The 72,089-nt window shown below is 38.0% G+C and overlaps 3 protein-coding genes and 1 long non-coding RNA gene across 4 annotated transcripts in view; 3 read left to right on the top strand and 1 right to left on the bottom strand.

Moving 5' to 3' along the window:
• Positions 1-8,303, top strand: part of LOC113081259 (agglutinin-like protein 4) — a 14,563-nt gene extending 6,260 nt beyond the window's left edge. Inside the window, exons 11-24 of the mRNA XM_026253329.1 lie at positions 1-472; positions 560-754; positions 882-980; positions 1,180-1,318; positions 1,409-2,712; positions 2,804-2,998; positions 3,122-3,220; positions 3,471-3,609; positions 3,698-5,706; positions 5,922-6,119; positions 6,236-6,334; positions 6,634-6,772; positions 6,850-7,059; positions 7,374-8,303. The exon at positions 1-472 is cut by the window's left edge and continues 580 nt beyond it. Of these exons, the coding sequence (XP_026109114.1) occupies positions 1-472; positions 560-754; positions 882-980; positions 1,180-1,318; positions 1,409-2,712; positions 2,804-2,998; positions 3,122-3,220; positions 3,471-3,609; positions 3,698-5,706; positions 5,922-6,119; positions 6,236-6,334; positions 6,634-6,772; positions 6,850-7,059; positions 7,374-7,420 (5,344 nt within the window). The 3' untranslated portion in view covers positions 7,421-8,303. The remainder of the gene's footprint in view (positions 473-559; positions 755-881; positions 981-1,179; positions 1,319-1,408; positions 2,713-2,803; positions 2,999-3,121; positions 3,221-3,470; positions 3,610-3,697; positions 5,707-5,921; positions 6,120-6,235; positions 6,335-6,633; positions 6,773-6,849; positions 7,060-7,373) is intronic.
• A 12,560-nt stretch (positions 8,304-20,863) lies between these two features.
• Positions 20,864-28,611, top strand: LOC113081268 (uncharacterized). The gene is made up of 5 exons (XM_026253341.1): positions 20,864-20,921; positions 21,458-21,758; positions 21,852-21,991; positions 28,041-28,320; positions 28,422-28,611. Exons 1-5 carry the CDS (start codon positions 20,864-20,866, stop codon positions 28,609-28,611), a joined length of 969 nt encoding a protein of 322 aa, XP_026109126.1.
• Positions 28,612-43,631: 15,020 nt separating this feature from the next.
• LOC113081267 (uncharacterized) lies at positions 43,632-62,240 on the top strand. The gene is made up of 9 exons (XM_026253340.1): positions 43,632-43,699; positions 43,812-43,847; positions 43,987-44,248; positions 49,162-49,307; positions 55,524-55,803; positions 55,905-56,044; positions 56,369-56,460; positions 56,531-56,627; positions 61,809-62,240. The coding sequence occupies exons 1-9, from the start codon at positions 43,657-43,659 to the stop codon at positions 61,835-61,837; spliced, it is 1,125 nt and encodes a 374-aa protein (XP_026109125.1). The 5' UTR covers positions 43,632-43,656; the 3' UTR covers positions 61,838-62,240.
• A 2,032-nt stretch (positions 62,241-64,272) lies between these two features.
• On the bottom strand, positions 64,273-65,136 carry LOC113081269 (uncharacterized). Its single transcript, XR_003282149.1, has 3 exons — positions 64,789-65,136; positions 64,424-64,512; positions 64,273-64,337 (listed from the first exon to the last, which is right to left on the bottom strand). It is a non-coding gene; the product is annotated as an uncharacterized LOC113081269 (long non-coding RNA).
• Positions 65,137-72,089: the final 6,953 nt, after the last annotated feature.

Below are 72,089 nucleotides of genomic sequence, written 5' to 3'. Positions count from 1 at the left end.
CACCAACCAGACTCAAACACTCCCTCCTAACATAACCACCAACCAAACTCAAACACACCCTCCCAACATAACCACCAACCTAACTCAAACACTCCCTCCCAACATAACCACCAACTTGACCCAGACACCCCCTCCAAACATAACTGCCAGTCTGACCCAGACACAACCTCCAAACATAACTGCCAACCTGACCCAGACACTCAATCCCAACATAACCACCAACCTGACCCAGACACAGAGTCCCAACATAATTGCAAACTTGACCCAGACACTCCCTCCGAACATAACCACCAACCAGACCCAAACAAGCCCTCCCAACATAACCACCAACTTGATCCAGACACTCCCTCCCAACATTACTGCCAACCTGACCCAGACACTGCCTCCCAATATTACCACAAACCCGACCCAGACACGGCCCCTCACTGTAACAAACATTATAACAACATCAGGCTCTAATACACAGTCTCCAGTAAGTCCATTTTTGTTGTTCTGTTAAAAGTGGCAGTAACCATCCTGACTGTTAAAGCACAAGTAATATTTTATTTTTTTATTGCAGGACATCACTGGCAGGGATAACTGCAGGAGGGATAGGGCGTGTTTCTCCGCTCCACCTGCCTGTAATCCAGGTGCAGAAGGTTCTTGCTATTTTCTCTCCACAAGAGGAGTGAGCGGAAATACAGATAATTTTACTTTTGAGCTCAGTGGCGAGACAGATGGTTACATTGGAGCAGGCCTCTCTCGTGACAACACTGTAAGAGATCAAATAAATTTATTTTCAACTATGTTTCTTTTAATAGAATCTAACATTTGAAGCACTGTAATTATGGTTTGTAAGTAAATATGGTTCCCTGTCTAATTTACTCTTTTCAAATTCTCAGGGTCAAGGAGCCACTGTCTATTCTTGCGCCAACATCAATGGTGCACTGAAGTTCTTCCGTTCCACACTGAACAATCAAAGACTGGCTCAGGATAACACAGTAAGGCCCCTTTCCAGAGAGACTTCTGTATAAATGATACTATGACAATTTTTAGCATTTTAGGATGTTCTTTACAGTAAACAATACAGCATCAATAGCAAATATTTTGCCATAACACTGTATATGTATTTTCAGAAGTAGTTTTATGCCCCATCCTAGCAGTGTCATATTAACTTATATTCCTTCTGTTGTGCTGCAGTTCATCCCTGGAAGCTTCAAAGGCTCAGTCATCGGTAGAAAGATTCAATGCATTTTCAATGCTGCAGGTCTTAGTAGCACCACCCGTTCTGCAACTACAGACACTTTTGTCTTCCTTGTAACAGGGAGCATATCAAATGGTAAGTGCAACACTTTGATCAAGTAAGGGACATATATTTTGTTTTGAAACAAAAAAATATTACATTTTCTTCCCTCCACTCCTTTTCCAGGTTCTCTGGATTCTCCAGTCAGTAGACTGGCCACAAATGGTTCAGTGGACTTAAGCAACCCTAACAGTACGGATATTTCCATAATAACACCCAGTACAAATGCCACTGCATCTAATACCACAGCAACATCAACCACCGCTGTGGCATCTATAAACTTGACCCAGACGGTCCCTCCAAACATTACCACCAACCTGACTCCAACGGGCCCCCTCAACACGACTGTGAACTTGACCCAGACATACCCTCCCAACATGACTGCTAACCTGACCCAGACACCCCCTCCTAACATAACCACTGACCAGACTCAAACCTTCCCTCCCAACATAACCACCAACCAGACTCAGACACCCCCTCCCAACATAACCACCAACCTGACCCAGACACTCGCTCCCAACATAACCACCAACCTGACCCAAACACTCCCTCCTATCATAACCACCAACCAGACTCAAACACTCCCTCCCAACATAACCACCAACATGACACAGACACCCCCTCTCAACATAACCACCAACCTGACTCAAACAATACCTCCCAACATAACCACCAACTTGACCCAGACACCCCCTCCAAACATAACTGCCAGTCTGACCCAGACATCCCCTCCAAACATAACTGCCAACCTGACCCAGACACTCACTCCTAACATAACCACCAACCAAACTCAAACTCACCCTCCTAACATAACCACCAACCTGACCCAGACTCCCCCTCTCAACATAACCACCAACCTGACTCAAACACTCCCTCCCAACATAACCACCAATTTTACCCAGACACCCCCTCCAAACATAACTGCCATTCTGACCCAGACACCCCCCCCAAACATAACCACCAACCTGACTCAAACACTCCCTCCCAACATAACCACCAACCTGACCCAGACACTCCCTCCCAACATAACTGCCAACCTGACCCAGACACTCCCTCCCAACATAACCACCAGCCTGAACCAGACACTCCCTCCCAACATAACTGCCAACCTGACCCAGACACTCCCTCCCAACATAACTGCCAACGTGACCCAGACACTCCCTCCCAACATAAACACCAACCTGACCCAGACACACCCTCCCAACATAACTGCAAACCTGACCCAGACACTCCCTCCCAACATAACCACCAACCAGACCCAAACAAGCCCTCCCAACATAACCACCAACTTGATCCAGACACTCCCTCCCAACATTACTGCCAACCTGACCCAGACACGGCCTCCCAATATTACCACAAACCCAACCCAGACACGCCCCTTCACTGTAACCAACATTATAACAACATCAGGCTCTAATACACAGTCACCAGTAAGTCCATTTTTGTTTTCCTGTTAAAAATGACAGTAACCATCCTGACTGTTAAAGCAAAAGTAATGTTTTTTTATTATTATTATTACAGGACATCACTGGCAGGGATAACTGCAGGAGGGATAGGGCATGTTTCTCCGCTCCACCTTCCTGTAATCCAGGTGCAGAAGGTTCCTGCTATTTTCTCTCCACAAGAGGAGTGAGCGGAAATACAGATAATTTTACTTTTGAGCTCAGTGGCGAGACAGATGGTTACATTGGAGCAGGCCTCTCTCGTGACAACAGTGTAAGATATCAAATCAATTTGTTTCAACCGTGTTTCTTTTAATAGAATCTAACATTTAAGCACTGTAATTATGGTTTGTAAGTAAATATGGTTCCCTGACTAATTTACTCTTCAAATTATCAGGGTCAAGGAGCCACTGTCTATTCTTGCGCCAATATCAATGGTGCACTGAAGTTTTTCCGTTCCACACTGAACAATCAAAGACTGGCTCAGGATAACACAGTAAGGCCCTTTTCCAGAGAGAGTTTTGTATAAATGATACTATGCCAATTTTTTGCATTTTAGGATGTTATTTTCAGTAAACAATACAGTATTATATGAAAACAGATAATAGTACTATCCACACAGGTCTCAAAGTTTGCTTTTAAAATATGTGTAAATGTGCAATAATTGATTAAAGGCCATTCAAATATACTGTAACATTCTCAAATTTGACTTTCTCAGTAATAATAATATCTCTGTGTTGCTGCAGTTCATCCCTGGAAGTTTCCGTGGTTCAGTGAATAGAGGAAAGATTCAGTGCATTTTCAATGCTGCAGGTCTCAGCAGCATCACTCGTGCGGCAACCACAGACACTTATGTCTTCTTTGTAACAGGCAGTGTCTCAAATGGTGAGCGCAAAACTGATCATGTGGCATATATTTTTCAAATATTCTTTGTAGATGTAAATATTTCTCCTCCATTTATTCCCCTTTCCAGGTTCTCTGGATTCTCCAGTCACTAGACTGTCTACAAATGGTTCAGTGGACTTAAGCAACCCTAACAGCACAGATGTTTCAGTAATAACACCCACTACAGATTCCACCACTACAGCCCCAAACACCACCACACCTTATTCATCTGTAGCATTAAACACCACTACAGCCCCGAACACCACAGCACCTAATTCGTCTGTAGCATTAAACACCACTACAGCCCCGAACACCACAGTACCTAATTTGTCTGTAGCATTAAACACCACTACAGCCCCGAACACCACCGTACATAATTCCTCTGTAGCATTAAACACAACCTCAGCCCCGAACACCACATCAAATACCACTGTAGCATTAAACATCACTACCGCTCCGAACACCACCCCAGCTAATTCCTCTGTAGCATTAAACACCACTACAGCCCCGAACATCACCGTACCTAATTCCTCTGTAGCATTAAACACGACCTCAGCCCTGAATACCACATCATCTAATTCCACTGTAGCATTAAACACCACTACAGCCCCGAACACCACCGCACCTAATTCCTCTGTAGCATTAAACACCACTACAGCCCCGAACACCACCACATATAATTCCTCTGTTGCATTAAACACCACTACAGCCCCGAACATCACCGTACCTAATTCCTCTGTAGCATTAAACACGACCTCAGCCCTGAATACCACATCATCTAATTCCACTGTAGCATTAAACACCACTACAGCCCCGAACACCACCGCACCTAATTCCTCTGTAACATTAAACACCACTTCAGCCCCGAATACCACATCATCTAATTCCACTGTAGCATTGAACACCACTACAGCCCCAAACACCACCACATCTAATTCCTCTCTAGCATTAAACACCACTAAACCCCCGAACACCACATCATCTAACTCCACTGTAGCATTAAACACCACTACAGTCCCGAACACCACCACATCTAATTCCTCTGTAGCATTAAACACCACTTCAGCCCCGAATACCACATCATCTAATTCCACTGTAGCATTAAACACCACTACAGCCCCAAACACCACCACATCTAATTCCTTTGTAGCAATAAACACCACTAATGCCCCGAATACCACATCATCTAATTCCACTGTAGCATTAAACACCACTACAGTACCGAACACCACCACATCTAATTCCTCTGTAGCATTAAACACCACTAAAGCCCCAAATACCACATCATCTAATTCCACTGTAGCATTAAACACCACTACAGCCCCAAACACCACCACATCTAATTCCTTTGTAGCAATAAACACCACTAATGCCCCGAATACCACATCATCTAATTCCACTGTAGCATTAAACACCACTACAGCCCCAAACACCACCACATCTAATTCTTCTGTAGCATTAAATACCACTACAGCCCCGAACACCACCACATCTAATTCTTCTGTAGCATTAAACATCACTAAAGCCCCGAACACCACCGCATACAATTCCTCTGTAGCATTTAACACCACTAAAGCCCCGAACACCACCGCATCTAATTCCACTGTAGCATTAAACACCACTACATCTCCGAACACCACCGCACCTAATCTCTCTGTAGCATTTAACACCACTAAAGCCCCAAATACCACCGCATCTAATTCCACTGTAGCATTAAACACCACTACAGCCCCGAACACCACCGTACCTAATTCCTCTGTAGCATTTAACACCACTAAAGCCCCAAATACCACCACATCTAATTCCACTGTAGCATTAAACACCACTACAGCCCCGAACACCACCACATCTAATTCCACTGTAGCATTAAACACCACTAAACCCCCAAATACCACAACATCGAATTCCTCTGTAGCATTAAACACCACTACAGCCCCAAACACCACCACATCTAATTCTTCTGTAGCATTAAACACCACTAAAGCCCCGAACACCACCGCACCTAATTCCACTGCAACATCAAATTCCACTGCATCCTCAAATCCCACTGCATCTACTGCCACTGGAGTATCTACAGCTAATAGTGGTACAACAAATGTAAGTGAGAACAGACTGGCGAGTCAGTTTTTTGTTCGTGTATATGATTGTGTTGCCTGTTGTGGTGAAGGTGAAGTAAATCCAATGTTGTCAAAAGCTATTGTGTTGTGTTGGATGGCAAATTGCTGTGACCTGATGAGTCACTTAAGATTTTATACATTTCATAAATATTAATTTCATTACATTTCATGGTTAATGTGAATGTAACATTGCAGGAGAAAGTCACCAAGGACAACTGTAAGAAGGACAGGGCATGTTTCTCTACTCCAGCCAACTGTGATCCATCGAGCTCAAGTGGCTGCATTTTCGCCTCCACAAGAGTGGTGAATGGAAACTCAGATAACCTCACTTTTGAGCTCAGTGGGGAATCAAACGGTTACATTGCAGTTGGCCTGTCTCCAGACAAGAAGGAGGTCTGAAAAAGATCACATTTATTTCTCATATATGTCTCATATATGTAAAAAAAAAAAAAAAGAAGTAAAGAATGTGATTTTGGATTCTTAGACTTATTAACCTTTCCTTCTCATAGGGTGATGATGACACCGTCTACTCTTGTGCCAATGACAATGGTGTGGCGAAGTTCATTCGTGCCAGACTGAACAACTCCATTCTGACTCCAGATAAGACTGTAAGACTCTCTTTTTACAGAGGATGTTTCATTACCAAGCTTTGCACAAAATATTCTGGACTACAGTGTGGCAATGAACAGCAACAGGGATGGCTTTAACATACAAAGTGTTTTGATACAACTATACAGTAGAACAGTAACAATGAAAAACAGTACCAATGCAATTTTATTCTACAGCAGTGAGTGAAAAAAAGTGAAACAGAGTAGAGCTAAAGGGTTTATAGAATGTGTGGAGGAAAACTTCACTTACTCTGACCTCTACTTTGCAGCAATAAATCTGTACTGGTTTTATCTTGCAGTTTAACCCTGGATCCTTCCGTGGCTCTGTGAACGGCACCAGGATTCAGTGCATTTTTGTAGCTGCAGGTCTCAGCACTAACACCCGTGCGGCAAACACAAATACTTTCCTCTTTTTCTTTACTGGCAACTTTACAAATGGTGAGAGCAACATTATGAACAAAGACTTAAAAGAGATTTCAGTTAGTAGCAAAATGTTAATATTTTCATTTCCACAGGCACTCTGGGGTCTCCAGTCACACGAATGTCTACAAATTCATCGGTTGATCTAACCAACACTAACAGCTCAGACGTTGCCATATTAACACCTAATACAAACACAGATAATACTGCCACTACTACCGTTTCTACTACTGTGACAACTACTACTAAAGCAAAACCTGCTACTACAGCTGGGAGCAATGCACTGCATCATGCTGCATCTCAGGGTAAGAACTCATCAGAGTAAAGACTTATAGCCTGACGAAATCTGCATTTTGAGAGAAAATCTCTAGTTTGTTAAAAAAAAAAGAGTGAAACAAATGACTACTCTTTAGTTGCTAAATGCTCTTATTTGAAATGTATTGGTGCATAGTATTTGAACAACAGACTGAACAAGTGTACAATACAGGAAAGTTTCTGACCTCTATAGCTTATAGAAGTTGTATCGTTTTCAAGAGGCAGTTAGCTGAGCAAAAAGTTTATGATAAAACAATTAAAGTTCTTTTATAAATAGCTAAATTATTATTGAATTTTTTTTCAGCTGCTCTGGTAATTCTCTCAGGGATCCTTGCAGTGCTCCTGTTGTAAGGATGCTGCCGAGCACATTTGCTTTCTGAAACTGGTCGATGAGCACTGAACGCTTGATGAACCCAACACCAAAGTATATGTTATTCTGCATATTTATAACTGTGCAATAGTGCAACTCTGGGTACAATGAAGAAAGGAGCTAAAAATACGGGGAGAGGGGCATTACATCATTTATTTAATCTGAGTGTTTGTGTGAGAGAGATTGTGTTTATGAATGTTTTTTGCGAGTGTTAGTGTTTGTATTCTGATAATGTGATAACTTTTTGTCTGAGCCATCATGTGGCTAAAATTATCTAAGAGAATTATTTTCAAATGTCTTAATTTATTTTTACTGTTGTCTCGATCTATTGATTGCCTGTAAGTTCTAAATGAAGACCTTTTTTTTTTTTATATGCATAATAAAATGTTCAAGTACAAAGAAAACAAACAAAAAAAACTGGTAGATCAGTGTTTGGACTAAGGGTTAAAGTGAGAAAGAACAAAGCTAAATCCACCAGCATGCATAGTCAGGATAGTAAATTAGTGAAAGACTTCCCATATTGTTGGTCAAAGGCTGAACGTGTAATCAAGCACTATGGTTTTTCAGAAGAAATTTATGACACTAGATAGAAGTTGAATTAGACACAACATGGACAGGTTGTGACATTCTCTCATGCTCAAAAACTATTAACACAACCACAAATCGATCAAATGTGTAGGGTAGAAGTTTGTAAATCACCATTTAGAAATTTACTTGATTAAAAGTCTCAAAGTATGTGATATTTATTGTACAAAAGTTATTTTTTTCTTCATCTTACACACTTAAGTATTTCCTTCATTCTATATGCACTTAAGTATAGATAGTAAAAGTACAAGGAAATGGAAAATAAGCACATAAATCTAAATAAAAATGTTCATACACATCTTGAGTAGCAAAGTTTTGTTCAGTTTTAACTCTTTTTATCCATTTTGTATTTTGGATAAGAATAAGAAGCACTTCATCTGTAATTAGTGTCTTTCATTCCAACATATGAAAACATTCTTGGAATCTTCAGAAAAAGCATTTAGATGTATTTACACAGTTTAACGTATCGCAGAGGAGACATGGATGCATTTAATCTGCAGGTACAGATTGATAAATAATGTTTTGATTTTAAAATAAAACGTTGACTACTGATATTTGAAATGATGAACAAAATAGTCTATATGTGAAATTAAAACCGCCCGTAGGTGGCAACAAGAGACCGTTAATGAGTAAGTCATTGAACTTCAACTGATTAATTCAGGAACGAAGCATTTGAGTAATTCCACAAAAAAAAGGTATTTAATTATTATTATTATTATTTTTTTTTTTTTTTACCAAAATATATTCCTTTTATGAACACGCAACAGCAATAATGACATATTTAACTTCCTGAAAAATAAAAATATATTTTCCCACCTCATGCATTAAATCCCTATAATTATATTATTTTTATTAAAGTTCCTGTGGCTCAGTGGTAGAGCATTGTGTTAGAAGTGCAAAAATTTGTGGGTTCAGTTCCCAGAGAACATATGTACTGGTAAAAAAAAAAAAAAAAGCCTGGATGCAGTGTAAGTTGCTTTGGATAAAAGCATCTGCTATAATGGATAAATGTAAATTATTGGTCATTATTTTAAGATATGGGCATTATTAATCCTCTTATGGACACTATGGGAGCTCTCTGAATATGATCATAAAATGTATTTGTGATGAAATCCACATTCTCCTATTAATCAGATGACCCTCACACTAATTCAGTAATTGCAAATATAAAAATTACATAAAATCTGAAACTTTTGCTATACTAAAGCATGAAATTGATGGCATTTTTTGTGACAACAACCTCATCATTTTTAATCAAACAAGTGGCATAACTTCAGAATTTTAACTAAAATCAGTTTTCTTGATTGCTCTGAACATTTCAGACTGAGTTCAACAAACATAAAATTACTTATTCATAAACTTAAAAAAATATATAATAATTAAATTGTAGGCGTGACGGGGTAGAGACGAGGGTAATGGGGTTAAAGGTGGTAAAGGGACTGAAGAAACAAATACAGCTTAACATATAAATAGTTGTTGTTGTTTTTTTTTTACTCAAATTCGCTGTAAGATTTTCTAAGATGTTCTATAAACACTGTATTTCATTATATGACCAAGAAAGACAACAGATATAAATTGCAATTGAACTTTTATTAACCCAACTGCAGGGAAAACAACATTATCATAGTATACTTTAGAAGATTATTAACTGACTGAATAGGTCATCAAAATGAAACATATAGCTTGTGTGTAATTCAATATCTGGCCCACACCTCTTTTAAGATCTCCACATGGAGAAACACATGGAGCACACAGGCTCTGGTTTTCCACCAACACACAACACCCCTGTACAGAGCATCCAGAAAGTATTCACAGCGCTTCACTTTCCCCATAATTTGTTGTTACAATCTTGTTCCAAAATGGATTCAATTATTCTCCACAAAATTCTGAAAACAATACCCCATATAGATAATACATAAGTATTCACATCCTTTGCCATGGCACTCAAGATTGAGCTCAGATGTATTCTGTTTCTACTGATCATCCTTGAGATGAGATGAGTCCTTCTGTGGTAAATTGAGTTGATTGGACAAGGCAAGCACCTGTCTATATGAGGTCTAACAGTGCATGTCAGAGCAAAAATCAAGCCATGAAGTCCTAGGAATTGTCTGTAGACCTCCGAGACAGGATTGTATTGAGGCACAGATCTGGAGAAGGGTACAGGAAAGTTTCTGCAGCATGGAAGGTTGACAGAAGCCTGTAGTCTCTGTTACCCTTAATGGGAGAAGTTTGAAACATCAGGACTCCTCCTAGAGCTGGCCTCCTGGCCAAACTGAGCAGCTGATGGAGAAGGGCTTTAATTAGACTGGTGACCAAGTCTAATCATGTCACAATACACCCCATAGAGTCTGTGTAGTTGGTGTTGATCTGCTTTGAACACTACACACACACACACACACACACACACACACACACACACACACACACATATATATATATATATATATATATATATATATATATATATATATACACAGTACAGACCAAAAGTTTGGACACACCTTCTCATTCAAAGAATTTCCTTCATTTTCATGACTATGAAAATTGTAGAGTCACAATGAAGGCATCAAAACTATGAATTAACACATGTGGAATTATATATGGAATTGTATACATAACAAAAAAAGTGTGAAACAACTGAAAATATGTCATATTGTAGGTTCTTCAAAGTAGCCACCTTTTGCTTTGATTACTGCTTTGCATACATTCTCTTGATGAGCTTCAAGAGGTAGTCTCCTGAAATGGTCTTCCAACAGTCTTGAAGGAGTTCCCCGAGAGATGCTTAGCACTTGTTGGCCCTTCTGCCTTCTTTCTGCGGTCATATATATATATATATATAGCATTAGCCTACAAAATAGCTTATGCATGGTAATCCTTTAATGTTTAATATTTGGCGTGTTTGTGTGCTGCTGTGCATTCCTGTGTTAAATAAGTAGCGTGTACGCTCTTTAAATGACAAAAAAACATTGCGCCAGACTTTAGACCGGGTTTGAGTTGGTCTATGGCACAGTCTATTCTAAGCTTCTTAAAATAGAACAAACCTATTTTTTACACCAGCATGACCATGGGCACTAAAATGGGTGCAACATTCACAAATTAAATGAAGTGGCGCTGGACGGGAAAATGCGAGAAGCGGTGGACTGAAACTAGCAAACACACTTGCGCTGCTCCTTGCGTCGCATTGCGCCTGGAGATATATAGGGCCCATAGTGTGCTTCCTCACATGCTCCTGCTCTTCTGAGTCAGCAATTTGAGAATATTTACATTTAGGGTGAATACTGGTAAAGTAGGACAATGGGTAAAGTGGGACAGTTAAGCTTAATAATTTATATCTTTACATGGATATGTTTCTTTTACTACACTGAGCTCATCAGTAGCAAGTATGTGATAAAAAAAAAAAAAAAAAAAAAAAAAAAAAATTCTATGGCTATGACATCACTTCCGGGGTGTGACACATCATATTTACCAACCTTGCAGTGAACTGTGATGGTAAGTAAAATGACATAGCATTCTGGGGTAAATAATGTTAAGGTTATAAAAATAAAACAACTCATGGATCATTTGTAATTGTTACATATTTTGTTATAGGATGTAATGGTGAATCAGAATTTTTTAAAATCACATTCATATTAATCTTCTTGTGTTTTTTTTTATGCGATTTTGACACTGTCCCAGTTTGCCAGTAGCATATTGTTAAATTGGGACAGGGTATTACTGGCAAACTGGGACAGCCATTCAACTCATTCTAATGGAGAAATTGAGTTACCTTTTTATATGTCCCTCATACATTTAGTTAGTTAGCTAGATATTTCAACAAAGACTGATTTAAACTACGCCAGCTCTCACGCATTCACCGTGAGATACACGCAATTAACAAAAATAAAACAAAGCCTACTAAAAAAAAAAAAAAAAAAAAGAAAAAAAAAAAAGAAAGATGGAGGGTACAAGCTCGGATGGCCAGGACATTTGCAATGTTTGTAAAGCCAAATTTGGTGATGCAAATGATCCAAAGAAGACAGAGGACTGGATCATGTGCATTATTTGCGAGGACTGGTTCCATGAGACGTGTGGCGAGGAGAATGGCCTCATTGAAGACAGGGAGGCGTTCACTTGCACTGGATGTATAGACGTGTAGATTAACCTACAATGCAGAAATTAAATTAAGCCTATGTGCAATCAATTAATTCCTACAAGAAGAGATGTGAATGAAGGTTATTATTTTTTTATTATTATTTGTATGAAATAAATTTAACCCAATAAAAAAAAAATTGTGGGCAGGCGAGGGAGGGGGTGGGTTGAATTTGCTGTACCTGCACCCCTTCTTAAAAAAAGTGATGTTTATATTATTGTTGTTGTTGTTTATATTGTAGTTTATATTGTTATTGTGTATTTAATTTATAAGGCCTACACTTGAATAACAACTGAATGTGTTTTAAGTGTCCCAGTTTTCCAATAAAGGTGTCCCAGTTTGACAGTAGCGCCTTGAAAAATGTGGTTTGGGGTCATTGTGTGTTTAAGGAAGAGTCATCCATCCTGTGTTTAATGTTTCTTTCTTTTTTTTATTGTCTATAGTATAGTAGAGCTCCTAAGCTATTTAGAATAGTATCATATGAGCGGCTAAGACATTTGGATCATAATAAAAAAGTATGCAGAATATAAATTATCAGAAAGTGTCCCACTTTACCAGTATTCACCCTACATTCACATTGACATTCATAGTTTTTGGAACAGGGATTCTAGGCAAATAACTCAAAGAAAACTCAGAGAATAAGAAAAAACATCTAAGAAGTGAACAGCAGTAGATGTAGAGGCAAATGGCAAAGAGGGGCACATATTTACTACATTGCTATAAATGCTTTCATGCATAAAAAAACAAAATGCAAATGACTGTTGATCTTGAGATGTTCATAAGAAGGGAAAGAAAAGACAAACCGAAACATGGCAGGTGCAGCAACATGCAGTATGACAGATCTAGACTGGAGAAATGGTCATAGGTCAGATTTAAGTAAAAATGTGGTACACATTTTAAGTAAACACAATTTAAGTAAAAATGTGGTACCACTGAATTTGAATACAAAAATAAATACAAATGTATTTCAGGAAGACTGTCCCTCAGTTTTCTCTCAGGAGAGGACAGCTGACAAACGGTTTGGTGGATTTTGCTATTGCTGTTTACACGTAATATTCAATGTTAGCATGTCAACATGAACTTCATTCTTTGACTTGCTTCAGATGAAAGTGTCCACCACAATTTCAATAGTATTAATATTTTGATATCATTCATCAATAAAAATTGAAGATCCAAGTTATTGTTATTTTTAGTGAAAATGTGTTAACTTGTTTGTTTGTTTTTGCTAGAAGATGCAAAATACTGTGTGTGTGTGTGTGTGTGTTTGCTCTTGTTTTTGTGTCATATCAGGACACAACTCTGTATAATGACATGGGTATGACACAGGTATTACAAGGAGAGGGTGACGTATGAGAACATAACCCATGTCCCCATTTTTCAAAACGCTTATAAATCATACAGAATGTTTTTTTTTGTTTTTTTTTTGGATAAAGTAAAAATGCACAAAGTTTCCTGTGAGAGTTAGGGTTAGGTGTAGGGCCATAGAATATACAGTTTGTACAGTATAACAACCATTACACCTATGGGATGAACACACTTTTCACACAAACAAACCTGTGTGTGTGTAAACATTTTTCCAGCACCAGTCAAAGTGAAAAGTGGGAGGGGAGACAGTATCATACGACTCTGATGTAAAATTAAACTAATGTGTTTATCTCAGGGAAAACATTCATTCAAACTTCCTCAAATGAAAGCAGAAAGAATCACAAACCACCTGAAATGAACATGAGGGACTTCTACAAGAGTCTGTGTTTTTTACTGGGTAAGTAAAACACAATCTGTTTAATATCTTAATGACCTTCAGTCTGCTTTCACCTTCATCTTCAGAAACACTTAACAAAAGACCCTCAATTAAAACTGAATGTGTTGTTCTTTTTTAATGTTATATAAATACCCTTAAACAATACACTTTTTATTGAGAAGCTAATTACATAAAACATTAATACATTATTTTAGAAGTCATACAAAATTTTACTCAACTGGCAAATATTTGAAAGTATATATCTGTTTAATTTACAAAATACTAAGCATTATACTGTGTTTCTCATTTTAAGGCTTTTTCTCAGTTCAAATGAAGGCAGAAAAAGAAGGTGAGATTTTGTGAATTAAGCACTATTTCTTCTTTTGTTAGTGAGTTTATATCCAAACACATGGTGACAACATATGACCAATACTGGTATGTTCAATACGCTTTGGATGGTTTGAGCAATATCTGTAGTTGAAAAATTAAGAGATTAATGTTTCCAGCAACCCAGTGTGAGTCTCTCTGATCCCAACCAACATGGGATCGCATCCACATGCAGCGGCTTCTCTCTGTCCCGACAGAACAGTGTTTTCTTGTTTTTTGTCTTGTGAGTCGCAGTGTTTTAGTAAGCTCACATACAGTCACGATTTTCTGCTCTATGTTGGCAGAACTGCATTTTTTACAGATAAACTCCACGCACATGGAACAGCTGCGGGATCTTGGCCTCCTACGAAGGCCTACACCATCACCGACCCCCATGACTGCATCTCGCTCACAGTGGAGGTGCCACAAGCAGTGTGAGAGGAAGCAGAAGAGGGGTAAGCACGGAGGTATCTGGGCTAGGCTAACGGCTAACCCACACAAGCCATCTATCCCCAGTAATCGGATGTAGTCCAGTTTACTGTCCAATGAGCGTACGAGCCAGTACAGCTAACGTACGCTCGTTGGACAATAAACTGGACTACATCCGATTACTACGTTCAGCTCAGAGGACCGTAGGAGACCCGTTGTGTTTTTGTGCTCACAGAAACATGGCTCAGCAACAGTGTTCCAGACAGCGCAATTCAGCTCAACCAGCTGACGTGCTATCGAGCGGACAGAGCTCCTGTCGCGGAAGTAAAAACCAGTGGTGGCGGATTTGTGTTTACATCAATGACGCGTGGTGCCACGATACTGTTGTAGAGAAACAATGCTCACCCCTGGTGGAGTTTATGATTATTAACCCTCCTGTTACCCTCAAATCTGATCAAATTTGTTACCCACTGGGGTCAGTAATTTAAACCTCCAGAATGTGATAGTTTTTTTTTTTTTTTTTTTACAAAGGTTTGTGTCTCAGGTAATTTATGTCTTTGTTGACTACTTAAATAGGCTTTTAAGTTGACATCCACATCCTAGTGTGTATACAAGGAACACAATTAAGGAAAGAGAAAGAAGAGCCGTGAGTGGCTTGCAGATCTAAACCATAAAATCTGATGAATGTGAGGGCCATGGACCGTCCAGCTGCTTTGCAGATGTCCTGTATGACACATTTGACAAAGAGGCCTTGGAGGCTGCCATACTTTGGTTCGAGTGAGCCTTGACTCCCAGTGGTGAGGGAAGATCAGAGGACTCAAGGTTTTAGGATAGCATCCTGATCAACCACTTCTTCTGGCCGGAGGCCTCAGCCTCAGTGCACTGCAGAGGAAACATGTAACCAGAGGGTGTCTGCCCACTGAATGGCCACCAAGAGGGGCACGGTAGACTGTAATGGCTGCCACGTAGACCCTCAGGGTAGAGTGGGTCAAACGGCTTTGAAGTTTTTTTTTTATAAAATATTATATATGTAAAATTATAATGAACATTATATAATTATTACAAGTTATAGTGATTTAAAAAAAAATCTGTGTGAAATTTTTATATTTCTTAAGTTTTATACAGTTAAAAGAGCCTGGAGTCAAATTGACCCCAAAGAACACCGATGCTACAAAATGTGTAAAGGACATTGAAAAATTATCAGCAGTTTAAGTTTATGTTTACAGAGGTGTCCCCATTAAATTAATTAAATCTGAAGATTTTTTTTAATAATGTATTTACAGACGCTAAATATTGAATGGGGTCAAATAGGAGGGTTAAGTGCTGGCCGTTCTATCTGCGAGGGAATATACTGCCATACTGGTCATCTCAGTTTACATTCCCCCGAACAACTTTAACAGCAACAGGAATGACCCACTAAAAGAACTGTCCCAGCACATCAGTGAGCAGCAGACAGCACACCCTGATGCTTTTCTCATCATAGCTGGGGATTTCAAACATGCAGATTTAAAGAATTTGTTTCCAAAAATACACCAACAGATTAACTTTCCAACACGAGGTAATAACATTTTGGACTTTGTTTACACCACACAGAGAGGAGCTTACAAAGCCCTCCCCCTCCCCAGCTCAGAGCCTCAGAACACATCACTGCTAATCCTTGCACACAGACTGATCATTAAAGTCACCAAACCAGTTTACAAACAGATTAAAGTGTGGCCAGAATGATCATCAGAGGTTCTTCAAGACTGCTTCAACACAACTGACTGGGACATGTTTAAACAGGCTGCCACATGCAATAACACCACTGACATCCAGGAGTACTCAGAGACTGTCACTGCCTGCATCAACAAGTGTATTGATGATGTAACAGTCACATAAATCATCACTGTCCGGGCCAACCATAAGCCATGGATGACAGGGGAGGCCTACAGACTCCTGAACACACGGAACGCTTCTTTCAGAGCTGGAGATGAGGTGGGCCTGAGAACAGCCAGGGCCAACCTGTCCCGTGGCATCAGAGACGCTAAGAGACAGCACTCCAGGAGGATATCCCATCAATTCAGCTACAGCAGAGACACAAGCAGCCTGTGGCAGGGAATACAGACCATAACGGACTACAAGCCCCCACAACGGACCTGTGACAAAAACATCTCTCTGCTGAATGAGCTGAACACCTTCTTTGCACGCTTTGAGCAACAAAACAGCACCACTGAACTGAAGACTTCACCTCCTCCTGGCAACCAGATGATGATGCTGACCCCAGACAGCGTGAGATACTTCAACCAGGATCAATGCCCGCAAAGCTCCGGGTCCTGACAACATCCCTGGGCGTGTACTGAAAGACTGTGCAGCAGAACTCACTGATGTCTTCACAGACATTTTCAACATTTCACTTAGTCAGGCTGTTGTTCCCACATGTTTTAAAACTACCACCATCATTCCAGTTCCGAAGAAGCCATCTCCATCTTGCTTCAATGACTACCGTCCTGTTGCACTTACCCCCATCCTCATGAAGTGGTTTGAACGGCTAGTCATGCAACACATTATGTCTGCCCCCCCAAATCCCTGGACCTCTTCCAGTTTGCATATTGGTCCAACCGGTCGACCGATGATGCCATCGCCCCTGACGTCCACTCAGCACTCACACATCTGGACGAAAGGACTCGTACGTTAGAATGCTGTTCATAGACTTCAGTTCAGCATTCAACACAATCATCCCTCAACAGCTCATCTACAAACTGATCCAGCTGGGGCTCAACCCTTCACTGTGCAACTGGCTGTTTGACTTTCTGACTGGAAGACCTCAGGCAGTACGGGTCGGCACCAACACATCAAGCACCACCCAGCACCATCACACTGAACACTGGGGCCCCCAAAGGATGTGTGTTGAGCCCCTTCTCTTCACTCTGCTGACCCATGACTGCACACCATCACACAAATCCAACTGTGGAGAGAGTGAGCAGCACCAAGTTCCTGGGTGTGCACATCCCAGAGGACCTCTCCTGGACTGAAAACACTGCAGCACTGGCCAAAAAAATCACAGCAGCGTCTTTACTTACTCCGCATACTGAGGAGAGCCAGAGCCCCATCCCCCATCATGTAGACCTTCTACAGAGGCACTATCGAGAGCATCCTGTCGAGCTGAATCACTGTGTGGTATGGCGCCTGCAACGTGTCCTGCCGAAAGACTCAGCAACGCACAGTGAGAGCAGCTGAGAAGATCTTTGGTGTCTTTCTCCGCTCCCTGCAGGATATTTATGGAACCTGTCTGCTGTCATCAGGGAGGAGAATGCAGAGTCTCCAGGCCAGGACCAGCAGACTGAAGGACAGCTTCATCCAGCAGGCTTTCCAGCCTTGCCTCCCCGTTTGCCCCAGGCACAACTGAACTATGACCCCCCCCCCCCACACACACACACACACAGATCCCACATCCACAGGACCTAACCACCCCCCTCTCCCCACTAATACACGATGACATGCACCAGTCACTTTGTGCAGCATTGGTCTGTTCACACCCTCATTCACCATGGAACTGGCGTCATTCTACCACCTCATCAATCAGTTAAATAAAATAACTGCTCTTGAGCCCTTTGTCAATTTAATCGAACTGAATAAGCTTTTTTTTGCACTAAAAATCTTTTATCTGCACTGTTTTTTCACTTCACTTATATGCACTCTATCTGCCATGTGCCTTGCGCTGCTTTATTTAACTTGATTTTATATTTTATTATACGTTATTTTTACATTCCCTTATTGTATAGTTGTATCTACATTTTATATTTGATCTACATTTTTAGGTTCTACTGTTAATGTTATCTGTATGCACTTGGGGTCTGAGAGTAACGCAATTTCGAATGTATGTATGTACTGTACATATGGAAGAATTGGCAATAAAGGAGTCTTGACTTGACTTGACTTGATATATTCTTATATTCAGATTCTGGTCAGTAGCTTCATCCACATACAGGGGATTTGTTATGTGGGGAGCAGGGGGGCTCTGTATTTCAGGCTTTCGAGGGTAGAGCTGAAGATATTTGCCCGAACCCGATGGGACCCGATGAGACCCTACGTGTTCGGTCGGGTTCGGGCTTAATTTATATCATCTTACACGTGCTCGGGCTTGCGCTCCGGTTTGCTCGGTAAACGAGCGGTCATGTGATGTGTTTCGATTAGCGCGAGAAAGATGCGAAAATGGATGCTGAGTAGGTGAAACAGAGGCTTGTGATTACGTTTTGGTTGCACCAGCAACTAAAGCAAAGTCTGAGGTGTGGAAAAGTTTGACCATGTTTACAATGAGAATAATGAGTGAATAATGAGGCACCATCAGGGAGCGCAGGAATGCACTGAAGACATCTAAAGTGGACTCAATCATTTTCCTCTAAAAAAAAATGTAAGCTTAGCCTAATCTCTGTGAATAAAGGACTTTTAATGCCCAATTATGGCAAAGTCACCTAACAGCAAGTGAGAGAAAAGCCCTATTCGGACGGGACTAGTTTTACAGGGGGTCGTTAGAGAAATCTGCGTTTCACAGACGTACTTGGTGATTTTAATCCCGTCCGAATCTGCTACGTCTGTGTTTTTCTCACACAACCTCTGTGATAATTCCAGAGCAAATTACCTACCGTTTTTCAGCAAACTCAGTGATCCTCTGAGAAAACTAATCCCATCCGAATGCGAATGTCTGTGATTGCCGGCGATATTTTATTTCACAACGCGTTTCCTTGTGTGTTTTGGCCAACGTGAATTACCGTAGATGCTCTTACCGCGCGGATGTTTGATATTGCTTAGCGGCAAATAAATAATAAAAAAATAATACAAATAATAAAATCAAGAGCAAGATCGTGTAAACTGTTAATACCGGCTATTGTAATATCAACCTCAGGTAAGATTACTCACGTTCATTTATGTACTCAGTTACATAATGTTTTAATTACATTTAATAAAAAAAAGGAAAACAAGTTAAACTAAAGGAACCACACATTAACATGGTTTTGTTATACTAGCCATTTAGTATTTATTGTGTAATAATACTAAGGCAATCATTCTGAATGAATGCAATGCACGCATACAGAGCGCATGATCTCTGTGATGCCCAGATGCACAAATCAGACCCTCCCACCTCTGTAATAAACACGGAGATACTAGTCCCGTCCGAATTGGTACATGAAAATCACAGACGTCAGGTGATAAGAATCGAAACTCAAACGTAGTTTAGTAAACTAGTCCCGTCCGAATAGTGCTAAAGACAAAGATAGACACAGAAAAATCCAATGTATCAGATGGAAATTCTTGTAACAACTATTCAAATCACCAAGAACATAGTATAGACAGCTGTAGTAAGATGTTTTTTTTTTTTGTCCAATGATGAATTATATTGTGTTTCATAATATATTCTGTAAATTGACTCAATGTATGTTAACTATAGAAGCTCCAGATGAACCCACAGACCTTTAGTCCATGATTTCCACTCCATCAGTCTGGCCGCTGATCATTTTCAAGTTGTTTTGTGTGTATTCAAATGATCTCAGGCAGGATGTAAATCGGGAGCTCCACACACAATAAATTTGCCTGAGTAAAATTTATTTAAATTGAAGAAAATGTTAATCTATACCAGATAACATTTGGTCCCTCTCTAAAAATAATAAGTTACTCTTATATTTGTTATATTTGACTCTATCTTTTTTTTTTCATTAATTACACAAGTAATGTTCTATATTGATTTTATTATACTTTACCATAATACTTTTTCTCATTCAGTATAAACTACTTGAATGATTACAGAAAAGTGCCTCGTACAAGAAAACACAACATTACAAACGTCATTGTAATGTTGATTCAACATTTATTTAGATTATTCCTTTTAGGAGATAATGTTAATTTGAATTAAAAAAAAAAAAAAAAAAAAACGCAACTCATGGATGGATGCTGACACGCATGTAAAAAAAAAAAAAAACCTTATAATAATAATAATTATAATTCTGAAATACTAGTCTTATCTACCCAAGTTTTTTGTGCTAATGAAAAACAACAAACCAGAAAAAAAAAGTATTTACATTTTACCAGATTTGTTTAGTAAATCAGCCTTGACCTATGATGTGTGAAATATATTCAGTGAGCATCCAGTCAGAATGTCCTAAAGGTGGAGACTCAACAGAAACACAAATAAAAAGAGGGATGAAGAAGAGAGAGCAGAAGGGGAAAATCACACCCTTGTCATATCTGACCATCACAGGTATCTGGTCATTGGTCTTTATAAAACAAGATGGAGGAACTCTCTTATCTGTTCTTACTTTTGGGTGAGTAAAAATGACACGCATCAATCAAATCATGTACAATTATAGATGCTGTTTAACTATTTGTTTATGGAAATATTTTAATAATCAAATGCAAAATAATATTGATTTATCCCAGAAAGCAATATAAATATTTTGTTTTTGTAACAGGTGTCTTTTCCATTCAGGGGAGTTCAGAAAACTTGGAAGGTAAAAAAGTAGTAACTAAAGTCCCATTAGTTAACATGCATTAACATTAACCAAAAAACAACTTATAGTATTTATTAATCTCTGTTAATGTTGGTAATAAAATACAACTGCTTATAGTTAGTTTGTGTAAGTGTAGATCCATTACAAATATTACCTTTAGATTTGAATGTAGGAGGAAATAGAAATTGAGTGTTTTCATTTGGAATTTAACATTTAAAAGCAAATGGAATGTACAGAAACTTCACACATTTGAGTCTTGACCCTCAGTTTTTCTAAATGTTTTTAGAGAATTTGGCATTGAAAGGAACGGCTGTACAGTCGAGCACATTTTACACTTCTGGAGCTGCACAGGCCATCGACGGCATCAAATACTCTCCTTCAGGTACACCCACTCCAGACGAAACCCATACATACTGCTCCATCACATCAAAGGAGCTCAACCCATGGTGGAGGCTGGACCTGCTGGATTCTTACAACATTTCCAACGTGACCGTCACAAACAGAGGTGACGGCTGGCTGGAGCAAACGACTGGAGTAGAGATCCGCATCGGAAACTCTCTGGAAAACAACGGAAACAACAATCCCAGGTGAAGTTATGAAAACAGTTATGATCGTGTCAGGAGAACTGGATTTGATCAGGTCAGCTGATTGTGTCGTGGTTTCTCTCTTTCTCTCTGTAGATGTGGTGTCACTTCACTTGTCCCATTAGGAAGTTCTGTCAGTTTCTCTTGCGGTGGAATGGAAGGTCGTTATGTGAACATGTACCTTCCTAACATCCAGATGTGGCTCACGCTGTGTGAGGTGGAGGTTTATGGAACAGGTAAAATAGGTTAGAAAATAGGTCCATTGTTCATTGTCAATAACAGAGAGATGTATAAAGCACAGCTCACAACGATGTCACTTTCAAGCCCAGCATCTTTCTGCTGGTTGAATTTGCATGATCAACTTGAACATGCAGTGAAATCCGAGATTAGAGCGAAATAAGAGATATTGTAAGAGCGAAAAAGTGCTTTCAACATGAAATCCAATTACATTATACATTAATAATTGAACGTGTCATCCTTTGAGTGCAGTAATTAAAAAAATAATAATAATTATATATATATATATATATATATATATATATATATATATATATATATATATATATATAATTTTTTTTTTTTTTTTTTTTTTTAATCTAGACTCTTGTGAAGACTTCATATGACCCAGAACCTGTGAGTAGATGATGCCTACCCTGCAAGGACTCCAGAAACAAAATAATGACATTTTCAATGGGTTAAAATGCACACAGAGTTTGCTTGAATGCATATCTGGTAATTGTAAATATTATAATGTGAATTAGATTTCAACTGTTACAAGCTCCTATAAAGACTATAAAGGTTTTGTTACAGAAAAAAAAACATGCATTTTCTGTAAACCTGCTTTTAAACAATATGTGTTGTGAAATGTGTTATACAAATAAATGTGAATTAAACTGAATGAGCCATTGTTGTCTCCAAGGGACTGTTAAAAGTTTCATAGGGGGCTTATACACAGTGTGCTTGTTCATAACAAAATAAATGAAGTATAGCCTACGTTTACAGTAATATATATGATGTACAGTTTACAGTACCATTTCAAGACACAGGCACACAGCACAGTCACAATGACAACACAAAATCTACTGTCAACATTAGATTGACACCATTACCAAAATGTAGCGTGTATACTTTGCTGATCACTGATTGGACGGAGAGGTTTGTGACTACCTGCATCACTGAACTTGTGACACAAACACAACAGAACAAAAAGTGTCTGTTTCATTCTCTGTTGAGGAAGTACAGATGTTCCTCTCGTTGATAACAGGAGCGGATCCAGCGAGAGCTTGATGGGGCCACGCAGAAGGAAAATGTTTTTCAGGAGTTTCGGCAATAGAAAGACATTTGAATAATCCCACCCACTCTAAAGCGATACTACGCTGCAGTGGAAAAACAAACCGAGCCAAGCCGTACAGTGAAGTAGTGAACCATGCTGAGGTGAGTCATACCATGCAGTGGAAAAGCACCATAAATTATGTTGTAATGTCATTGGGCGATGATGTCATTATGTGATGCAAAATTGCGTCATTGTGTAGAATTCACAATGAGATTATTCAAATTCCAAAATGACGACAACATATTATTTGAAATATGATAATTTTAGATATGTTTTGAAAAATAATGTAAACATTTAAATATATTTGTAAATGTACTATAAATACAAAAATAATTATAATGATATTTTTATATTTAAATTCAACATATTCAACATATTTTTTAACATATATTGTATGTAGTAAAACGACACATTCTGAACAGTCTAGTAATAGTTTTAAGCATTAGTTTGTTTGTTGTTGTATGTCACACTCGAAGAAAAGTCCATAAAAATTGTCAAAATGTACTGTGCTAATATGAAATAATTTTCTTTATTGATTTTTCACAGGCATTTTAGCTGTATTTTAAATAATGCTTTTCATTTTGTGTAGGGTAAAAGGACATTTCTGTATACTTCACAAATGTTGTCTTGGAAGAAAATTTGCTTAGTTTTTCCATTTTTCTACAGATCTTTCCTAAATGAACAACAATTATTTGTACACACTGCCAGGCAGATTCCAGTCATTATAATTCAATTCAATTTAATTCAAGCTTATTTGCATAGTGCTTTTTTCGATACAAATCATGCAAAGCAACTTTACAGAAAATGAAGTTTCAACAATATTTAGTTGTAGCTTAACAGTGGTGACTGTCAGTTTACATTTTCGGAAAAAATCAGTTAAAGACGTAGTCAACCAGACAATAAACACTATTAACAGCAATTATTATATGATGCAATCAAACTTTTAGCAATATTTATTAGTTCTGTATGTTGTTTCAGGGTTAGCATCATCTGAGGTCCTCTGAGTGGTTGGCATCATCTCTTCTCAGGTGTTCTGGATCCAGACTGGAGCTTGTGGCAAAACAGAGAAACACAGGAGCTAAAACATTTAGGGCCTTATAGGTAAGTAATGATAATTTGTAATTGATACAAAACTTAATAGGTAGCCAGTGCAGAGACTGTAAAATTGGGGTAAAATTATCATATTTTCTTGAACTAGTAAGGGCTGTAGCCACTGCATTTAGGACTACCTGTAGCTTGTTTATTGACGAAGCAGGACAACCACCTAGAAGTGCATTACAATAGTATACTGAAAATAGCAGAGGACCTAGGACAGATCCTTGTGGCACTCCATATTTTACTGGTGATAAAGATGTCTCCCAATTTAGACAGATAGGATCTAAACCATCTTAAAGACTTCCCTTGAATACCATTTTTACATTTTTGTAATCGATCTACAAGTATGTCATGATCTATGGTGTCAAACGCAGCAATATGATCAAATAAAACTAGCAGCAGACTTGATTTGAGGCAATAAGCAAGTCATTTGTAATTTTAGTAATTTAAAGTGCCATTTTTGTGCTATGGTGGGGCCTGAAACCTAATTTTAACAAGTACCATTTCTTTGCTATGGTGTGGCCTGAAACCTGACTGAATTTCTTCAAACAGATCATTTTTTTTGCAGGAAAGCGTGGTGTTGGTGCATTGGATAAGACACATGCCTTTGGTTTGAGAGACCAGGGTTCGAATCCATTGTGAGACACAAATGTGTCCCTGAACAAGACACTTAACCCCTAGTTGTTCCAGAGGAGTGCGACCTCTGACATATATAGCAATTGTAAGTCACTTTGGATAAAAGCGTCAGCTAAATGTTTATTAAGTGTTTTTTGTTCTATCGCTGTCATTCTGTTGCACTGCGGAAGCTTCTGTCACAAAAACAAATTCAACGTATGCGTAAACATACCTGGCAATAAAGGTCATTCTGATTCAGATATTTCCAAACATGTTAACTAGTGAGCTGCAAATATGGCTTGACCCCAAAAAAATTCTTACAAAAGGTTTCTCAGTGGTTTACAGTAGTATCAGATGTACTTAAAAACATACTAAAAGTTTACCAACGTTTGACTCCAAGAAATGCCCCATTTTCAAAATGGCGGCCGTCAGGTCCTTAAAATTACCATTACTCCTTTGTATTCCTCCTAGATCAGGAATACTGGTACCTGATACAGGTTTTGGCCATGTAATATTATAATTAGCATATTTGCATGATAGATAATTGATTACAAGTATATATCAAAGCAATTTAATTATATTTCTCCATTATCATATAATTTTTTGCCTAGTGTTGGTGGTTTCTGTGGTTCAAAACCATTCTTTTGATTCCAATAAAGAACAAATTCATTAGAACTGGGTGATACTGTAAAATTAACCACTTTTATGTAAAATGATTGTTAAAATGAGAGACCATTGTAGAGGGTTTACACACAGGCCTCTGTTCGGGCTAATTCAGATTTGTTTAAGATCAGAGTTATACAACTCCAATTTAAGTACATTTTGGGTGCAATAACTTTTACATTAAATGTCAAGTTTGTGTTTTAACTAAAAAAAAAAAAATTGTCAGTCTCTCAACTGGCAAAAAGAGTACGAGTGTTATTTAAGTTACTGTTTCAGGTTTGAGAAGAAATTCTGTCTAGCTGTGGCTAGTTTCACATTAAAAGCATGAAAGCTCTCTTTATAGATGCTATAGTGAATTTCAAGTTTCATCTTCCTCCACATTCGCTCGTCTTTTCTGCATTGTCTTTTCATAGTCTGAACTCCTGTTGATCTTCTCCAAACTGATTTCTGTCTGTTTGTTTTCTTACTGACTATTATTGGAGCAATATCATCAATAACATTCTTAACTTTTGAGTTGAAGGAATCAAGGAGAATATCAACAGAGTCTGCAGAAATGCTTGGTGTTAAAGATATAGCCTCCATAAATAGTACACTTGTGTTCTCGTTAATGCATCTCCTTCTGACAGAGACAGATCCATATTCATTTGTAGCAGGCATCCAAATATCAAAGAAAATACAGAAGTGATCAGATAGTGCTATGTCCTTAGTAACAATGGATGAAATGTTTAGACCCCTACTGATGATTAAGTCTAGATTGTGTCCACCTTTGTGTGTGGGTCTATGCACATGCTGAGTCAAGTCAAAAGTGTTTAGAACCGTTATCATTTCTTGTGTACTTTTGTTTTCTGCATTATCTATGTGAATATTAATATCCCCTGCAATAGCAGGTCAGTAAAGTGTCAACGTGGGAACCACACTGCAGCTTGTATCTAGATGGCCCTTCCATAGTGTTCAACATGCCCACAAGTGTGTTAACAGCTGCTGAAAAGTCCTCAAATCCCTGTGCATCACCTGGTCGAATAGCTGGAGCATTAAGGATTGCTCTAAGCTCGCTCTGAATTAACTGTCTTTGTTGACCGTATCTCTGTTCAAGAGCCTGCATGGCACTGGTGTAAGGATATGGGCTGTTGACATACCTCCTAGCTACCTGGTAAGCAGCAGGCAGATGTAGGTGATCCAAATGTTAAATGTCTGTGTGGGCCAAGGACGCTGACCAACCCTTTCTTGAGCATCAGGAAATCACTTTCTTTCACTGAGGAAAATACTGCCAGCCTTGGTTTTGGTATGCCATATCTGAGGATGGGCAGGCTGAGCAGCTGTAGGGGGCCATGAGTCTGCCCGTCGGAGTTCAGAAAGCAGTCTTTGAGGTTTCGGCCCTGGCAGAGAAGATACACGAGCTATATTACTTGGCTGCATGCTTGATTGTGGGCGCTGCTGCATAGGGGGCTCATGATAGAGTGTTTCCTCATAGTGTGGAGATGATGCTACAGTCATGGAAGGCTGTAATCCCATGTTACTGAGTTCAGTCTGAGGAATGCTCTTATAATGTGCATAAACAGGAGATCTAGATGTGAAGGATGCTTGTCTAGCACTGTCCATTCTGATCTGAAGCTCTCTCATCTCCCTGCTTAAATCTGCCCACCGTGCCTCCAAGTGGTGCAGGTTTCCACCTTCAAAGTCTCTGTCCAAGGGAGGAGGAGTAATATAGCCCTTATAAGGGTCCTGGCTTACATTAGGTATTCCTTGAGTGCCATCTGCTGGTGATGGATGAGCTTGCATCAGAGATGGATAATCAAGCACATAATCCTCCAAGTAGGTGGGTACCCGCCGGATACAACTTAGACCAGGATCTGGTACTTGTTCTCCCTCATAGTACTCTCTGGATGTAGCCATAGCGCAGCTGATGTCCCGATCCGGCTCCAAGGACCAATTTGTGGGATATTCTGTGCGCAGTTGGGTGGTTGGAACTCAGCTGGCCTATTTCTCCGGTTAGAAAGAACTGTAGCTACTCCAGAGTGAACATGTCAAGTCTGAATGTTTATTTGTGTGAATATGCACAAAATGTGGTTTCTGTCAGAGAACAAATGAAGATGATAAATATACATGTTATAATATGAAATGAGAAATGACAGATGCAAAGATAAAACAATATACTGTATGCTATAGGAACTCTATATAGAACTAATTGTCTGATGCAATAGTAAACAAAATAAACAAGAGTTTATTTTCACATATGAACAGTAAATTCTCATTGTAATAATTATTAAAATGCTGGTCAGAGACTAAAAACATATTTACATTGACACACATGACAAGCAATGCTCTTATACAAATAATTAAGCATCTTTTTGTTTGCAAATAAACAAATAAATTTGTTATATATGTGAGGATTACAGCTATGGTACTTATATCGATGCAATAATAATAATAATAATAATATCGAGGTAAAATAAACTGAATTACGCTATAACACACTCTGAAACACATCTACTATGATAATAAATATTATTACTTACGGAGTTATAAACGCACAGCAATACCACACAAAAAAAGTTTATTTACACTATGACATCGTCCAGATAATTTGGCAACAGAAAGAAACGTCACACAATCATCAACCAATGGCAGCTGGATCTCTGAACAGGCCATTGATTTCAATCCAGGATTCACACAACCGTCATCAGCATGTTCCTCAACCAATGTTCAGACTAACCCATGGTGGAGGGTGGATCTGAGTTCTGTGTACAGAGTAAGTAGTGTCGTAATCACAAACAGACTAGACTGCTGTCCTGAACGAATAAATGGAGCGGAGATTCGCATCGGAAACTCTCTGGAGAACAACGGCAACAACAATCCCATGTGAGATCCTCTTTCAGTGGCTTAAAATCCTTAAAAATCCCTGAAAACACATATAAAGAAAGATAAGAAGTCTAAATAATGTTTTCTTTGATTCTCTTTAGATGCACTGTGATTTCTAGCATTCCAGCTGGTGTTTCCTCCACCTACATATGTAACGATATGGAGGGTCGATACGTGAATCTGATCATTCCTGGAGATTCAAGGATTCTTACCCTGTGTGAGCTACTTTTTTACTTTTTAAGATATTCTCATTTTATTAAAGTGGTTTTTAATATAGTTCCAAATAAATGAGCCAGCTGCTGATTGTTAAAGTCATCATCACGTCACTGCAGCTCTCTTTACTCCTGAGACAGGATACACATTCACATTGACTGGACCAGCCTGAATTAAAAGATTTTATGATGCTATTTGAGCACATCAGAACATTTATGGGACAGTTTATGTGTACGGTCTACTGTCCATGTCCAGAAAGATAAGAAAAACATCATCAAAGTAGTCCGTGTGACAGATAGAATATTCTGAAGCATCGAAAATACATTTTGGTCCAAAAATAGCAAAAACTACGACTTTATTCAGCATTGTCTTCTCTTTTGGATGGACTGCTTTGATGATGTTTTTCTTCCCTTTCTGGACATGGACAGTAGACCGTACACAGCTTCAATGGAGGGACTGAGAGCTCTTGGACTAAATCTAAAATATCTTAAACTGTGTTCTGAAGATGAACGGGGGTCTCACGGGTTTGGAACGACATGAGGGTGAGTTATTAATGACATCATTTTCCCTTTTTGATGAACTAACCCTTTAACTGTTCTGCCTGAACAAGGTACATTATTGGAATGTTACTCTTTAAATTGTCTGAATATGAGAGAGTAATTACTGACTTTATTCCAAAAGCTTGTCACTGAATCTTTGCTGTGATGTAAGTTTTTAAGAGTCGGCTGCTGAATAAATCCTGAAAAGTTTGGTTTGGAAAGTTACCATTATATGTGTATTCATTATATTCTTTACTTTTTAAATTCGTAAAAATGTATTTACAGGGTCAAATTAGATTTTTAATCAAGATTATGAGACTTTTGGGTTCCAGTGTATATTTGTTTTTATATAATCATTTGAATAAAGTAACATTCTAGCCCACATGCAAAATAACACTACCAACATATTATACAAACACTAAAAATCCTCAGAAAAAGGTCAAAACATTAAAACAACACCAACAGAACATAATATAACCATGGAACTTTATAAAAAAAAAAATCTCTATTTGTCATTCATAATAACATATATATTAAATGTTTTGCATTTGGCAGATGCTTTTTACCCAAAGTGCATTTAAGAGATTTTATAAGTTCTTGCTTTACCTGATTGAAGGATAGTGACGATTATTTCAAAACAACCTGTTCAAAGGACGTGATCACATCAAACTGTTATTTACAATCATTTCCCAACAGTGGGACGGTTACATCATTTTCATTTAAACTAGTAAAACTAGTTATACACAGCACAAAATAAAAGTTTGAGAGAGAGACCAACAGTGTCTTTGAGAGAGAGAGAGGGCGCTATCATTAATGTTATTATTAAACACACATTCCCAACATGACCACAAACCCGAATCAGATGGGCCCTCTCAACTTGGCACAAACACTCCCATCCAACATCAGCACAAACCAGACCGAGACAAGCCCCCTCACTATAACTCATCATAACAACGTCAGGCTCGAATACTCAACCAGTGAGTAAGCCAATCTCTTTTTCCTGTCTTGACTGTAAAATCACAAAACTGTTTCTCCACTCCACCTGCATGTACTCCAGGTGAACAGGGTTCCCCATATTTCATCTCCACAAGAGCAGTAAGCAGAAGTTCAAGCATTTTTGTATGTTTATATGTGGACATTTTTCAGCAAAATGTATCTTATCTTTAACTGGAAAACATTCTTCAACTTATCTTTGTGAAATAATGAATCTCTTTTTAATTCAGTCAACTGCAACTTTCACAAGTTTACACCTACACATAATTAGCTGAAGTATGATAATGCATATTTGGCATGCTGTCCAGGAAAGGACTCTGAGCTAACCATCATTAGCATGGAACATGTTTCAACCATAGACAAAGCACAGACTGAACTTGACAAACATCCAAAAACAGTAACATGTTTAACGCACAACATTTACATTTCCCATTAAGCCAACACATCAAGAATGCATTCTACATTTACATGCATTTCATATCTGATGGGGAGATGGGAAAGTTAAAGGGGAAAATAACATTATTTCATGTATTTGGTGGAATGCAATGTGTTTATGCGGTTTAAGGTCCAAAAAGAACATTGTTTTCCATATAATGAACATTATTGTTTCTCCTCTATGCCCACCTTCTGAAACTATATGAACTAAGGTTCATCGGTTTGAAAAAGTGAGATGTGCTCTATCCAGTGCGTTGTGATTGGTCGAATGCCTCAAGCGTGTGACGGAAATGTTATGCCCCTTACTATTAGATAGCAGGAGATGAAACAAAACATTAAAAAGAAGGGTTACGATAAGGAAAGAGGTACGACCTGCATAAATATTGGAGAAGCTTTCCAGCAGAGGACATATTATACGTTTTGTTTTGTTTCATCTTTTCTTTTTTATATTTCATATTCATTATAATGCCTTACAAATACACTTATAATGTATTATAGATAAAGGCTTCATAGAAAGTGTTACCTTTTGACACTAGATTAAATATCAATGTGTAAAATAAAAATACTTATATTTTAGATGACAGGATCTTTCACAAATAAATAAATATTTAACAAAAATATAATTAAAAGGAAGTAAACACTGTAACCAACAATCATATTAAAAAAAAAAAAGCCATGGTAACACTCATTTCACATACAGCATACAGAGGAAATGGCATGAATATGACAGTGGACAAATGCATAAAGCACAGTATAATTTGAAATCACATGTTTATAGTTTAGAGCATGTAATTAACATGGAACCGACCATCACACAGAGAAAATGCGATCATGCAGGATAAAAATGCACACTCCACAAGATCTCACTGCTGGATTCTACTAAGTTTGTAAGGTTTGTGAAATGTAATGTTCATTAGTCATTCAGAGATTTGTTTAAATTGTATAAATGTATATTTGATTAATACTGAAGGCAAACAAGAAAGTATTATAATGTTTGCCTTTCTATTACTAATAAGTGACGTGACATAGAGCCAAGTATGGTGACCCATACTCAGAAATAAATAAAAATAAAACACAGTGGGCCAATGAAACCAGTATTCAACTTAAACTTAAAACTTAAACATTTATCATCCAAAAGTTGTTTTTGGTCTGATTGCAAACACTCAATGTTCCTTTCTGATACATCAGCATTCACATCTCATTCATCTCAAACAAGTGTCATATTCATAGCTTCTTTCCACAAAAAAAATATGGTCTCCACATTGGTATTTACATGTAGGCAAAAGAATTGTACGCCTAGTCAAACGAACTGCACAAACAAGTGCATCAGGGCCAAGAAAAACACTGAGCAGACATTTTCAGAAAGAATCAAGTAAGAATTGTGGCAGATTAATGTTGGTGGAGCTTAAACATGAAAAATGAAAAACACATGATGAGCTGTTGTTTCTAAGCTCAAGACACTAGTACAGATGCAATCATCGTCTGCATTCAAATATGTTCGAGTTCTTCTGAGTCAGCAATTTGAGAACATTTACATTTACTTTCATGGTTTTTGGAAGAGACTTTCAAAGCAAACAGCTCGAAGAAAGCTCAGTTCATAAGCAAATAAAGTGACATTCTAAGAAGTGAACAGCAGTAGATGTAGAGGCAAGTGGGAAAAAGGGGCAAATATTTTCTACATTGCTATATGAACAATTTAAGATTAAAGATCATCAGAAACATCAGATGTTCTCCTCATCTCAGACCAGTTGCAGGAAAGTGTTTGTATGCTTTCAGGTAGTTTTTACTGGCAGCTTTCATGCATACAAACAAAATGCAAATGATTGTTGATCTTGAGACGTTCAAAATCTAGACTGGAGAAACTGTCATATGAACCTGTTATTATTTTTTATTATATATATATATATATATATATATATATATATATATATATAGGAGCTTGACAGCTTCGGTTCTCATTCACTCAAAACCTCATGTTTCACTGAAAGAATGTCATACAAGTTAGAACGATATGGAATAACAACACAGTTTAAGTAAATGTTTGGTACCACTTAATTTGAATACAAAAATAAACTCAAAAGTCATTTAGGAAGATTGTCCCTCAGTTTTCTCTCAGGAGTATTGTTGTTTTGTGTATCCATTTTCCCATGCCTAGTCTCTTGTACGCCTAGTCAAACGAACTGCACAAACAAGTGCACCGGGCACAGAAAAACAATGAGCACACATTTTTTGAAATAAGCAAATGAGAATTGTAGCAGATTAGTTTTAGTGTAGTTTAACCATGAAAAATGCAAAACACATGATGAGCTTCTGCTTTCAGAGCTCAAGATATGAGCTACTTAGAAACTTAAAATATATATATATATATATATATATATATATATATATATATATATATATATATATATATATATATATATATATATATATATAAATAAATAAATAAATAAATTGGAAATTCTCGGAATATTGACTTAGTTTCTCAAAATAATTAGAAAATTTCTCTAAATAGTGAGGAACATTTGCGTAATAATGACTTAGATTCTCTAAAAAATGAGTAACTTTCTTGAAATAATGAGAAACTTTCCTGTAATGAGAAATATATCAGGTTACTTATGTAACCATGGTTTCTTAAGAAGGGAACGAGACAATGCATTCTCTGGAGGGAGGACTTTTTAATGCATGTGCAAAGCAGTGGATCAGAATGTAAGTATCGGTGTACCACAGGGATCGGTCCTTGGGCCATTATTAGTTATTTTATATTAACTAATAATAGTTTATTATTAATGATATTGGGAATTAACTTGCACATTCAAGTTTTCATTTATATGCTGATGATATGGTAAATTAGTCCTCGGCATCAACATTGGATCAAGCTCAGAATCATCTTAAATCTGATTTTGATGCAGTTCAGAAAACATTGAGTGATTTAAAACTTATTTTAAATGCAGAGAAATCTAAACTTATGATGTTTACAAAAAGAACCTACAAGACAACATCCCATCACCACTGAGGCAAATTAATGACTTTCTAATGACCTGAATGATTTTTATTGTATATTTAAACCCCCCCACACCCATTCTGACCATCTCCCTACACAACCATTAACATCTCCTGGATACTTAACAACCTGGAGCTCAACACACTCAAAACAGTGGAGATGATAGTGGACTTCAGGAGAAACCCCCCTGCTTGGTTTATTAGTAATTTAAATAGTAATTTAGTAATATAAATACAGTGCACTATAAATTTGATCAACAGATTATTTTTCAAGTAGTCTACAGCATGACTTCCAGCCCATCTACTGACACATTATTACAGTTCTTTATAATTTCAACATGTTTCTTTGGAATTAAATTCATTGTGAAAAGTGCTTTATATATACATCTGAATTTAATGTTTTTGTGTGTGTCTGTTTTTTTTTTCAGCATGCAGGCAGGGCTGGACTGGGGTTCAGCCCACGTGTTCCCCCGTGAAGGTTCTGCTGGGTTATAGGGCCTTCAATTGGAGTAAATACATTAATAAATAAAACAGGACAGAAACAAATAATGATATATATTACTGAAATTCAAAGCAAATGCATTTTTGTTAAATAGAAATGCACTTGGCACTAAAGAAATCATTTTGAATTAGTATGGCAAAAAAAAAATGGCCGCCTTCTGATGTCATCCTTTCCATACCCTCAAGTGACTGCAAACCTGTATGACTTACTTACTTCTGTGGAACACAACATAAGATATTTAAAAAATATTTAGCTTTTGCTTATACCTTTGATTTCTACTGTATGGACAAAACATATCTTGAATATCTCAAATTATCTTCTTTTTTCATGTTTCACAGTAGAAAGAAATCAATACGTTTAGAATGACAGGATGTTGAGTAAATATTGAGTAAAAGTAAAATAAGAACTTTATTAGTTGTAAATAATACACACAAAATTTAGGAAATACACTGATATTTATATTTAATCGTTCTCTTACAGAATTAACATTTTACTTCTAATAAAATTAATGAAAACAATGCATCTAAGTTCTTGCTTATACTGTAATTAGTAGGCCTATTAGTAAGATGGTGGTCACTAGAAGTAAAACCATGGTAAATTACTATGCTGCTGAACTGACTAGCCTATGAAGGCCTGTTGGCGTTTTCCAGTTTACCTCTTCACACAGTTTATATTATCGTGGCTGTTATCAGCCAGCATCACTACATGACCTTTAATGTTCTCATATATCACACGACACAACTATAACAATAATTCTGTATTAACTAAATTAATTCAATTAAAACAATAACTCCGTTTGGATGGATGAAGCGACCTGTGCTGTTTTTCACTTTACATTGTTGTGCAAACTCAGCTCTGTGTGGGAGACTCTGCTCTTGCGCACGACTGGCCGATGCATGGGGTATCGCCGCTTCACAATTTTTGCAGTATTTGCTTTTTGCAGTTTGGTGTAATTTAAAAACAGTGTCTAATGTGGAGGAGTTCTCCCTCGTTTTGGCGATCGGATCTCAACTCGAGCGGTCCAGCTGTCCAGAAATGTCCTGGTGGTCCCAATAGCATTTGAGCGGAGCGCTCTCGCTGCACTGGACACACACATTCAGTAGATGATAGGTAGAATGACAGAAGTGATAATGCGCCAATTACAGCAAAGAATCATAAGTTCACACAAAAAAACGGAAGCTATAGCTTACATGATAGTAGATTACAGACTTGCAAAGCAACAAAACAAGTGGGTATACCAAGGATATATGCAGGTATTGATCCATAGAAGTCATAATATGCAAATGGACCTGTGAAAAAAGTAAGCATACCTGTACGGCGTATACTTACATATGGCCCCTACTGTACACCACTGATCTGGATTTTGTTAGCTCATCGAAGACCCACACTTGCTCTAGGATTATTCTTGTGTCTTGCCCTCTATACCTGTTTGCCAGTGTTTGACCCAGACCTGTTATGACCACGTCTATGTCTAATCTTTAAACTTTTGCCATCTGGCCGGCTCTTTAGAGCCACAAAAACCAGGACAGTCAGGCACAAGAACAGTTTCTTCCCCCAGGCAATCTACCTGAACAGTTAAATGTTCCCCACTTATGCAATAAAAATATGCAATATCCTTATATTTATTTGTTGCCACTCCTTCCTAGTTCAACCCTGCATCTTACTCAATTCTGTTCCATTATCATCTATAGCACAACTGTGTATACAATATATCTGTTTGCAAATATACAGTGTATATATATATATATATATATATATATATATAGAGAGAGAGAGAGAGAGAGAGAGAGAGAGAGAGAGAGAGAGAGAGAGAGAGAGAGAGAGAAACAACTACAAAACAAAGAAAAAAGAAAAAAAGGGAAAACAAATATATACACACATTTTTCCTTTTTTCTGTGTGTAGTAGGTGTCTCTGAGCACTGGAGGCTTATGTCACTAAAACAAATTCTTTGTATGAGCAAGCATACTTGGCAATAAAGCTCTTTCTGATTCTGATTTCTGATTCTGAAAGTCTGCACTTTCAAACTCATGCTCAATTATTACTCTTCAGGGTTAGAAGATTAAAGTAGTATCCAAGTATAAAAAGAGTCAAGTATTATCTTTATTTTGCAGCCAGGAAGAGATTGGTAGCAGCTACATTTTTGTCAGTTTTAGATCATTGTGATATTATGTATATGCAGGCACCTAAGCATTGTTTGCAGGTGCAGGTGTTTCAGTTTATCATAGAGCATTAAGATTAGTGATGTGTCTTGAACGATTCGTTCATTTTGAACGAATCTTTAATCTGACTCGGAAAGAACGAGTCGTCTCGGGGAGTGATTCGTTCAGTCGTGCATGCGCATTATTCTATGGGTTCTTTTCTAGCAGCAGTAATTCACCTGTCAGTCAATGCAGTCTTGAGCCGGAAAGAGAATTGATTAGTTCATAGTTCAGGTCTGTCGGGTTTTTGACTCGTTCCTCAATCACGTGACAGCCCAATACGCTAAACCCAATGCAGCATGAGCCTGAAAGAGAATTGATTAGTTCATCTCATGAGTCTTCGGGTCGAGTCATTCCTTAATCATGTGACAGACCCATACGCTAAAACCATAGACAGTAAAAGAATGCAGAGAATTGAATAGTTCATCTTTCGGTTCTTCGGGTTTTTCGTTCTTTTGTCCCGTGATGTGACAACATTGGCAAGAGTAATTAGTAAATTTACAACTTTCCTTACAAAATGGGTGCGTAGTACTTATTTATTATTAGTATTATTTACTCTTACGGTAACGTGATGCATTTCTGGTTTCAAATTGTTGCTTTTAATTTCTGTCATGGTGGTACTTTTCCATAACACTGAATGTTGAAATGAGTTGGTTATGCTTAAAATGTTGATCTTTTTTTCTGTCTGTTTGTTTGTTTTTGTTTAGTTGTGCAGTTATTCAATCAGATTGTCTGTGTAAACCATACTTCTGTAACATATGACACTTTATAAACATTAAAAACACTGTACATACTTTTGAATTGTTGTTTATTGTTTATTACAGAAAATCTTTGTAACAAAGAGGACAACTATTCCAAAATAAATTAAAATAATAAAAATGTAAATAATTAAAAATGAAATAAAAATTAAAAGATAATAAAGCCACAGGGTCTAATAACCTTAACAAATGAACTTTAAAAGTACAATATATAAAAAAAAAAGAAAAACTAAATATTGCACAAGCTTTGCTTTTTTTACATAATAATTTTAAATGAATGCGTTTTAAAATGAATAACACTTTTGTGCCAAAATAAAAACTTTATATCAAAGAGGATAACCATTCCCAAAATAATTTTAAAACATTTGAATAAAAAATAAATGAAAATTAAGAGATACTAAAGCTTGGAATATTATAACAATAACAAATTACCTTTAAGATCACAACAACAAAAATATTGCACAACAAGCTAGTCTTTTTCTAAATAAATAAAAATAAATAAGCTTTAAAATAAATAACACAGTGTGGCTATATTTTTAGGACTTGCTTTAAGGCATGTTTGCATTATAAAAAAAAAAAAAAAAAAGCTCCCTGACCTTGGATGGGCTGAGTCTGTGAGTTCTTCTATCTGAGATAATCTGCCCAATTTTAGAAAAAAAATTCAGATGGCACGGATGTGGCCACAATGCAAAGTCTTGTCTTTGTGACTTCAGAAAGGCTTTTGTATACTGGTGAACATCTCCTCCACCAGGCCAGAGGGTCTGATGTGCGGGGTAAGAGTGGCTCTGCAAGGTTGGCCCGCATCTCCATCATAGCATCTGAGGTCTTAGAAGAGGTAGCAGAAGGCCTCAAACTTAACCTCTCGTCAAAGTCTTCCCAAAACATGGCCCCTGCACTGGCAGCGCACCAGGATCTGAAACTCCTCACTCTGAGCTGGGTTAAAACTTTTAAAGCTGAAGTTATCATAACCTTAATGTAGGGATGCACGATATTGGATTTTGGCCGATATTCGATATGCCGATATTTTCTAAATAATTTTGGCCGATGCCGATACCGATATCGATATATTTACAAATATATACTGATATATTTACAAATATATACTGATATATTTAAACTTTAATTTTACTGAAGAGAAATCCATGTATCTCTTCTGTACTGATTCTACCATAAATTTATTATTTTACAAATGTAGACAGACATTCACATCTGAAAAACAGGTCAGTTATTTCACTTGGAGAATATCGGTTTGGCTCATCGGCAGAAATATTCATATCGGCCGATACCGATAATGGTCATTTTAAGCTTTTATCGGCCGATACCGATGTTGTGCCGATATTATCGTGCATCCCTACCTTAATGTCTTAAACTAACATTAATAATTCAAATTCAAAATGTTATTTGCTTTTAATGTATGTCATTATGTCCTTTTTTGAGGAATCTTCTTATACATATATTACACCAATATGTCAAGTCTGCCTAGGAAAAGCAATTATTATACCAGCAAACTCAAAATTGGAGTACAAATGAACAAACTAGTCTATAAATACTTTTTATTGTAAGCTTGGATTATTATATTATTATATAGCCTAGTGTTTATTTACCGATAGACAGTCAAGAAGACAAATTAATCAAAATTGTATTTATAACAGGGTTTTATTTATTTATAAAATAATAACAAATAATAACAAAAAACAGATCCTCAAATCAATTCTCTTTCCGGCTCAAGACCGCGTTAGTTTTGCGTATGGGGCTGTCACGTGATTAAGGAATGACTTAAACCCCGAAGACTTCTTGTCAGATAAGAGGTGAGGTGAGCTAATCACAGACTGAAGACCCAGGTAAAGAATGAATATTTTTTTCTTTATCTTATAGCATTTTAGTTTTGTATTGTTTGTAGTGTGATCAACGTTTGCATAAGTACTAGATATGTTGGGGAGGTAGCACTTAATATTTTACATTTTGCTAAAATGAACGAAATGACTCGAGAAAAGATTCGTTCATTTTGCTGAACGAGACTCAACAGTCCGAGTCGGTAAAATGATCCGAACTTCCCATCACTAATTAAGATTCATCACAAATTCAAAAGCCCTTACTCATCATTATTTATTGTACTCTCGGGTTGGATGCTCGGTGTTGTCATCCTCTAGACTTAAGCATTGGTACTTATTTATATATATTTTAGGTTTACTTCCTTCATACTCACAGCATAATATTTTTCAAAAAAGTGTGAAGAATGATGGGCTTCACTGATTTTAAATGTATTTTAAAGGATCTATTTGAAGAGTTACCTGTAAGTAAATGTTTTGAGTGATTTGTATGTGCCTGTGTTTGTAAATGAATGTATTTTGCTTTATGTGTAACTTAATGTGCTGTGTATCTTGTAAATAATATTTTAAATCTCAAGAGTTTTTAATTTCCTGGTTAAATAAAGGTAAACTTAACGAAAACAGTCTTATGAAGCCCGTATTTATAATACATTATAAGGGTATTTTTAAAGCATTATAATGAATGCATAATGCATTATAAAAAATATGTTGTATCATCTCATGAATATTCATAAGAGCAGTTTTAATATATTATAATATGTACTTATTTGTGGTTTAACTTTTAAGAGTTTGATGATTTATGAACAAAGTTTTAATTAGAGGTTCCGGGGAAAGACACGGACATCCAAACGCAGAACAACACAGAAAGCAAAGCACAGTTAACCAACATGAAACAGAAGGTAAGGACTCCATAAAGACAAACAGGAAAAGACGGGTAAATATAGGGAGGCTAATGATTAATAATTGAAGGTAACTGGTGCATTTAACAGGAGTGCAATTACTGTGATGAAGGGACAAGGCTAGTGGGAATTGTAGTGCCTACGGTGAGGTGCCTATGGGTAAGTGAGCCCACTAGTGGACACCCAGGGAAACAGAGACTAGACACCGTGACATGTAGTCCTTTCTAGTTCCAAATCTGTTAAAGAACTTCACCTGCTGTGTGCGAGCATCTAGCTACTATATATAGCTAGACATCTTTTCAAGTGACTTGTAGTCACGAGTTAATATGTAGTGGCCATGATGAAACTAAGTGAATGGAACATGTGCTCTCCTGGGCACCGTAGTAAGTGGTCAAAATGCTTAATTCGACTTATAAAAGATTATCTACTCTTCCCTGTTGATGATCTTTTACCTAGTTTCTGTGCGATCTGAATTTATACGTTTTGAAATTTAGATGACGTAATTTGATGTTCTGAATTTCTTCTTCATCTTGAAAACTTAAAGCTGTATTTTTAAATCCTGGATATTTGCAGTCTACGGAAATGTTTACATTTCAAGCAAATAAACTATGTTAAATGCCATATAATATTCAGTTCCCTTTCAGTTAGTCACAACTTGAGTTAGACACTCAGGTGGTCCAGCGACCGTGGCGAAGGGATGTGACTTCTAAATGAGGGTTACATATGCAACCGAGACCTTTTTGTTGAATTACACTTGTCAATAATTCAAATTTACACAATTCAAATTTAAATAGTTTTGTCTTATTTTAAGCTTCATTGAAAGTCACATGAGAGGAATCATTGCCTCCATCCTGATATGATTGGATATATGACTAGTTATGTTTGGTTGTGATTGGTTCTTGCTATAAATCCCCCATGTTTTTGTGCATTCTAATCTACATTCGCTAATCAATCTTAGTAATGACTTTAGGAAGACTCACTTTAAAAAGTAAGTAAACAACTTTGTTGTCAAAATTAAGACTTGCATAATGGCCTGAAAACATTAAATGTGTTAGTTTTTAGTGAGGAATCAGCTTGGTGAAATTTAAAGAAAATCTCAGTGTCTGTGACCAGTATTTACCAAGCTTTGATTGTGATCAGAAAAATACAAAAATAGTTAGAAGTTAACAATAAAATAGTTATTATTTTGGAATAAATGTATAATGCTTAAAAAACTAACTTGATGAGATTAATACATGTGTAGTAAGGAAGAGATAGGAGGTAATCAGGGAGACCGGTTAGTGGATCTTTTTAGACTTCTCGTCCCCACGTACTGAGTGGCAGCAATGCACAGAGCACAGCTCAGGGAGATCGTAGACAGCGGAAGGGCTGGACACAGAGTAGAAAACAGGTTAATAGACAGTGATATGGTTTAGCTGACCTGAACCAGACTGTTGACAGGACTGTGACACCACAAGACAAGACGGATACAGCAGGGTTCGTAAATAGCCACCAGCATCATACTCTAATGAAATAATCTGGCAAATGGCAAGAAAACAGGGAACATTAAATAGCAAGCGGGTTAGAGGAGAGAACAGGTAAAACGGATCAGCGAGAAAACAGCTAATGAGAAACAGCTGAAGAGTGACAAGGGAAAGAGTGGGGTAGTGACCAGCAGAGGGGGGTGGGGGGCTGGGGGGAGGAAACGAAAAACCAGAGTGAAGAACCAGACTCATGACAGTGCCACTGTATATATATATATATAGATAGTACAGACAAAAAGTTTGGACACACCTTCTCCCGAGAGATGCTTAGCACTTGTTGGCCCTTTTGCCTTCTTTCTGCAATATATATACATATTGCATTAGCCTACAAAATATCTTATGCATGGCAATCCTTTAATGTTTAATATTTGGCGTGTTTGTGTGCTGCTGTGCATTCCTGTGTTTAATAGGTAGCGCGTACGCTCTTTAAATGACAAAAAAACATTGCGCCAGACTTTAGACCGGGTTTGAGTTTGTCTATTCGCAGTCTAATCTCAGCTTCTTAAAATAGAAAAAAATATATTTTTTACACCAGCATGCCCATGGGCACTAAAATGGGTGCAAATGCATTTGCAAATTAAATGACGATAGTCTACTGGAAAACTGGGCTTTGTTTTTTTTTTTTTTTTGGAACAGCCTTGACCACAGCCTCCTTCCATTGTTTTGGGAAAATGTTATTTTGCATGCACGTGTTAGAAATATCACATAGCACCGGTGCCAGTTCCTCGTGAAATGTCTTTAATATCCAAGGAGGAATGTCGTCAGGACCAGCAGCCTTTGCTGCCTTCACTTTGCGGAGTCTGACCTTAACTTGTCCAATACTCAAAAGAGGTATACTACAACTGGATAACTTGCAAGCAACCTCTTCCTCAGACAGAGAAATATGACTTGCATAATCCCACACAGAAGCAACGTGCTTTGCCAAGTTGTCACACTCATATTGCATGATGTTATGATCCTGAGACACCATATCACTCTTATCACCTTCCATCCCCGTTAAAGCCTTCACAGACTTAAACCATTGCTCAGGCTTGATGTTTTGCAGTTTCTCGACCTCATGTTTATAATATTGTTTCTTTGCGTTCTTAATTTTTTTGGCAATAGTTGTTTACTGTAGGATGTTTTATTGCCAGAACAAAAGGCACGCTGTCTTTCTTTTAGTAAATCTTTGATTTGTATGGTCATCCAAGGTTTATCATTATTTGTGATAGAGACTTTCTTAAATGGAATTGTTTTATCTAAGATAAACTTGATCGTGGATGGGAAAATGCGAAAAGCGCTGGACTGAAACTGGCAAACACACTTGCGCTGCTCCTTGCGTCGCATTGCGCCTGGAGATATATAGGGCCCATAGTGTGCTTCCTCACATGCTCCTGCTCTTCTGAGTCAGCAATTTGAGAATATTTACATTTACATTTACATTCACATTCATAGTTTTTGGAACAGGGTTTCTAGGCAAATAACTCAAAGAAAACTCAGAGAATAAGAAAAACATCTAAGAAGTGAACAGAAGTAGATTTTGAGGCAAAAGGGACAAAGATTTACTACATTGCTATATGAACAACTAAGGTGAATATTAACATTTTAAAGATGATCAGAGACCGATTGTGTTCGTGTGCTTTCAGGTAGTTTTGACAGGCAGCTTTTAATACATAAAAAAAAAAAAAAATGCAAATGACTTTTGATCTTGAGATGTTCATAAGAAGAGAAAGAAAAAACAAACTGAAACATGGCAGGTGCAGCAACATGCAGTATGACAGATCTAGACTGGAGAAATGGTCATATGAACCACTTCTGTGGCACTGTTAGGATTTTTTAGTTATTTCGGAGCTTGACAGTTTCAGTTCTCAACTTCAAAAACCTCATCCATGGTGTTTCACTGAAAGAATGTCATACAAGTAAGAATGATATGGAATAACATTTTTAACACAGGTAAAGTAAAAATGTAGTACAGCTGAATTTAAATACAAAAATAAATACAAATGTAGTTCAGGAAGATTGTCCCTCAGTTTTCTCTAATGAGAGGACAGCTGACAAACTGTTTGGTGGATTTTGCTATTGCTGTTTACACGTAATATTCAATGTTAGCATGTCAACATGAACTTCATCCTTTGACTTGCTTCAGATAAAAGTGTCCGCCACAATTCCAACACTGACATTTTAATATCATTAATCACTAAACGTTGACGTTCCAAGTTATAGTTTTTTGTTTTTTTTTGTGAAAATGTGTTCACTTTTTTTTTTTTGCTAAAAGATGCAAATTACTTATTTGTGTGTGTTTGTGTGTGTGTGTAAACATTTTTCCAGCACCAGTCAAAGTGAAAAGTGGGAGGGGAGACAGTATCATGTGACTCTGATGTAAAATTAAACTAATGTGTTTCTCTCAGGGAAAACATTCATTCAAACTTCCTGAAATGAAAGCAGAAAGAATCACAAACCACCTGAAATGAACATGAGTGGATTCTACAAGAGTCTGTGTTTTTTACTGGGTAAGTAAAACACAATCTGTTTAATATCTTCTTAATGACCTTCAGTCTGCTTTCACCTTCATCTTTCAGACAGAGAAACACTTAATAATCATTCTGTGTTTCTCATTTTAAGGCTTTTTCTCAGTTCAAACGAAGGCAGAAAAAGAAGGTGAGATTTTGTGAATTATACTCTATTTATTTTTTTGTTAGTGAGTTTATATCCAAACATATGGTGAAAACCCATGGGCTTAAATAGTCCAGCAGGGCTTTAAATAATTGTATCAGTTTTTCATTTGAACACATTCCAGTGAATGTAGCAACATGGGGAACCGCTGTTCAGTCGACAACATATGACCAATACTGGTATGTCCAATACGCTCTGGATGGGTTGAGCAACATCTGTAGTTGTACTGCGTGGCAAACTGACCCGTGGTGGAGACTTGATCTGATGAAGACGTACAGTGTGAACAGAGTAACCATCACTAACAGAGGCGACTGCTGTGAAAGCAGGATAAACGGAGCAGAGATTCGGGTTGGGAATGTTTCTTCAAATGTTTCCAGCAACCCAGTGTGAGTCTCTCTGATTTATTCGTATATTGTGATTTTGGTCAGTCGGTCAGTAGCTTCATAAACGTACAGGGGATCTGTTATGTGGGTTGGGGGAGTTGGGCTCTGTGTTCTCTGTGCTTTCAGGCTTTCAAGGGGCACACATGTATCTGCAAATCCTACAAAATCTTATATAAATTGACAAACTGTAAAATATAACACGCTGAGATAGCCCTACGTTATGAACACTAAAAAGACTGTGCGCCAGAGCTCAATCAGTTAAACGGTTTAAAAAGTCATTTATTTATTTATTTTCAGTAATTTATCAAAATATTAGGTTTGCTGCATTGTTAAAATAAGCTACTTGTATAAATAAATTGTTTAAACACTGTAAACATAGCTATGATATTTTAGTTCCCCTCACACTACAACAAATCCTTTCAATTAACAGTAGTCTATTTAAAAAAGAACAATAATAAAAAATAGCCTATAAGAAGTTTTAGCAACATAAACGAAAAGCCAAAACAAATTCTGAAACCAACGAAACTGAAACCAACGTTGGGTCTCTCATTCGACACAAAATCAAATGTTTTCGTATTTGCAATGTATTCATATTTGATTATTATTTATTATAAAATAGCAAAGCTTAACTTTGTGTATGCATGCAGCGCCAGTGTAATCACTTTAATTTTTTTAGAAATTTTTGGAAGTAACTTCTCCTTTTACCCATAAGGATAATCGGAATTGTAAATGCTTTGCCTTTATTTGGGTAGATTCACAATAAAAACAAATCTTAGGGTGCCGCTTTCAGCTGTCTGGTTTCCTTTCACGGTAGCACAAAAATGAACCGAAACTCCACATTTCTCAAGTAAAAATATATTTCCCGTATAGGCCTATTTATTTGCTATAAATAACCTAGCTTTGTTATGTTGGAGAAGCGCTGCGTGTGTGTGATCTGATATGAGGACCATGTGAATCTTCATGTTCTGTTGTTTGCTGTTTTTTGCGCATGTAAACTTAATCCCTGGGAAACAAATGTTAGTATTTTTAATGGGTCAGAGACACTTATTCTATTTTATTTCAATTCCAATTTAAAATAATCTTGTTGGTTAATAGTTAATAATCGTTTAACGAGCGTCGGTTGTCTGTTAGGAAAAATAACTGAAATGAACATCCCTAATGCGGTACCTGTCAAGCAGGCAACCTTCTTTACAGTCTGACTACGCCACCCCCTGATGATGGCATCCCCAAACAAACAAACCACCAAAACAATGAAGAAATGCGTATTAATTACAAGGAAACAATGGCTGGCTTGGTCCCTTTTGTGTTCAATCATGTTAGTTGCCAGCCTCATTAAACAGCATAGCATAATCAACTCAAACATAGCTAGAAAATATAGAGTATGCTCAACTATCCCACAGCTCATTGACATATAAAGACAAAAGGTAAACATTCCGTTGCTAAGGACAGAAAAAGTATTTTAAAACATCTTCCAATACAGATATGAAACACTCAATGGAAAATGTGCATATGTACACTCTTTGGACAATAAACTGCACTACATCCGATTACTATGCTCAACTCAGAGGACTGTAAGAGACTGTAGTGTTTTTGTGTTCACGGAAACATGGCTTATCAACAGCGTTCCAGACTGCGCTATTCAGCTCAACCAGCTGACGTGCTATCGAGCGGACAGAGCTCTCGTCGGGGGAGGAAAAACCCACGGTGGCGGGCTTTGTTTTTACATTAATGACGCGTGGTGCCGCAATGCTTTTGTCATCTGAAAACACTGCTCACCCCTGGTGGAGTTTATGATTATTAAGTGCCGGCTGTTCTATCTACCGAGGGATTATACAGCCATTTTGCTCGTTGCTGTTTACATTCCTCCAAACTCCAACAACAGCAATAGGAACGATGCACTAAATGAATTGTACCAGCACATTAGTGAGTAGCAGACAGCACACTCTGATGCTTTTCTCATTATAGCTGCGGATTTCAACCATGCAGACTTAAAGACTGTTTCCAAAAAATACACCAACTTTCCAACAAGAGGTAAAAACATTTTGGACTTTGTTTACACCACACAGCTCTTCCACTCCCCCACCTTGGTGCCTCGGACCACATCATTGTCATGCTAATGCCTGCATACAGACCACTCATTAAAGTCACCAAACCAGTTCACAAACAAATAAATGCGCAAGTGTGGCCGGAAGGGTCATCAGATGCTCTTCAAGACTGCTTTGACAATACTGACTGGAATATGTTTAAGCAGGCTGCCACCACTGACGTCCAGGAGTACTCAGAGACTGTCACTGCCTACATCAACAAGTGTATTGATGATGTAACAGTCACAAAGACCATCACTGTGCGGGTCAACCAGAAGCAGTGGATGACAAGGGAGTTCTGCAGATTCCTGAAGACACGGAACACTGCCTTCAGAGCTGGAGATAAGGTGAGCCTGAGGACAGCTAGGTCCAACCTGTCCCGCGGCATCAGAGAGGCTAAGAGACAGTACTCCAGGAGGAGAACCCATCAATTCAGTAACAGCAGAGACTAGGAGCCTGTGGCAGGGGATACAGACCATTACGGACTACAAGCCCCCACCGCAGACCTGTGACAGCAACATCTCTCTGCTGAATGAGCTGAACACCTTCTTCGCTCGCTTTAAGCAACAAAACAGCACCACTGCACAGAAGACTCCACCTCCTCCCGGCGACCAGGTGATGACGCTGACCCCAGACAGCGTGAAGAGATCCCTCAACAGGTTCAATGCACACAAAGCTCTGGGTCCTGACAACATCCCTGGGCATGTACTGAGAGACTGTGCAGCAGAACTCACTGATGTCTTCACAGACATTTTCAACATCTCACTGAGTCAGGCAGCTGTTCCCACATGTTTTAAAACTACCACCATCATTCCAGTCCCGAATAAGTCATCTCCATCCTGCTTCAATGACTACCATCCTGTTGCACTTACTCCCATCCTCATGAAGTGCTTTGAACAGCTAGTCATATGGTATCAAGTCTGCCCTCACCCCTCCTTTGACCCCTTCCAGTTTACATATCGGTCCTCTCGCATACAGACAAAAAGGACTCATATGTCAGAATGCTGTTCATACACTTCAGTTCAGCATTCAACACAATCATACCTCAACAGCTCATTTACAAACTGGTCCAGCTGGGACTCAACTGTCCAAATCGTACTGATTTGCCGCTAGTTCACCAAATCGTACTGAATCATTTGAACGCGCTCACAACAGACACGGAACAGAAGACAGGAGAGCGCACACTCAGCATGTTCCTGTGGAGAGAGTGAGCAGCACCAAGTTCCTGGGTATGCACATCACAGAGGACCTCTCCTGGACCGACAACACAGCAGCACTGGCCAAGAAATCACAGCAACGTCTTTACTTCCTCCGCAAACTGAGGAGAGCCAGAGCCCCACCCCCCATCATGTACACCTTCTACAGAGGCACTATCGAGAGCATCCTGTCGAGCTGAATCACTGTGTGGTATGGCGCCTGCAATGCGTCATGCCTGAAGACTCTACAACCGCATAGTGAGAGCAGCTGAGAAAGATCATTGGTGTCTCTCTCCACTCCCTCCAGGACATTTATGGAACCCATCTCACCAGTAAAGCCCACTGCATCACAGCTGATCCCACACACCCGTCACACAGCTTCTTCAGTCTGCTGCCATCAGGGAGGAGACTGCGGAGTCTTCAGGCCAGGACCAGCAGACTGAAGGACAGCTTCATCCATCAGGCAGGAAGCTGAACTCGCTCCTGAACTTGTAACTCTTAACCCTAAACAAACTATAATAGCTGGCAGAAATCAAACAATCAAATACTATTGAATTCTAGGGCTGTCAAAATGGCTGAAAATCTAAATTTGAATTTATTTCTGAAATATTAGCAAAATTCTAATTGTGAGCTCAATAATAAATTATAAACAAAATCAAAGTGACAGTGAACGTGAAAGTGACATGGCATACAGCCAAGTGTGGTGACCCATACTCAGAATTTGTGCCCTGCATTTAACCCAAAGTGCACACACAGCAGTGAACACACACACCTTGGACACTCACCCGGAGCAGTGGGCATATTTTATTGAAATTAAATACCATTCTATTAATATCATAACTTTTCAAACAATTGTTCTTAAATAAAATAGCATTTCCTTAATGTGCATAAGTGCATTAAAACTGTGTATTGACTGTGTATTGTGTAGGTGCATCAGTAACATGAGGAAACCTGCGTCAGCAGATAATGTGTAATGTGTAATGTTTGTACTACATAAAAATAAAATAGCAAACTGCCATTCAGAAACACCTATTCATCCCTCGTCATAAGACTTGCCCGTTTATGGGCACTGTTTATTCACATTAAACATTTAAAGTAAACATTTTCAAACTTACGTTGCACACTACAGTCTCCATGCTCACAGCGTCCCAAACTCAAATAATTTTTTATATTTATTTAGATTTAGATTTTCATTGTCTGACTCTCTGGGATTTCAGTATGGAGTTAAAGGTTAGGATTAGAAATACGGTAGAATTATATCACATTGTGAGTATAAATTAGCACCTTTTTGTTTTCTTGTGGTATGTGATAGAGCGTTTGGACACGGAAGCGATGACACGCCATTTCTCTCTGAACCGTCACACAGTCTAAACTTTAAGAAAAAAAAGAAGAAGATAAAAGTAGAAAAACTTTATTTATTATAATAAATAATAGTAATAATAATGCTTCATTGTAATGACAAATAATTTCACATTTGCTTAGCTGCAAAATACTACTACTAATACTGCTAATAATGAATAAAAATAATGCAAATCATCATGTATGGCACATAAGTTGGACGAAATATTGAATTATATAAAGTATTTATTCTGTTATAAAAGAAAGAGTTAATCATCACTCTTTCGTCTTTCTCCAGATGTGCTGTAGTTTCTACTATCCCAGCAGGAGCTACTTACAGCTACTCGTGTCATGGAATGGAGGGACGTTATGTTTTTGTCAATATTCCTGGAACTTCAAGGATTCTTACTCTCTGTGAAGTTGGAGTCTATGTGATTTTTCCAGGTAAAAAAAAATTCAGAGCTATTAACAATCTGGTCTAAACACTTTCCATGCAAATTTGACTTTTTAAAGGTGCCGTTTTTCGTGCTTTTTTGAAGCTTTGATTGTGCTTAGAGTGTGCAATATAACATGTGTTCATGTTTCGCGTGTAAAAAAACAGTATTTTTCACACATTTCACCTATCTATATACCGCTGTTTTCACTGTCATAAAAAACGGGCTGATGACTTCCTTGTTCTATAAAGTCCCTCCTTCAGAAACACGTAACGAGTTCTGATTGTGCCAGTGGTGATTTGACAGCAGCTTAGAGCATGCTGCCCTCCTGGAGACGCGATTGGGCTAGTTTTGAGAAACAAGTGGGCAGGATTTGTTTTGAAAACCTGGCAATCATGATCTGAACCATAGACAGTAAAAGAATGCACGTGCTGGATGTACTTACTCTATAATCACAGGAGCGTTTTTACTGACGAGATGCGCATAAAAATCGCATTCGATTTTGTTGCATAGCCCTAAAATCTAGTTAACAAAACTAAACAGCATTGCCCTTTGTGTAATAAGTTACAGAAACTGTTAAACGCACCAACTTAAATAATAAAATACACTTACCGGTTGTGGTCCATAAATAACGCCTTCTCCAGACAAAGAGGGAACTGCTCCATCTTTAAAGAATAATCTTTGTGCGAATCCGGCAATAAACTGATTGAGATTGAGGAAGCTCGCTGTCCTCAGCAAAATGTGCTGCAAATAGATTTACATGTAGATTATAATTTTGTGAACCGAGTAAAACATAAATTTTAACCATTGATCTCTAAGTACAGCATCCCTAGGAAGCCCAAACAAATGTGTTTGGAAATGAAAATGAAATGAAAAAATAACAGCGTTTTGACGACATGGCGACAAACACAAACGCAGCCGTTCCTCTTCTCCGTTGGAGTGCAACAAGACCACTCCCCCTTTTTGTGTATTCCTGTTGGTAGAGGTTAGTCAAAAAAGTTTTAGTGACATCATTACTGCAGGAACTAGAGGGATCTAGTCTAAATGGGTCGTTTTTTGTAGGCGAATTCTGTTAAATAAAATATCTCGCTTGGCATTGAGCTTTGAACTGTAGAATTTTACATATATTATTTATACTCTAACAACAACATTATACACTAACTAAAGTTTAAAACATGGGATTCATGAAGAATGGGACCTTTAAGATATTCTTATTTCATTAAAGTGGTTTTTAATATAGTTCCAAATAAATGAGTCAGTCCCAGCTGGTAAAGTCATCATCACGTCACTGCAGCTGTCGTTACTCCTGAGACAGGATACACATTCACATTGACTGGACCTGCTTGGAATAAAAGCTTTTATAATGTTATTTGAGCATATCACAACATTTATGGGTCAGTTCATGTCAGATTTTGTTGCTAATTTTAAATGTTATTTAAATGCATGTGTGGCAGGCAGTTTTTGAGTTTTCAGAATCAGAATCAGAATGAGCTTTATTGCCAGGTATGTTTACACATACAAGGAATATGTTTTCATGATAGAAGCTCTACAGTACAACAGAATGACAGCGACAGAACAAAAAACACATAATAAAATAATAAAAAATACAAAAAGTAGGCAAGGAATGACAATATACAAATTGAGAATTGTATGCAGCTATATTACACAAAGCAGTCATGTATGTACAGGTACATTATGTGCAAAATTTAAGTGTACACTAAGGATGTGTGATAGATAAATAACTGTATGTGTATATAAATTTAAAGTGTAGTGTGTTCCACAGTTATTATCAGTTGTTCATTAGATATCAGTTGTTCATTAGATGTATTGCCTGAAGGAAGAAACTGGTCCTGTGTCTGGTTGTTCTGGTGCTCAGTGCTCTGTAGCGTCGACCAGATGGCAACAGTTCAAAGAGGGAGTGTGCTGGATGTGAGGGGTCCAGAGTGATTTTGACAGCCCTTTTGCTCACACTGGATAAGTACAGTTCTTGAATAGAAGGGAGGGTTGCACCGCTGATTCGCTCAGCAGTCCGGACTACCCTCTGTAGTCTTCTGAGGTCAGATTTAGAAGCTGAGCTGAACCAGACAGTTACTGAAGAGCAGAGGATGGATTCGATGATGGTGGAGTAGAACTGTTTCAGCAGCTCCTATGGCAGGTTAAACTTCCTCAGCTGGTGAAGGAAGTACAACCTCTGCTGGGCCTTTTTCACGATGGAGTCAATGTGAAGGTCCCACTTCAGGTCCTGAGAGATAGTGGTGCCCAGGAACCTGAATGACTCCACTGCAGTCACAGTGCTGTTCATGATGGTGAGTGGGGGGAGAGCAGGGGGGTTTCTCCTGAAGTCCACCATCATCTCCACTGTTTTGAGGGTGTTAAGCTCCAGGTTGTTGAGAGTGCACCAGACAGCCAGCTCTTTAAACTCCTGTCTGTAAGCAGACTCGTCCTGAATGAGGCCGATAGGGGTGGTGAAAAAAATCGATTATTGATTAATCGCGAGTATGTTATGGACGAGTATGAATCGATTATTACATTTTCAAAAATCGATTTTTTTTTTTTTTTTTGCATTATTTTATTTTGTAAAAAAAATTATACCGGGAGTTGTACGTCACGAACGGGCCCAGTTCCAGTTAGCAAGCAGCCAGAACAGGTGTGTAAAATGGAAAAACCAGGAGCGAGCAACCAACCGAACCACCCAGCTCCATCTGGGCTCAAAGCAAGCGGGTGGATTTATTTTGGTTTTCATGGCAGGAGCTCTAACCCTCTTGGCGCCATGGTCGAGTTTACTCGACAAGATGCGGCACTGAATAAAACGGCCGATTTTGTCAAATAGGGTGTCAAATTTCACGCGACCTCCCCTGCACCAGATAGCAGACATGTAATACTTAATCTCTGACTCAAAAAAACGTAATGCTCCTTAACAAAATCTTCGAGAGCGCATTGAATCAGTGCGAAAAAAAAAGCGGAGCTAGTGTGAGAGTGAGCCATTTTATCTGACCAATGTTGTCAACGTCAGCGAGTATTGGCATTAGATTATTATTATTATTATCATTATTATTTTTATTATTATCTAATGGCATCAATAAAGCTTCAATAAACCCGCAATGAAGTGTTGGGACTTCTATTCGCGGACACTGATTCTGAAGGGGAATATCTGTATTCAGAAGATGACGGAGATATTGAAAGTGAAAGTACACCAAGCACAAACGGTGAATCCTTTGCCCAATGTAAATGGTCCTTTGCCAAATGTCAGAGGTGTGAACAATGTTTGCAGGGGTCGGAGTGTTCATTGCGAAATTAGCAGGCGTGTTAGTGTCGCGGGGACGAGGCGGGAGATTTTTTCCGCGCTAGACATGTATATTTGTCTTCTGACCGCACCTCTCCGCAATCGCGGCGACAGTATTGTAGTGAAGACTTTGTCTAATGCCAGTGGGTATGTTAAACAAGGTCGAAGTATTCATAGGACAGTTAGGAGGCAAGGTGGGGAGTCGCAATGACCCTGACAGTAGTCCGAGCTGTGCACACTCGGCGCGTGCGCGAGGCAGATCTGGCCGCGCTGCTCATAGCAGAAGCAGAGGCGATGTGACACGGGGCATAGATTTTGAACTAAAAAGGTCTTGTCTACTTGTGTTTGTGTGTCATATGAATAATATATATGTGCCCCATACATGGAATCAGAGTGCCTGCTGCATGTAGTAAACTGAAAATCCCAACCGCTACATGCATTCGGTTTGTTTCTACCATTTATTAGTAATGATTTACACAGTTTGTTTACTACTTACTGTTGTGAAATGGAAAATCAATAATCGTTAATCGAGAATCGTTAATAATCGAAAATCGACTGTAATCGAATCGGGACTTCAATAATCGTAATCGAATCGAATCGGGAAATCAGACAGATTAACCACCCCTAGAGGCCGATGAGTGTGGTGTCGTCTGCAAACTTCAGGAGCTTGACAGAGGGGTCCTTAGATGTGCAATCATTAGTGTACAGGGAGAAGAGCAGTGGTGAGAGTACACAGCCCTGGGGAGCTCCGGTGCTGATTGTAGGGGTGCTGGATGTGTATTTTCCCAACCTCACTAGCTGCTGCCTGTCTGTCAGGAAGCTGTTGATCCACTGACAGATGGAGGTGGGCATGGAGAACTGATTTAGTTTGGGCAGGAGGAGGTTTGGGATGATCGTGTTGAAGGCCGAGCTGAAGTCCACAAACAGGATCCTCACATAAGTCCCCGGTCTGTCTAGGTGTTGCAGAACATAATGCAGTCCAATGTTTACTGCATCGTCCACAGACCTGTTTGCTCTGTAGGCAAACTGAAGAGGATCCAGCAAGGGTCCAGTGATGTCCTTCATGTGGGCCAGCACCAGTTTTTCAAATGACTTCATGACTACAGACGTTAGAGCCACAGGCCTGTAGTCATTTAGTCCTGTAATTTTGGGTTTCTTAGGGATGGGGATGATGGTGGAACGTTTGAAGAATGAAGGGACTTCGCACAGCTCCAGCGATCTGTTGAAGATCTGTGTGAAGATGGGGGCCAGCTGGTCAGCACAGGATTTCAGACAGGCTGGTGTAACACAATCTGGGCCTGGTGCTTTTTTCCTTTTCTGCTTCCGGAAGACCTGGCGCACCGCATCCTCGCTGATCTGAAATGCAGGTGTGGGGGAGAGGGGGGATGCAGGAGGTGAGAATGGTGAGAGTGCTTGATTGGAGAGGTGTTCAGGATGGGTTGCAGGAGCTGTTAATGGTGTAAACGGTTGTGTGGAGAGGCGTTCAGGGCAAGTGATGGGTGTTCTTTCAAACCTGCAGTAAAACTCGTTCAGATCGTCTGCCAGTCGTTGATTCTCCACAGTACTGGGGGTGGTGTCTTGTAGTTAGTAATCTCTTTCAGACTTTTCCACACTGATGCTGAGTTGTTGGAAGTGAACTGAGTCCTAATTTTTCCAGAATATTTCCTCTTTGTCACTCTGATCTCCTTTTCCAGTGTGTATTTAACCTGTCTATCTAAGACATTGTCCCCCTTCCTGTAAGCATCTTCTTTGGCCTGACGGAGCTGTCTGAGTTTTGCAGTGAACCATGGTTTATCATTATTGTAAATTAGTTGAGTCTTTGTAGGAATACACATATCCTCACAGAAACTGATATATGATGTTACGGTCTCTGTGAGTTCATCCAGATCGGTGGCAGCAGCTTCAAAAACACTCCAATCAGTGAGGTCAAAACAAGATTGTAAATCCTGCTCTGCTTCTTTAGTCCATCTTTTTACAGTCCTTGATGCAGGTTTAGCTGATTTTTAGTTTATGCCTGTAGGTCGGTAAAAGATGAACCAGAAGGTCATCAGAATTTATTGTGGTGTAACATTGATCCAATATATTACTGTCTCGTGTGGGACAAGTAACATTCTTTCTATATTTTGGCAGTTCACGTGAGAGATTGGCTTTATTAAAGCCCCCGAGAATTATTAAAACAGAGTCCAGGTGTTGTTGTTCTGTCTCTGTGATCTGATCAGCGAGTTTCTGTAAAGCCAGGCTTACGTGTGCTTGTGGAGGAATGTAAACACTGACCAGAATGAACGAGTGAAACTCCCGAGGCGGTGACAAACAGAATCCCGCCGCCACGCGATTTCCCCATTGATTCTGCTTCACGGTCCACTCTGAACAGCTGAAAGTCCGGCAGATGGAGCAAGCTGTCTGGTAGGGCGTCATTCAGCCAAGTTTCCATGAAACACAGAGCAGCAGAGTGTGAGAAATCCTTATTTGTCCGAGAGAGCAGAAGTCTGACGAGCGCTCCCACTTGCTCCCCCCATCTGCGCGTCCTGAAATGTTTGATCAGCGCCGCTGCTCCTCTGATAACAACGTTCAGTAAAATGTCTGAATAATTGAAATCCGGAAAAATATCTTGTGATGTGTTCTGCCGAACGTTCAGCAGTTCATCCCTGGTGAAACTGATTGCAAGATTATAACTAAAGTCAGGACAAACTAACAAAAACACAAAAACAATTGTTGAGCTCGTCACGGAGGCAGCCATCCTGTATCAGCACCAGAGGAGTATCTTCAAAAGATCTTCATCAGTATGACCTTTTACAGGTTAATAGTTTTCAGGATTTCTCCATTCAGGTGTATAGGACATTAAATCAGTCTAAGATGCCTGATTAAAGAAAATCTCCCCTCATAAAAGTTAGAGTATAAAATATGTCGACTAAAACCATTTCTTTACACTATGACATCTTCCAGGTAATTTGGCAACAGGAAAAAACGTCACACAGTCGTCAACCTTTGGCAGCTGGATCAGTGAACAGGCCATTGATTTCAATCCAGGATTCACACAACCGTCATCAGCATGTTCCTCAACCAATGTTCAGACTAACCCATGGTGGAGGGTGGATCTGCGTTATATTTACAGAGTAAGTATAGTCGTAATCACAAACAGACTAGACTGCTGTCCTGAACGAATAAATGGAGCGGAGATTCGCATCGGAAACTCTCTGGAGAACAACGGCAACAACAATCCCATGTGAGATCCTCTTTCAGTGGCTTAATATCCATAAAAATCCCTGAAAACACACATAAAGAAAGACTAGAAGTCTAAATAATGTTTTCTTTGATTCTCTTTAGATGCACTGTGATTTCTAGCATTCCAGCTGGTGTTTCCTCCACCTACATTTGTAACGATATGGAGGGTCGATACGTGAATCTGATCATTCCTGGAGATTCAAGGTTTCTTACTCTCTGTGAGGTGGAGGTCTATGGAGAAGGTGTGATCAAACAGATTTAATGTTTTGGGAAACTATTAACAGCTTCATTTAAAAAAAAAAAGCAATTTATTAGTTGAAAATGTGAAACTAAAACAGTTGCATGCTCTCAGCTTTAAGTGATTCACTACATGAAACTCATTTGTATTTGTCACTAAACCATGTCTTATTGTATTTAATTGAATTTAATTGAATTTAATAGTCTTTTTGTTGTTATTGTTTTGCATTATGTATTTTTATTCAAGATTTTTGGGGATCACAATACAACCTCCAATAACACCGAATTCCATTCATTCTCTGTATGTTCACTCTCATGTGCCCTTTCAGGTCCTTTACTGAAGAGAACTTTCCTGAAGATGAAACTGAAGTCCAGTTGGAGTCTGTCTGATCCTGCGGTGAGAGTCCAGCTCCTGTCACAGGTGAGAGAGCTCAGGAAACACAGATATCTGAGCTCACTGAGAGCACTTTTAAGAGATCTGCTCATTTCAGCTCCAGTCTGTTTTGGTGGAACGAGGGTTTTCTGACGTGAAGCTGCAATGGACTCAACCGCCAGAACAGGAAGTGATGCGGAAGGAAGCTGCCCCAGGTGAGTGTGTTCATACAAACACTGGAAAACTGAAAAGGAATGTTGATTTTGAATTCAAATGAAAATGCATATATTACAAATGAACTGGAAAGTGATTTTTATGATGTTAATTAACTGTTTTATCGGCAGCTCAATGTGCTGTAAAAAAGAGATGATGATGATGATGATGATGATGATGATGATGATGATGATGGGGAAAACTAAACTCTCTTCGGATCAGCTTTGATGTTTCTTTATTTACAAACTCAAATATTCTCCAATCCTCAATGTTGATTACAATAAAGTTGTACATGAAAACTGAAACAAACTTATTTCTAGGAAGCTGTGTTGATCAACAACAACATTTGCTTTTATGACAGTTTTATTATTAATGATAATATATTACATGGTTCACAGCATGGGTGTAGAATACGATCTGAAGAAATCTTTTTTGATCTGGCCTGCAGGATTCCATCTGAGGTTACACACAGACTATTGTTTTGGTCAAAAACTGTGCTTAAATGTTCAATTCAATTAAATATCTTGAGTATGTAACTATTACACATTTCTTTAAGACTGTTACAACCTTCTTGTCAAGGACAACACAATAAAGTTACAGTAACTTATTTCCATTGTGGTCCTTCCTTTAAAAAAGAGAGAAGAAAATAGTCAAAAATCTGCTCACTCCCAAAAAATAACAAACAGATCAACAATTCCTTATACATTTTAAGACATCCTATCTAAAAATAGTCTCTTCACCCTTATTTAAAAAAAAAAAACCTAAAAATTAGTTGAAGTCCAATTTTACTTCTGTATTTTGACGTACTTCCTAGGAAAACTGAATACTGAATGAGGAAAGCAGAGGGCTTGGTTTGTTTGATTTATTTCCTCCACGCGCTGTCAATGCTGACGGGGCACTGACAGTTGGAGGGGTGTGTTTAGGCTCATGCCTTAGGGTCAGTCTGACATCATCTCAAAAGGTCCAACATTTTAGAGTATTTCATATTTTTTTTATTTTATGTATACTTTAATTCCTTTATATCTAAAGGCAGCATATTCCATTCTTTTGCACCTAAATATTTAAACGACCTTTGACCATACAGTGTACTGTATCTCGATAAATTAATATCCATAATGCACTGTCTGGTAAAATGATCATGTCTTACATTAATAATAGTCCACATCCAATAATAGTCAGTTTCAAAACAAACAGACAGAAATCAGTTCATCAGGTTTTCAGATCAACAGCAGTTCAGACTTTGAAAAGACAATGAAGAAAAGCCGAGCGGATATGGTGGAAGAAGAAACTTAAAATTCGCTATAGCTTCTATGAATCAGAATCAGAATTTATAGGTTATAAGTTTTATTGCCAGGTATGTTCACACATACGAGGAATTTGTTTTTGTGACAGAAGCTCCGCAGTGCAAAATAATGACAGCAACAGAAAAAAAACACAATAAGGAATAAAAAAAAATAAAAAAATACAAATTGCATTTGCTGTCTGAAAGCATTTCACTGGGAATCTGACTGGGGGGACAGCCTTCATGTTTTTAATGTGAAACTAGCCACAGGTAGAAAGAAATCAATATCAGGAAGGCGATTAGCACATCCTCAAGCAATGCAGAGGTCAGACAGATTCGGCCACTATATCAAAAAGATACTATGTCTACTTTTGAAGCAATTGATAGCAAACTTTTGGAAGACATAGTGCAGCAACTAAAATCATCAACCTGTTGTCTTAACACACTTGCCACATCTTTTTTCAAAAGTGTGCTTAACTGTTTAGAAGCAGATCTTTTAGAAGTGTTGAACGCCTCACTTCTTTCTGGGACATTTCCAAACTCCCTAAAAACTGCAGTTGTAAAGCCCCTCCTGAAAAAGAGCAATCTTGATAACACAATTTTGAGCAATGTTAGACCAATATCTAATCTTATTTTTATAGGCAAAATTAGAGAAAAGGTTGTCTTTAATCAGCTGAACAAATACTTAAACTCAAATGGATACCTGGAAACTTTTCAATCTGGTTTCCGACCGGATCACAGCACAGAGACAGCACTCATTAAGATAATAAATGATATTCGCTTAAATTCTGACTTTGCAAAATATCGGTGCTGGTATTGCTAGATCTCAGTGCTGCGTTTGACATAGGGCTGTGCAAAAAATCGAATGCGATTTTCACTCGCATCTCATCAGTAAAGATGCTCCTGTAATTAGAAGTATATCTCCAGCATGTGCATTCAGATCAGGGTTGCCAGGTTTTCAAAACAAATCCTGCCCAGTTGCATCTCAAAACTAGTCCAAAACTAGCCCAATCGCATTTCCAGGAGGTTCCAGCATAAGTCATTTGTGGACGTCCATGACATGCAGAGTTCCACAAGGGTAAATTATTGCACCGCTCTTGTTTAGCCTGTATATGTTTCCACTAAGTAAAATAATGAGAAAGAACCAAATTGCCTATCACAGCTATGCTGATGATACCCAGATTAACCTATATCTCCAAATGATTACAGCCTCATTGACTCCTTCTGACAATGCATTGATTAAATTAGTAGTTGGAGGTGCCAGAACTTTTTTCAGTTAAACAAGGGAAAATCTGAAGTCATTGCATTTGGAAACAAAAATGAAGTTTTTAGTATGAATGCATACTTTGACTAGTGGTCAAACAACTACAAATCAAGTCAGGAATCTTGGTGTGATTCTGGAGACAGACCTTAGTTTCAGTAGTCATGTCAAAGCAGTAACTAAATCAGCATACTATCATCTAAAAAACATTGCAAGAATTAGATGTTTTATTTCCAGCCAAGACTTGGAGAAACTTGTTCATTCCTTTATCACCAGCAGGGTGGACTATTGTAATGGTCTCCTCACTGGCCTTCCCAAAAAGACCATTAGACAGCTGCAGCTCATCCAGAACACTGCTGCCAGGATTCTGACTAGAACCAGAAAATCTGAGCATATCACACCAGTCCTCAGGTCCTTACACCGGCTTCCAGTTACATTTAGGATTGATTTTAAAGTACTTTTACTCATATATAAATCACTCAAAGACCTAGGGCCAAAATATTTTGCAGAGATACTCACTGAATATAAATCTAACAGAGCACTCAGATCATTAGGATCGAGTCAGTTAGAAATACCAAGGGTTCACACAAAACACAGTGAGTCCTCCTTTAGTAAAACCAAGATGGCAGCATGTCTACATTTGTGTGTGGCACGTTTTAGCTTGTCTTAAATTTATGTCAAAGATAATTTTTACTTGTTTTGTGTTTCTACTTTTTACCTATGGAGTTCGCCGTCTTATGTTAAGACAAACCGGGGATTGTTTGTTGATCGCGTGTGGTTTTATATCTCCACCAACGGAAGAGATTGTTGATCGTGCTGGGATATCTTTATCTTTACTAACGAAGGGAAGACGCCGACCCACTGGATTAAATGTACAGTATTGTTCAAAATAATAGCAGTACAATGTGACTAACCAGAATAATCAAGGTTTTTAGTATATTTTTTATTGCTACGTGGCAAACAAGTTACCAGTAGGTTCAGTAGATTCTCAGAAAACAAACAAGACCCAGCATTCATGATATGCACGCTCTTAAGGCTGTGCAATTGGGCAATTAGTTGAAAGGGGTGTGTTCAAAAAAATAGCAGTGTCTACCTTTGACTGTACAAACTCAAAACTATTTTGTACAAACATTTTTTTGGGGGGGATTTAGCAATCCTGTGAATCACTAAACTAATATTTAGTTGTATGACCACAGTTTTTTTAAAACTGCTTGACATCTGTGTGGCATGGAGTCAACCAACTTGTGGCACCTCTCAGCTGTTATTCCACTCCATGATTCTTTAACAACATTCCACAATTCATTCACATTTCTTGGTTTTGCTTCAGAAACAGCATTTTTGATATCACCCCACAAGTTCTCAATTGGATTAAGGTCTGGAGATTGGGCTGGCCACTCCATAACATTAATTTTGTTGGTTTGGAACCAAGACTTTGCCCGTTTACTAGTGTGTTTTGGGTCATTGTCTTGTTGAAACAACCATTTCAAGGGCATGTCCTCTTCAGCATAGGGCAACATGACCTCTTCAAGTATTTTAACATATGCAAACTGATCCATGATTCCTGGTATGCGATAAATAGGCCCAACACCATAGTAGGAGAAACATGCCCATATCATGATGCTTGCACCTCCATGCTTCACTGTCTTCACTGTGTACTGTGGCTTGAATTCAGAGTTTGGGGGTCGTCTCACAAACTGCCTGTGGCCCTTGGACCCAAAAAGAACAATTTTACTCTCATCAGTCCACAAAATGTTCCTCCATTTCTCTTTAGGCCAGTTGATGTGTTCTTTGGCAAATTGTAACCTCTTCTGCACATGCCTTTTTTTTAACAGAGGGACTTTTCGGGGGATTCTTGAAAATAGATTAGCTTCACACAGACGTCTTCTAACTGTCACAGTACTTACAGGTAACTCCAGACTGTCTTTGATCATCCTGGAGGTGATCATTGGCTGAGCCTTTGCCATTCTGGTTATTCTTCTATCCATTTTGATGGTTGTCTTCCGTTTTCTTCCACGTCTCTCTGGTTTTGCTCTCCATTTTAAGGCATTGGAGATCATTTTAGCTGAACAGCCTATCATTTTTTGCACCTCTTTATAGGTTTTCCCCTCTCTAATCAACTTTTTAATCAAAGTACGCTGTTCTTCTGAACAATGTCTTGAACGATCCATTTTTCTCAGCTTTCAAATGCATGTTCAACAAGTGTTGGCTTCATCCTTAAATAGGGGCCACCTGATTCACACCTGTTTCTTCACAAAATTGATGACCTCAGTGATTGAATGCCACACTGCTATTTTTTTGAACACACCCCTTTCAACTAATTCAACTAATTGCCCAATTGCACAGCCTTAAGAGCGTGCATATCATGAATGCTGGGTCTCATTTGTTTTCTGAGAATCTACTGAACCTACTGGTAACTTGTTTGCCACGTAGCAATAAAAAATATACTAAAAACCTTGATTATTCTGGTTAGTCACATTGTACTGCTATTATTTTGAACAATACTGTATTAGGCTCTACTTCGCTAAGGAAAGTGCTTATTTCATCAACGCTTGTGGCCTCGTGAATAAACTAGCGTTTTTGAAAAAATCGGTCGCTGTTTGTTGTTCTGGCACTGATCCTTTTCTGTTTGTTTTTGTTTAGATTTTCTTTCTGTGCGGGACGCGGTTTGACGTCAGCGTGGATCCCTCTTTTTTGCATCATGGTGTCGGGCAGCGCTCTGTGAAAAGATTTGGAGTACCACAAGACTACACGTCACCAAAGAAACCTTCATATTTTTATTTTATTTTGGTTGTCGGCTCAGTTGGACTTTGAAAGGACAATGCGGTTCGTTTCATCTAATTGCGCGGCTCTGGTGGCATTTCTGGTTGTGATACTCTACCAGGGAAACAGCGGCGACAGGTATGACTCAGATTTTTCGTCATATAACAATATTTTTTTAACTTTAAAATGGACAAACTGGACAGGGATTGGTACATAGCAAAAAGTCCAGTGTTAAATTAACTCTCACAGAGTTGATTTCAACACTTTCTTCAGAGTTTATATAGCTCCACACTGCACAACCTGATTTTACCAAGTGAGACATGTTCCTGGGACAACATCGTTGTTGACCCTGGAACAACATTGTGATTAACCAATCAGATTTGAAGAACCAGTTTATAGATTTTGTGAAGTTTATGCTTAAAATCAGTGTTTGGTGCTTGTACATCAGTGTCATTCATCTATCATTTCCTCTGATTTTAGGGATTACTCATGGTTAAGGTTAGGTTTAGGTGTAGGGATATGGTTAAGAATATATTTTTGGAGTAAAATGTTGTTCCAGGGTCAACAAAATATGTTGACCTAGGAACACATCGAACTTGGCAAAATCAGGACGTGCCTCCACACTCTCCGGAGTTAAAATAACACTTTCAAAATAGTTAAATATTTAACACAATGCCGGAGTTCCTAATTTGACTCCAAAAAAAGTGTTAAAATAACATTAAAAGGGATACAGAAAAACAACACTGTTCAGAGTTGGATGTTTTAGGTGGTTAAATCTGTACAGTCTCCAAAGATCTACAAAATAGTGTTAAATAAACAACAGCACACAAAATATTTGACAATGACTTGTTTATTTGTAATTCCCACCTCTTAAATATGAAATCAACTGTTGACTGTCTGGGTGCTCTTTTTATCAAATAAATGTGCATTCTGTCAACATCATACTGCTCTCAAATCTCTAACCCTGGGAGACTCCATTTTACTTTCATCAATGTTATACACTGTTGTCTGCAGGAATGTGTAAAAAAGTTCAGAAATGCACCATCATAGGACAAATTTAACACAAAATGTGCCTCGAAAAGTTCAACAATTGCTCCAAGGGAGCGGTTTGCCTGGCATGGGATGAGATGCTTATCCAAGATGATGTAGAAGCACTCAGTCTTGCTTTTCTGGCGTCCAACAGCAAGGAGGTAGGGATGCTGATGCTGGATGTTGTTGAGGGGCTCCTCCAAACTGCAGCATGACTAAAATTAAAAATGAACATTGAATATTAGACACAAACATAATGTCCAGTTAGAAAAAACAACAGTATAAAAGTGACTGTTCAAAGAAACTCAACGGCTGAATGATTTTAAATCTCCATGTTAGAGCAAACCAAAACACAATATTAAAATGTCAATACCTTATGAAAGATTACAAGTCTTTCAGCAGCATAACATGGACTGTTTTTGGAGACTTCAATGCTCCTGGTGATGGTGGAAGGAGATGTATCAGTTAAAGAAGGGATGCCATTTCCCGGTCGTAAACTAGAGACGAAATTCACATGAAGAAAAAACTAAACAAAAAAACAACAACAACACATGAATTATTCTAAACCTTCTAATTAAATATTTTAAGTTGAAGAATAGAAAGCATTTTAAACATTCACCTGGTTAATGTAGTGTTTTTAAAGATTTTATGTAGTGCAAGTTATTTATTTGTTAATCCGGAAAACATCCAATCTCATAGGTTCTGAAGTTCCTAATTTTTTTTTTTTTTTTTTTTTTCATCAAAACAAATATATTGTAACTGTAACTGCAAATATAGCAGATGTGTAAAAACAAGCAAATCAAATACGACTTACTTGTCTCATGAAGGTCACTTCCTTCAGGACATTCTGCTGAGAGCAAAAACTGACTAATCTGTGCTGTTGAAGTAAGATGCTTGGTGTCTTTATTGACATTTGGCCTGAAGAATGTGTCCCTCTTCTGAAGCAGCCTGGAGGATGTCTGGGTGTCAAACAGGAGAGTGAAGTCTTGACCAACCTTTAAGAAGATATTAAACTATAAACAATATTCTCAAATTGCATTCTTGTGAAAACATGTTATTCCAAACTTACCAGGCCTTTTGTATCTATGAATCATGGGAAGGTGGAGAGGATATCAACACTAGAGCCTGGATCTTTAATAAGCTCTTGGTGATGCTGAAAGGTCTCTCTCATCTTTTGGAATATTAGGGAATTCTCTGTGGTTTGGCTGAGCAAAGAAATGGCCTCTCTGCAAGAACTCCCATCAAGTTGCCCTTCAATATTAGTAGCGTTTTGGCATGAGGGCTGTCTAGTGGCAAAGATCCTCGTCTAATCTAACTGTGGACTGTTTTCATATGCCAAGCAATGTATCCTATGTTGCTTGCAGCATCATAAAAGTGTTCCTTAAAAGAATCACATTTCTATGTCAGATATCGATATCGTAACATTGCAATTATAACATGAAAGGGTCATGCAGACGATGACTTACGTAGCCTTTCTTGGAATATGGATCTTTGAGGGAACACTATCACTATGCCAAGAGCATACTGTTCTCTGATAGCTTAAGTAGGGAGTTGCCTAAGAGAAGATATCAAATTGGTCTTAAATTATACAATGGTCATGCAGCTAATTTATATATATATATATATATATATATATATATATATATATATATATATATATATATAAAGTTAATAATAATAAATTAAAATAAAAAATGACCTTGGTGATTCATGAATTAACACAGACTCAAAGGGGTTAATTTTTTTTTTATATATATATTTTGGATAATTTTCATTTCTGGGTGAACAGAACCTTTAGGACACAAAATGACATAAAAAGCTTTGTTCTAACCTGTTTTGCAGACAGTGCAGATGTGTCCTCTTTTCTTTGTTTCTTGTTAGGGAACTCATGAAAGATTACAGTCGATGCACTTGAACTGTTGCTTTTTTCAGACTTCTCAGATATAGAAGACAAAGAGTCTTAAAATTCTAAATAAAGTATTAAAATATTACAAATATTGTGATGACCAGCACAAGAATCAGAAATAGCCAATTTATCATATTTATCCAGAGTTGCTTGATAACACAACATAAACATTCAATAAAGCTCACCATCATTTGAGAAAACAGTCAGCACCACATTGCCTTGTCCAATGAGGTCGCTGAATATTTCTGCATCGACTTCTGTCCCTGTTGCATCCTTGTATTTAACTTTTGCATTAGGTGGCACGCAAAATTTCTCAATGACTGAAAAAAGAAAAAAATATTTAAGTTGACGCCCTTTCTTGCTTCACAACAAATGTCTGATCCGAAAACATGTTTTTTTTATGATGCAAGCAAAATGTAAATATGATTTTTATTTTTATTTTATTAATACATACCCTTCTACAGAAAATTATGTGATAAAGGCAAATACAGAAATGAGGCAACAACACAATACACAGAATTTATCAGATTTTAATCAAATTCTTAGTTATTTTAAAGGAGTAAGAAAAAAAAAAACAACCTTTGACGTGAAATTGCATAAAGTTAAACCTCTCTTAAATGCAGTCCCGCTTCACATACTTCTGCTGTTCGTGCTGTTCGTACAGTAACTTAGCTAGCTAACGAAGCTAATCACGTTGACGATGGCAATAAACGAGGCTTTGTAAAAGATCGCTCGTTCTATTAATTCGGTAAAGCATATTAATTAGAGACCAAGCTTGAGCGTAAACCGCTGCCACGATGTACGTTAACTTGAAATGTGGAAGCGAACGCACACACAGCCTAATATACGTTTATGCACAGTGCTCCATAGCACGTTATGCTGTACATTCTCTACTGAATAAGCACCTATCATAAATGTAAAAGTACAATTAAATTTATCTTACCTTTCAAAGCCACACGAGGATAATGGCGACGTCTTCATGGATTTCACCAGCGATGATTGGAAATGCGTGGACGGAGTCTAATTACGTCTCTGTGGAGTTTGTTTAACACTGATGATCAACTCTGTGAAATAACTCCAACACCAAACACCATTTTACTCTGAATGTGTTAAAATTACTCTTTGGGTGTTGAAATCAACTCGGAAATGTTTAACACAGAAAATTCAACTCTCCAATTTTTGCTGTGTATATATACAAACTTTAACGTTCTCTCGGACTGCCGTTTGAAGTCACTGCTTTCAAACTTGGTGTACGAGGACTCTATAGTTTCTGTTCAAACACATAAGGAGCCCAGTATCTTTAACTGTTCCACTTGTTTGAATTTTTCTGTTGGAAATGCAAGTGAAACAGTAAGGCGTCGGAGTTTTATAGTTCTCATGTTACTGATATCAGGAAATGTATTACCAAATCCTGGTCCTTTTAATGACACTTCCCTAACGTTCAAAGTTCCTGCTGATTTTAAATCTAGATCAGGACTAGGTTTTATTCATATGAATGTGAGAAGCCTACGCAGAACCTGATTTTACCAAGTGAGACATGTTCCTGGGACAACATCGTTGTTGACCCTGGAACAACATTGTGATTAACCAATCAGATTTGAAGAACCAGTTTATAGATTTTGTGAAGTTTACGCTTAAAATCAGTGTTTGGTGCTTGTACATCAGTGTCATTCATCTGTCATATCCTCTGATTTTAGGGATTACTCATGGTTAAGGTTAGGTTTAGGTGTAGGGAATATATTAAGGTTAAGGTTATTGGTTAAGAATATATTTTTGGAGTAAAATGTTGTTCCAGGGTCAACAAAATATGTTGACCTAGGAACACATCGAACTTGGCAAAATCAGGACGTGCGAAGCCTACTTCCTAAGTTGGTGCTTGGTGCTGACTTGGTGCGTATCTGGGCAAAAAATACCAGTGCTGATATTATAGTAATATCCAAAACATGGCTAAAAAAAAACAGTTTCATATAATGCCATAGATATTGATGGTTATACTGTTTATAGGACTGATAGACCAAAAAGGGGAGGGGGGGTAGCAATTTATGTTAAGGACAGTTTCGAAGTTACTGTGTCGCTCTCTGAGTCAGTAGTTAAAAAGTATGAATTTGTTAGCTTTAAATCTTATTGTTTCCAAGACTTTACATCTTACTGTAGTTGGTTGCTACAGACCCCCATCAGCTAGTACTGATGCCATTTCCTCTCTGATGCACTCGGTGACTTCTCTGAACTACAAGGAGCTTGTTCTTCTGGGTGATTTTAGTGTGAACTGGCTACAGTCAGTATCTGATTGTTTCAAAGCAATTTGTGACTCTTTAAATCTCTTTCAGCTAGGTGAGACACCAACTAGACCTAACTTGTAGGATTACAAAAAGTCCACATTAATTGATCTTATTTTAGCAATTTGCCTCATAAGTACTCTTTGGCCTCTGTATATGCTAATGATGTTAGTGATCACTGCGTCATAGCCATAGTCAGAGATACCAAATTACCTAAGCATAAAACACGTATTATCACTAGACGATGTACACGACACTTTAATGAGTAAGCCTTTCTTTTTGATGTAGCACGCTATGATTGGGACAGGATTTTTCTTATTCCCGATGTTGAGTCTGCCTGGAAATACTTTTACGATGGATTCCTATAAATCATCAACAGGCATGCACCTTTTAAAAAATTCAGTGTTAAAGGTAGGGATAATCCCTGGTTTTCTGAAGCCCTTTCTGTCCAAATTGGTGAGCGGGATGTTGCTTGGGCAAAAGCTAGACAATCTGATGTTGGCTCCGATTGGATCCATTTTAGGCAGCTCCGGAATAAATGCACGGTTGCTATTAGAAAAGCAAAGGCTGATTATTTTATTGAAAATACTACTATTAACTCAAATAATCCCAAGAAATTTTGGCAGAATATAAAACTGATATCAGGTAGTAAAAACAAGTCTAGCTTTCCTTCATGTATAAAAATGGATTCCATTAGCATATCATATAAAGAACATATGCTCAATTGCTTTAATAAGCATTTTGTTGCCTCTGGGTTTCTATTTGAATCTCAAAATTTTACAGGCTCTGACTCTGATTTTATTAATGCAGAAAGTCATCTAGAAAAGGAAGAGTTTAGATTTAAACAAATTAAGAGCACTGACGTTTATAAAGCACTCTGTTTGCTTGACATAAACAAATCCTCTGGTCCTGATTGTGTGGAGCCTGTGTATCTGAAACTAGCAGCAGATTATATTATATCTGCTTTAACTTATATTTTTAATATTTCTTTAAATACTGGTGTTATCCCAGAAATTTGGAAATCAGCATTTGTTGTTCCTTTATTAAAAGGGGGGGATCCCACTATAATGAATAATTACAGACCAATTTCAAAGCTCTGCGTTTTATCAAAGGTATTAGAAAGCCTTATTAGTGAACAGTTGACATGCTATTTGAATGCAAACAGAGTGTTGTCTATTAATCAATCCAGGTTTCGCAAAAAACACAGTACTACAACGGCTATTTTGAAAGTTTTAAATGATATTGTAGGGTCAATGGATAATGGTGAATTTTGTGCCTCGCTTTTTATTGATTTATCAAAGGCTTTCGATACAGTGGATCACGTAATATTGCTGCACAGATTGAAGGTTGTTGGTTTATCAAGTCACGTTATTCCTTTGTTTATAAACTATCTGAGTGGAAGAACCCAGTGTGTTCAAGCCGAAGGTAAACAATCTGATTCATTAGAGATCTCCAAAGGTGTTCCCCACGGATCGGTGCTGGGGCCCCTTTTATTCACCATTTATATAAATAGCCTTGATTATGACATTCAGGATGCCAACTTTCATTTTTATGCCGATGATTCTGTCGTGTATAGCAGCGCTTCCTCTGGACAGCAAGCCTTGTTTAAGCTTCAGTCAGCCTTTAACATCATTTAGTTAAGGCTTCACAGTTTAAAACTTGTTCTGAATACTGATAAAACCAAGTATATGTTATTTTCCAATTAAAAAAAAACATGAAAATAATTTAGTATCTCTTCAGACCTTTCAAGGTACAGTGATTGAATTAGTAAAAGAGTACAAATATCTAGGCATCATAGTTGATGATGCCCTATCTTTTAGCTCTCATATCACTCAACTGAAGAATAAACTGAAAATCACACTTGGGTTTTATTTCAGGAACAAGTTTTGCTTTTCTTTTAATGTAAAAAAGAAACTAGTCTCTGCTACTTTTCTCCCTGTCCTTGATTACGGTGATGTTGTATATCAGTTTGCACCTTCTTATCTTCTCTCTTCCTTTGATGCCGTTTATCATGGTGCTCTAAGGTTTATATCAAATTGTAAATCCTCAACTCATTGCACCTTGTATCACAGAGTAGGTTGGCCTTCTCTGTATACCAGAAGAAAAATGCACTGGTACTTAATTATTTACAAAGCCATCTTGGGATTGTTGCCTTCTTATCTTTGTTGTCTTATGCAACAGAAAATTATCAATAATTATTTTCTTCGTTCACAAAACTTTTATACTCTTTCTGTTCCTTTTACCCGAACTGAGCTAGGTAAGAGGCCCTTTATGTATGCAGCGCTGTTTGATTGGAATTTCCTCCAATCTAAATTAAAATTAGAAAATCTGCTGACTCTAGACCATTTCAAATCAGTTATCCAACAAATGGAAGTTGATCTAACTATATGCAACTGCTTTTAAGTGTTTTTAATCTGTTTGTGTGATGTTTATCTGTGATGGAATTGATTGTACTGCTGCACATTTTGGCCAGGACACTCCTGTGAAAGAGATTTTTAATCTCAGAGAGCTTTTTCTGGTTAAATAAAGGTTAAATAAAAAAAAAGTTATTATGCTGCCCGCAGTTGGAATCAGTTCCAGAAGAGATCAGATGTGCTAAAACACTAGTCACATTTAAATCTAGACTCAAAACTCATCTGTTTAGCTGTGCATTTATTGAATGAGCACTGTGCGGTATCCAAACTGATTGCACTGTATTTAATGTATTAACTGTATTTTTTTCTATTTTTTAACTGTTTTAAAGTCATTTTAAATAAGTAAATTTTTTAATCATTTCCAGAGTTTTAAAATTGCTTGTTTTTATTTTTGTGATTTATTTTTCTTCATGATTACTTTACTTTCTTTTATGTAAAGCACTTTGAATTACCATTCTGTACAAAATGTGCTATATAAATAAACGTGCCTTGCCTTACCTTACATTAACCTGAGAAAAATAAGAATTAAAATGTACTGGAGCCCTATCATTAATGATTTTATGTACCATTTTTAATTTCCCTAATTCTAATCTTCATTCAATTGGTAACCAATCAAGCTGTTGAAAGTGCGTATTATCCACATGACTAAAACAATGTAATCCTAAAGATAATCTTATCAATCTATTTTCACGCCCCTGGACTCATTATGTTGTGGTTTCTTTCCTCATGTTTTCTGTGTGACCTAGTTTCTGTCTCATGTTAATTGTGTTTTTATGTTCAGGTGTGTTATGTCAATTACCCTCCTTAACATTCCCCTTAAACCCTATTCGCACGGGATTAGTATTATCTGGGGACCTTGTGTGAATTTAAAATCACCCCCCACCCCCATTCTGAATTTATTGTGGTGCATTTGCATGGGATAAATGAAGCCTGTGATTTTACTTGAATTTACTGACTTATCTTCCAGAGAGTCCCGTTCTATGATCCAGATGGATTTAAAAATATAACTATAAAAATATATTTTCTTGCGCTGTGTCATTTACATTTCACCAGTTTAAAATAACATCTCAAGCTTTCTGCTTGATTTATTTGTAACACTTTAACCTCAAAACCTTTTTAGCTTTTTCTTTCTAAAAACTGTATGGTGTAGCGATATAACAGCACCCAAAATACTATCAAACACTATAATGCAGATCATAGGCAACTTCCGCAATTATTGTAGATGACTGGAGGTCACCAGGTAATAATAATCCTGTGCAAATAGAGTTTTATAAGTTACATTCTGTTCAGTGTTTGGTTGTCCAGTCTCTTCACTTTATGAGTTACCCCATGTGGATTATTAAAGACTTTGTATCTTTCTTTGCCTCATTTACGTGCTTCTCTCCTGCACCACACCGTGACAGAAGACTGAACCTTTGAAAAAGTAAAATGGCATGTTTCCCTGCGTTTTGTTTTTCCTTTTGTCAGTTTTTATTTTATTTTATTGATGATCCTGCTGTCTTCCCCCTCCTTCTGGAGCAGAGGAGCCTTCCCTTGAGGAACATATAAGACTATTTGTGGAAATCACCAACCATACCCACTACTCAAACTACTGCCTCTGCACTTTCTTTAAGACCAGCCTGCATGACGAGTTCAGAGTGCAGTGGAAATTCACCACCTTTGTGGAGTGGGTGCTTGTACATCGCGTCTGACTGTGCACATTGCGGACGACTCCAGCCCCACTCCAGACCCAGAGCCCAGCTCACCAGCCCACCGCTGACAGACAGCCAGAGCCTCTTCATTTTCACATTTTAATGCACATGACTGACACAAGCAATCTTTATCAACATTATTACCAAGCATTACTGTCTGAACCACTGACATGGAGGCCCCTGGTGGCCATGGGGTTCTATGTAACTGGTTATATCACTTATTAGGTCAGGCACTGGTATAACAACATAACAAAAACAAAATTTCATCAATTTAAATTTTTAATTGTGAGCAATTTATATATGTTTAATTGCGAGCAAACTCAGTCTACCCAATCATTGACTTTGTTTGCCTTAACTAAGCCATCTCTAATTGATGTAATACTGAAATCAAATTTCTCTTCAAGCCTACTAGACCCTGCACCTACTTTTCCTTTGAAACCCTGTATCCCTGTTATCTCACACCTAATCAACATGTCTTTCAAATGACGGAGGCCTCACGGGTTTGGAACGACATGAGGGTGAGTCATTAATGACATCATTTTCCCTTTTCGATGAACTAACCCTTTAACTGTTCTGCCTGAACAAGGTACATTATTGGAATGTTACTCTTTAAATTGTCTGAATATGAGAGAGTAATTACTGACTTTATTCCAAAAGCTTGTCACTGAATCTTTGCTGTGATGTAAGTTTTTATGAGTCAGCTGCTAAATAAATCGTGAAAAGTTTGGTTTGAAAAGTTGCCAGCATATGTGTATGTGTTTCTTTCCTTTTTTAAATTCGTAAAAATGTGTTTACAGGGTTAAATTAGATTTGTAAATCAATATTATGAGACTTTTGGGTTCCAG

Source organism: Carassius auratus, unplaced genomic scaffold, assembly GCF_003368295.1.
Source record: "Carassius auratus strain Wakin unplaced genomic scaffold, ASM336829v1 scaf_tig00033549, whole genome shotgun sequence".
NCBI lineage: Eukaryota > Metazoa > Chordata > Actinopteri > Cypriniformes > Cyprinidae > Carassius > Carassius auratus.
The sequence above is the reverse complement of the archived record's forward strand: the minus strand, read 5'-3'. Positions and strand labels throughout refer to the sequence as shown.

Bases quoted from the DNA above. Each gene is read 5' to 3' on its own strand.
- LOC113081268 (XM_026253341.1), top strand. From the start codon at position 20,864: ATGAAGAAGAGAGAGCAGAAGGGGAAAATCACACCCTTGTCATATCTG. The intron at 21,992-28,040 runs GTAAAATAGGTT...GACATCGTCCAG, and splicing joins GGTGGAGGTTTATGGAACAG to ATAATTTGGCAACAGAAAGA. The intron at 28,321-28,421 runs GTGAGATCCTCT...GATTCTCTTTAG, and splicing joins AACGGCAACAACAATCCCAT to ATGCACTGTGATTTCTAGCA.
- LOC113081267 (XM_026253340.1), top strand. From the start codon at position 43,657: ATGAACATGAGTGGATTCTACAAGAGTCTGTGTTTTTTACTGG. The intron at 43,700-43,811 runs GTAAGTAAAACA...TCTCATTTTAAG, and splicing joins GAGTCTGTGTTTTTTACTGG to GCTTTTTCTCAGTTCAAACG. The intron at 55,804-55,904 runs GTGAGATCCTCT...GATTCTCTTTAG, and splicing joins AACGGCAACAACAATCCCAT to ATGCACTGTGATTTCTAGCA.